Source organism: Dipteris shenzhenensis, chromosome 10 (genome assembly GCF_047967505.1).
Source record: "Dipteris shenzhenensis isolate YYH24624 ecotype China chromosome 10, Dip_SZ_1.0, whole genome shotgun sequence".
NCBI classification, from domain to species: domain Eukaryota; kingdom Viridiplantae; phylum Streptophyta; class Polypodiopsida; order Gleicheniales; family Dipteridaceae; genus Dipteris; species Dipteris shenzhenensis.
The window spans coordinates 16,514,968-16,587,056 of record NC_141605.1 but is presented as its reverse complement, the minus strand read 5'-3'; the positions used below and the strand labels follow the sequence as shown (position 1 = coordinate 16,587,056).

Genomic DNA, 72,089 nt, shown 5'->3' with positions numbered 1-72,089 from the left:
AAAAAGAATATTGACAAAAGAAGACTATGCAAGGATAGCGGTAATAGAGCATTGTAGACCGTAGCAACTAAGGCTAGCTTCAGCTTCTATGATGTAACTAGCTCAACTATTTGCACCCTTGCTTGCAAACCTTCTATTGAGAGAGATCTAACACTGACATGACACTCAAAAAAAGGCTAAGCCAAGACCTGTATCGACTAATGAACGATGCAAATCATGTTGCAACCCAAGCGCCTCATACAATGGCTCGACCCAAGCAGCTCTTCCACAGCACAAGATGCCATCAACGCCTAAGCTCTACCAATGAGCCTCTACAGCCAATGATCGGCATCTCTTCTCAACGGCGGCTACCCAACAGCTATGCCATAGCAACAAGCACTTCAACGAGTTAACCATCGAGCTCCATCAATGTTGGGCCTCCACAACCTGAGTGACCCTCAATGCCTTTAACAATACTAGTTTGCCTACGGCCTTCTATGCACCAAGGCTCGAGGGCAAATGAAGCACAGATAGCGAAAGTGCACCTTCTTCATCGACCAGCACCTCTACACCTATGGCTCCTATTATAGACCATGCACATACAACTAAACAACCCATGACCAAGCAAAGATGTAGCTCCATTGCTTGCAAGCCATGTCCTCCAATGGCACTCACAAATGTGCCAATGATTCACCAACCCAAACACAACACCTCAATAAATGTCTTCGCAGTGCCCATGCTCCATCGACCAACAACAAGTAAGGTTTCAACCCGATCAGCAACCTCCGTCTCAGCACAAACTTGGTGAATCCAGCAAGCATCAATGATGTTACACATAGTACCTTGGGTATCCAAATATAAGTGTTTCCAAGGTAAGATCCATGTGCCTTGAGTAGTGTTTTGGGAACCCAATGGTAATGTACCATCCTTGTTGGATGGGGTCGTCTTGTTTTTTGATGTTGAGGTTTTTTCTTTACATGATGGGGTGGCTTTCAACGTCGAGGTTTCTTTGGAATCCAAATACATGATTCACCTTCAAAGTATCCTTGGGGCTCTAGTGGATACTTTTAGACCCACATTTGTGTGGTTGATCTTTGTCTTGTCTTATTTGTTGGTGAAGTTCGTGTAGAGGTCGAAAGGTGGAAGTAGATGTTGATGTTGTTGCTTGAATGTTACTCCATTTGCTAATAATTGGTACATCTTGATAATTTGGTTCTTCATAGGATAATATGATACAAGTGCTACCCTTGGTCTTCAAGGTGGTGGTCATTTCATGCCAATGAATCTGGCAACTAGAGGCTTGGATCCAACTTCTAACAAGCACTATCATCACTGTTAAGGTACTTGCCAGAGTTATTAAAAAACTTGTAAGGCATAAGTTAATTGTCTATGGAAATATTTATACATTAAAGAACCAACAAAATTAATTGAGATACCTTTTATGGATTAAATATTAAAATCACAAACTTCAAGGAGTACCTGGCCAAGATATAGGTTGTGGCTTACTCGACTATCTACCATGGCTTATATTTGACATGTTGCACTCATCTCGCTGATTTCAGCTCTATCCAAAGTTGAGATGGAATGATACTCGTCTCCTGATTATCAATAGAGTTATCAATTTCATGTTCAATTCCATTTAGGTACTACCACTATTATGGTGTAAAAGGTTGAGGTTGTAATGGAGTTAGGTTGATCATTTTCAAGGTGCATAATTTGGCTTTCTCTAGCAGTTGGTGGATCTATTGTAGCAACATATCCATCCAATTTAGTGAGTCTGCTAGCTCAAGTAATGGAGCGCACCAAGAGCCTTGAAGACTCTTCTCATTGTCCTCTTCTTTATATGCTTTGAACACATTTATTGATGTCAACCTATTCTGGTGTCAGATTCAACTGTAAATAGATTTTCACTCATGGGAGGGGTTTTCCATGTTTTACATCCACTTTGATGATTTGGTCTCCTTTCCTTAAACACATGTTATCAAATCACCACTCATGGACTAATCGCACAATTTGCATGAAGGGTCTACCCACAAGGATGTCATATGAGTCTAGCTTATGGAAATTCATTACTACAAAGGGTACTCGATAGGAAAAGCCAAACATTTGACTCCAACTAACCATACTTTTGCACAATCAACCAACGTCACCACCACAAGGGTGATATTCTCCATGGGAGGCTCTCCCCACTTTTCCTAGCCTTACTCGATGATAATACTAACTCCAACTCCTCCATCTAAGATGAAATTGATTTTATGATCATGCTGGGAGATGAGCCATCAACGTCATCACTCTCAGAGTAATGACCAAGCTTGTTGAAGGTATTCTTGGAAGTTTTTCACCTTGATTATTTATGCCATCAATAGGTTCCATTTCCAAGACAACTTTGTGGTCAACCTCATCCACATCTATGGGAGTCTAATATTTTATGCTTACCTTGTGCTCTTCCCTTCCCTTCTCTTCCCTTCATGTTGATTTTGTCAATTGTCAATCATTCTAGTGATGTAGTTGTGGCCAATTCACTATACTGGGACTTCAACCCCCACCACCATGAAACACTCCCATGAATCAATTATTGGTGGAGGAACTACGTAGTCATTGGGAAGCACCATTGTGCACAGGGTGTGGAGTTGACCACCTTTATAATGATTGCTCAATACGGAGACCAGCTACTACACCTAAGAATGCAAGTCTTAATCTTCTTAGCATTGAGAGAAGCCAAGTTTCCTCTGTATCCTTAAATGTAGGAAGAGGAAAATGAGTAGAGTCCTGAAGACTCTTGGTTTTCTCCTTTACCTCAGCAACGTTAGAAGACTCAACAAATTAGATACATACATTGGCCACAATAGATATACCAAGTATGGAAGGAACTCAATTTATGCACCCTGACAATGCTAAGCCTACCGCCATCACACCCTTTAATGCCATAAGAGCAGTGCTACCAAACTGAGTTGAACTTGCAATTGATAATTCCATTGATACTAAGGAGATAGATATTACTCCATCTCCACTTTGGGTGTTGCTAACATCAATAGGTGCAACATGTCAAATACAAGCCTTGGCAGATGATCGAGGAAGCAACAACATCATCTCTTGGGAAATGTTAAAACATCTCGTCGAGGTACTCCTTCAAGTTTGTGATTTGGAAATTCAATCCATAGGAGGTACCTCAATTAATGTTGTTAGTTCTTTAATGGATGAATGTTTCCATGGACAATCACATTGTGCCTTGCAAGTTTTTTGTAACTCCTACAGGTACCTTAACGAAAGTTGTGATTCTTGGAAAAATCTAGATCCAAGACACTCACAAAGTGTCGTTTGGGGATGAATCAACCCATCACGATGTGCCAAGAACTACTAATTAGCTCAACATCCAAGCATCAACACCAGCATCCACTTTCACTTCTCAACCTCGGCAAGCATTTCACCAACAAGGATGACAAAGAAGAAGAGCAACCAATAAAATGTGGGTTCGAAAGGATCTACTACAATCCCAAGGGTACTTTGAAGGCGAATCATATCCTTTGGTTCCAACAAAACCTCGACATCGAAAGCCACCCCATCATGTAAACAACAAACCCTAACATCAGAGAACAAAATGATGCCATCCAAAAAGGAGCATACAATACCATTGGGTTCCCACAAGACTACTAGAGGCCTAAGACTATTACCTTAGAAACTCTTATATTTGGTACCCAAGGTACTTAGTGCAACAAGAGTACTCCATCATCTTCAAGGAGCAACAACAATGTGCTAAATAAAGAGAAAAAGAACTAATGGAGGCCAAAAATTGTCATCACCAACCAATGAGAGGCAAACATCAACTTCAGACCCATTGATTAAGAAAAATCAAGGCAAAGATTGCGAAGCAGAACCACAAGAACCTACCTTGAGAAAGGTAGAACCACAAGAACTTGCTCGCAAAGACAACTACAAAGCACCAATACAAGAGGATCACACACAAAGATCATTCTCTACCTCCTATCGAGTAGTTACACGAAGATCATCTTCAACCTCCTATTGGGAAGTTACACAAGAACCTATCTCAAAAAAAGAGACAGTAACACAAGAACCTACTTGACCACTAGCCTACTGAAATGCCTTTGAATTCACTGCATCATCTTCAAGGCAAATGGTAGTTACACAAGGACTTGTCTCCTAAAAAGAGATAGTAACACAAGAAAAATAATGGAATCTACTTTTTGGAAGCTATAGAAGAACCTTCCTTAGTAAAGAAATTTGGCATCAAGGTTCGTGAGAGCTACACAAGTCACACCGACTAGGCCTGGCATAGTGGAAGTCATACAAGAACCTTCCAATGAGAATGTTGAATTATTTTCACCGATAACTTTCTCAGAAGCAACTTGGACTCAACAAAAATAGAAGATCTCTAAGACACTATGGTCCTACTCACATTTGCTCCAGTGGACATACATCACTTTATTATGGTGAGACAATGGAAGTTGAACATGCTAGAGGATGCAATTGGCAAAGGCACTAGAAAGATGGGATCAGGAAGGACTACTCCAGGCTCTAGGATCTTATGGTGCCAATGTGTATCCCTAAGCATCATCAACCTGGCAGCCCCCTTCTTGTGCTTGTACCATGGTCAACTTCACCCCTCTAGGCTCACAAAAATTAGAGGAGTGACCTAACAAGTTGGAGTCTACAACATCAACAACCAAGGATACACTGGCAGTTTCGCTACACAAGAACCTTCTCCTAAAAAGGGAGTAGTAACACAAGAAACTACTGGTTCTAAAAAGGGAGTGGTATCACAAGAACCTGCTCCTAAAAAGGGATTAGTAGCATAAGAAACTACTACAAGGTCCACAAGGGGATGGCAATGATCATTCAAGGCCTTCATTAGCTTTCCCACAAGGAAATACAAAACCACTCCTTGAGTACGGCATTCAATCCAACTTCATAGCAGTAGACCCACAAGAACCTACTCATAAGGTATGGAGGAGATCCACAAGAACCTACTGTGACAAAGGATATTGGAGCCCTTCACAACACATTGCTACCATGGAAGAAGATCCTCACTAGCAAAAGTATGGGGCCCATCAAAGACACCTCAGCCCCGATCTCCCAAGGCACTTCCTCCACATAAGGGACAATCAATGGTCCTACACCAATAGCTCTATCGGATGAGTCTGATTGTAGGGTGAATCTCATGACATAAAACGGGGTTTATATGAGTTTCTTGTGATCCTAAAAGATTTGTTTTTATTTTCATTTACTTGTCCCACCCTTCATTCGCTAACTCCAACCCTCCCTCCTCTTTTTATTTCTTCTTATTCTTCTTCTTTTTTATGCTTTACACTAGTACCCACTTAACCACCACTTAACCATTTGAGCCTCCCAATGTAATATTAGTTGCAATTTAGAGGACTTTCCTAGAACTCAAAATACGATACACCTCTTTAGCCAAAGACCTCATTTTAGGAGTTTGTATGGTGTATTATCAAAGACTCCTGTGGATTTGATGACTCGGACAAAATAAAGCTCCAAATTGTGCCACAACCTTATAGGGCTCAAATGCTTCCAAACAAAGCCCTCAATGAAACATGATCCATCAAATGGATTTTGAAAGACCTTCAAAGCAAAGAAGCAAGGAAAAATGCCACGCAAAAATTCAAACTTACATAAACATGGCAAGTCAAAGACCTAGTCTGATGAGAATCCAACTCAAAGCAAATATGGGACTTGAGGAGGAGCATGAGAATTCACTTTACTTCCTCTTTTAACACTAACACCACTAGGATCTTACATCAACCCCAACTAACACCTTCTTCCTACTAGCTTATACCTTAGATTCTCCTTTTTCTTTTTCTTCCTTTGAAAGGTCCCAAGTACTCAGCCTTGATCCCTCCATCATTGGAATCACTCATGCCATGCCATGCCAATTACAATGGAATCCAATGTTACTAGATGCAATATCCATCTTCCAGCAACAATTCCATAATAGAAGATCCAGTGAAGACCTACGAAGCACTGGCATTGGCAAAAGTTCCCATGGGTGCACATTCCAATTGATCTTCATCGACAGCGTTCCAACAACCATGACCTTTGCACGATCTATAGGACTGGAGGAAGGGGGCATGTTAACCAATTGGTTAACAATATGCCACCACTGGTTAGTGATGCCATTTGATAGATGGTGGCAAGTCCATAGAGCTAGGATTGTGCCTTGGAGCCAAATAGGCCCAAGTTGATTATAAAGAATGAGGAAAAAGAGTGGTATAAAGAGATTAGGGTTGGCCTTCCCTTCAAAAGGTGGCATGTATAAAAGGCCAAATGGTTGACTTTAGTCTTCATTGTTGGTTGCACACATTGGAATACAAGCTCTCCTCCTCTTTGGAGTTGTCTCTTGTGACCTGATAGTGCCTTTTGTGAATGCCACATTCTTTTCTCATCTTCCCTTCTTCTTCTCCTCCTCCTCCTCCTCTTCCTTCTCCACTACCCTCTCCTTTCCCTATTCTTCTCTGTATGGATTCATGATTGCAACAAGCTAGGAATCACTAGAGTGACACTAGCAGATGGCATTTGCATGCATTGCTCTCAACCCAGAGTAAGCAGTCCTGCAAGATCCCCACAACACATGAGTCATTGCCAGAGACTACACATCGGTGCCAAAAATGTGTAGTCTTCGGCGGATGAGTTTGATGGGGATCTTGCAGGAACGTTGCTCCTCCAAGCCACTTCAGGTTGAGAGCAATGCATGCAAATGCCATCCACTAGTGTCACTCTAGTGACTCCCGACTTGTTGCAATTGTGAATCCACATAGAGAAGAAGAGGGAGAGGAGAGGGGAGTGGAGAAGGAAGAGGAGGAGGAGGAGGAGAAGAAGAAGGAAAGAGGAGAAGAGAACATGACATTCATGAAAGGCACTATCAAATCACAAGAGACAACTCCAAAGAGGAGGACGAGAGCTTTTATTCCAATGTGTGCAACCAATAATGAAGACCAAATTCAACCATTTGGCCTTTTATACCCTTGAGCTAAGATTTTAGGAGAAGCACCAAGGTCCATGACTCCTCGTGCTGGATTTTAAGGCAATGCAGCAATCCTAGTCACTACAGCTTGCATGTTGTGGAGATTGGCAACTTTAGGGCTAAGCTGCTCAATGTGCTCCTCTAGTAGCTCTTGTTGTTCTATTACCTCCCTCATCATTGTTTATAGAGTGGATCCCAGATCTTCCATCCAACCCATCTAATGGGCCCCTAATCCTTATTACATTGGCTACTACCATAGGAAATATGAATATTTTCAACACCCCTCTACAATGACAATGTCATAATGTACAAGGTAAATATCAATCACCAAATAGATATAAGTTCAAAGTTTTGCCCATCTGTAGTGACAATGTCACAATGTAAAAGATAAATATCAATCACAAATAGATATAAGTTCAAGTTTTGTTAAAAGCCTCAAACTTTGGATGAGGTAATGCTTTGGTGAGTAGATCGGCCAAATTCTGTGTAGGGCAAAAGAGTAAGCTGATATCCCATGCATGTAGTTGGTTCCTAGAATAGGATAGTGAATTTCAACACGTTTCATACAAGCATGAAACATAGGATTCCATGCCATAGTAGTGGCACTCTAACTATTAGCGAGAGTGGAGATAGGCTCCTCCAACATGAAGATTGGCTAGAAAATGCCTTAGCAAAAGTTGTGAAGGCTACCCTGTACTTAGTGAGGCAACTGTAGATTATTGCTTGCTTAACCGAGAAATGCATTAGTTTCCAAGAAAGAAATAGTCACAACTCGTTGATTGCCAAGTATAAAAGTCACTAGCCCAATCCAAATCACTATAAGCATGTAAATGGAAGTCATCCCATTGGGAAAGAGCAAACCAAGAGATTGGGTGCCTTGCAAATACCTAGACACATGTTTTACAGTCCACCAATGAGAAGTTTTAGGGTTGTGCATAACCCTACTCATTTGGGACACTATATTTTGAATATCTAGCCACTTACATGGCTAAATAGGGCATCTTACAACCTGCCATAGATAGTGGCATCAAATAGTTCACTAGCATCATTAATGGATAGCTTAAGCCCTAGCTACATGGGACTAGGAAAGTTGAATTGTTCCAAGATTTTTCTAATATATTGGGACAACAATAACCCAATGCCTCTGTCATCCTACATAAATTGGATGCCCAAATAATAATGAACCAGCCGCAAATTGGAAATTTCAAAAGTCCACTGCAAATTAGCCTTGAAATTTGCAATTTTCTAGGATTTGTACTTAGATGGCACTTTTTCCCTTGAGTCATGTTACTTCCACTAACCTAAAATGGAGGTTGAGTTCTAGTCACCACACATATGTTGACCCTAGTTAGGGTCCATTCTAGGGTTTTATCTCTATGACTCCCCTAGCCTTGTAGTTCAAATTTTGGAATTTGGAATATATTTTTATAGCCTTTGGTTAATGTTTATCTTCTCATTTTTTCCATGCTGTAGTCTTCTCACATTTCATATGTGTACATGCAATTAGAGCTTGGTGTCCCGGGGTCTTTAAAAGAAAGGTATTTATGGAGTGTGATTCCTCCTCAGGGTGTCCCCTTGCTGTCTCGTGGGTTTCTTGATTTTCTTGATCTCTTGATTTCTTGAAGGAGTTTATTGATGTTGTGCAGGTACATGAGTGGTTATAGCAGGTTCTTGGAGTCCTGTAGGTTGCGTGAAGGAGGTATGGGGGTTGGGAGTTCTGTGTGTGGAGGCGCACAGGAAGGCAGGGGAGGCTGGAGTAGCCCAAATCTATGGGGTGGCCCTTGTGGTGCAATAGCGTGCCCAAACAGCCTGGTAGGAGGCTGGACAACCCACGCACTACAAGGAGGGGATGAAGGTAGGGGGGACTAAACTGCCCCACGATGCAGGTTGCAACCCGTGCTTAGGGGGTTCACGCAACAAGCAGGGGGGCAGGGGGATTGATGGGAGGGGGCGAGCTTAGAGGGGGCTCTGAGAGAGAGAGAGAGAGAGAGAGAGAGAGAGAGAGAGAGAGAGAGAGAGAGAGAGAGAGAGAGAGAGAGAGAAATGTATATCAAGATCTCGCCTCACACATGAGCGAGCCTTGAGCCATCAAATGACACACGAGGTGCAACGAATCTCACGACAACTAACATGCCGTAAGAGGCAGGCTTTTCTCACACAAAGGATGGATGAAATAAGGCTTGCGTGAGGCACCAACTCTCCCATCCTTGCGATATGCATAATGGTGCATCTTACCAAGCAAACAAAATTCACAAACATGCTTGGAAGGCATATGCATTTTGGGAAGATCAAAAACCATACCATCCTTATATAACTTCACCAAAGCCCTAAGTTGAGGTGTCCAAACCTCTCATGCCACAAATGGGTATCTGCCATGGTAGAGAAGTCAAGAGAAAAGGTATACAGTCCTCTAGTCAATGTCCCGGTCAAGACCTCAGAGCCTCAAACAATGTGCCACAAATTCTTGGCAACCAATCCATGCCCCATCATGTATGACTACATGGGATAATTCGTGCCATCAAGCTTGTCATCAGCCCCAAGCATCCCAAACAAATAATCCTTATTGCCAGCCATTGTGCCAAAAATGAAAGGCAAAAGCACCAATCTTACAATGCAACTGAAAGGAAAGTAACCTTTCAAAATCAACTGGCAAAATTTTGCTCAAGCTTCAAAGCTTATCGCTGCACAAGACTCTGTTGTCCCAAGGTGTACTTGTTGCAAAAAATCCCGAAAAAGCAACACAGGGCCTGTCCAAATGCAAATGGAGCAGAAATTGGAAATAACCAATGCAACAACGGCTTACCCAATGATGTAGCCTAATAACACAACAGGGAAAAGGCTCTAAATGAGAGCAAAGGGATTCACCCTTGAAAGAGAGGTGAAAATGAGAGAAAATGGCAATGAGAGATGCCAAGGGAGGGCTGGAAATGAGAATTACAGCAAGAGAAAGTGCTCCCACGAGGAGGAGAGCACTTGGAAATGGAGGAGAGTGATCCAATGGAGGGGTACTTGCGGCCTGAGGCAAAGGGAGATCAAAAAAGAAGAAATGGGCTCAAGGAGAGGTCTCTAGATCCCTTCAACAATCTTCAAAATTGAAAATATAAGGTTTGTATTTTAGTCCTATTTTTGGTTTGAACCCTTTAAATTTTGAAGTTTATGTTTTTTGTGAATAGTGTACATAAGTAAGGGGCACACATGCCTAGAGCACTGCCCCCAAGTGGCTGAGTTGTTTTGATTTCAAAGGGCCTCAAATTAGCAACTTTCTAGTAGCTAGAGCTCTACCCCTAGCGGGGCAGTGCTAACAAAATATTTTGTGTGAGAATGTTAATTTGAGACCGTTGAGGACAGTAAAATAAGTAAAGTAGCAAATCTCAAAAAACACCATTATGCAATGGAAACAAAATATGAAAAAGTAAAAACAAATTGCGTGGATACATGTCCAATCCTAGAAGGCCTCATCAACTTTCGACCGATCTAACTGACTTGGCGGGCTGTCCCTCTGAATTTTTACATTTATCACACTCCTAGATCTAACTCTGCAGAAGCTTTCAATGATCACACTCTTAGATTGCGTAAAAATCCCCGTGAATACCACTAGAAACTTCATTGACTTGGCTGTACTCATTATTTTTGCAAATGTTTTCTTCTTGTTTGTTGCAATGTGGATAGCAATTAGGGGTAGGATTCAATACATGTAGTCCTAGTATTATCAACAAAGTTATAATTGACTATTTTTTAATACTAAAAATGGATGTTGGTTAGTATCTCACCCTTTTAACAAATCTTGAATATAGCTTACAAAATGGTGACAAAGACGTTGTGGATCATTTAATGCAATACTTACTAGGATTGTCAAGTCAAGCAAACTAATGTGACTCTAAAGGCTATATACCAAGATTGTCAAGTCAAGTGAACTAATATGAATCTAAAGGCAATACTTAACAACATGATCAATGCAAATAGGATGGATTGGGATCTCAATATGGATGCCATAGTATGAGAATATAAATGGTAACAATGTAACTACCTTGCATACCACTTTCAAATTAGCCTTTGGTTTGGAAGCGGACATGACACTTGAGCTCATTCTAATTAGTGGGTGGTTTCAAAACACTAGCTAGATGCGGCCAACATGATCAAGCATTGATTCAAGCAATCATTGTAGTTGAGTGAGCTAAAAGCTCAAGTAGCTTGGATATACTAAGTGATATACTAAGTGATCCTATCACAATGTAAGGTGCATCATAATCATCACCTATCAAGAAATCTAGGTAGAAAGCACCTCAAGGAAGGAATGTTGGCTCTTCTATCCACCAAGGCTAGGTCAAAAGAAACTCAACCCAAATCTTGAATGGAATGGGCCATCAACTCCAATGGTACTTCGCAATTCAAAGACTTTTAAGGCAAACAAATACCTATGTTGGTCAATTATAGAGTGGTCAAACTATCTTGCCCAAGGTGTTGTCACATCATCTCTCATTTTAAGTCTCTTTGTTGATAAGCTCACAATATTTCTTAAATCTAGATTCATGCATGTAAAGATTCTAGATGGAATAAGCACACATGATATATAGTTGTACTCCCCAATCACTTTGTGATGCATCATGGGACACCTGATTATTCTTATGCATGTGAACACCTTGATTCACATATAGATTGACTCTACAAGATGTTCCACTCAGGCTGTGCCTCATAGAGCCCTTTTGTTCTTAATTGATGTACAAACTGTTGGGGCTTTAGTCTAATCCAGCAAGTAATTAACGAGGAAATGTTGGAGCATGCACAAATGTGGCCCTATCTTGCACTTCTTCTCTCCTACAATACAATGGCTTGGTGAAGGGGGCCAACCAATCTAGGATGTAAAGTTTTTGCAAAAACAAGGTGGGTGCATTGTGAGAAGCCCACTATTTAAAAAGATACTAGAAAGAAGGTGGGATACCTTCAATGAATGCTTAGTTGATTGTGTACCATATGAGGTGGTGAAATTACAAGCATGAATTTGAATTAGAAACCTTGATTGCTAGCAACATAACTTTAGTTTTATTATTGGAACCTGAAACATGTGTTTGATTAGATGGGGTTTGGTTGCTACTTCTCTACCTTGGTGCTACTTCTCTACCTTGGTCTTGGATGGTGCTTTTATTAGCATTAAAGGAGCTCATCATCTCCTTTGGATGGTTGATTATTTTTTCAAGCGTTAATAGAAAGCTCCATTTTTCTAGAAAAAAAGAGGAAAAATGTGTATGCAAATATGTGTATATGTGTGCACATATGTATGTACATGTATATGTATACATGTATGTGTGTCTACATATGTACATGTATCTGCACATATGTACTTTTATATGTGTGCACACACATTTTCTCTTCCCACTTTGCATACATGTATGTGTGTCTACATATGTACGTACATGTATCTATGTCTACATATGTACATGTATATGTATACATGTTATTAACACACGGGCCAACAACTAGCTTAGAGGATTGCACAACCAATAAATGCCTTGCTCCATGAAAATGTAGAAGACATCTGTAGACCAAGATTTGTAGAAATATGCATGCGTCTTGATGGTCATGTGAGATCCCGTCGCCCCTTGCTCCCATATGGCAATGCAAGGTTTAGATGATATCCTACAATGAGCACATGCACATACATACATAGATACATATACATATGTATATGTGTATGTGCACACACTAAACATGTGTCTACGTGCACACACACATACGTTCATACATACATGTATACATACATACCCACATACATACATACATATAAACAAACATACATACACATATTTTTCTTTTGTGAACACACACACAGACACATACATGCAACTCTACATAATTCCTCCATTAGTTTGCTATCAATACTTCCCATCTACCTATTCTAAAGGCCATTAATCTCAACAAATTAATATACACATATAATTTGACCTAAGATGAACCCCGATTGAGAAGGTATTTATTTTTAAGGGATAAATTTGATTGCTTTATATGGTGAATAAGTTTTATTTATAAGTTACTTTTTATAGCTTTTAATTAAATTTAGTGTTAGAACCAGCCATATGAAGTGCTACTTGCTTTTGCCACCTTCTTGCATGCTTGCTGTTGAGATCTTGGTTGCTCCCTCATTTTTTAAGCTACTGAATCCTAAAGCAGCCAAATAAAATTGAATGTTTTCTACTTGATAATCTCCATGTCCCACTCTCATTCACTTGACACCTCTAGGGAAAATTGCAATCAAATTTTGGGCCTATTATTATTGTTTTGGCATGAGATTTCACCATAGTTGGAAGCTAACAAGCCGAAATAACTATTATGATTTGACTTGGGAGCCTATTTGGTTGCTAATTTTGACAAATTCCATGCTTTTAGGTTTCTTATTGCATTCTTTGATTTCTACATTATCTAGAATCGATTTTGTTTATCTTTTTATGCCTTGGAAGAAGAAATTTGGGAATTCATCAAGTGGCCAAGCATTTAGCGCTTCTTTAATCAAGAATTCCATAAAAAATGTCATTGGCAAAGTTGTGACTTGCTAGAAACAGGACAAAGATCAATTGCAATTTGAACCAGAGTCCTCTTTTTGTATTTTAATCACTCTTAGGGATGTTTATTTCCATGAGTCTAGTTTCCAATACTTGTGAAAACTGATTTTCCACATTCACGTCTCATGGCTTATAGAGGTTCTTGAGAGCTTTCTAGGCTTTGTCAGTATTTTGACCTCTATTTCTATTGTCTTGATCTTGGGGTGGTCACTTATAAAAACCCATAAAAGACGTGTGATCAAGCACACATTTAAAATACCCCTATATTTCTATTTTTACATTATTTGTGTAATTCTTTACCCCTCTTTTGTACATATAGATGCCTAATTTTGAGTTTAAAAGTCTCCTTCTTACATCTACATAATAGAGTTATATTTGATAAATATATTTTTAGCTCCCTCTTGTGCATGAATGGCTTGGAAGTCACCCAAATTTGAAATTTCCCTTCCATGAACAAACCTACTACCTTACATGTTTATAGGGTGACTACCCCAAGGTTCTAATTGTCATTATTTTTTATCCTGTGCATGAGATACTTTGGCACTTTTGAGCCAGGTTCTATAGTATTCTCCTCCATGCCTACGATGATTAGGCTCACTATGTAATTAGATCCTCTGATTGTGATGCCCACATTGGAGATCATTCATTGTAGATCCACAAGCCTTTAGTCTGCCACTCATGCTCAAAAAGGAGATGGCTTTAGATTTTTACACTTCAATCTTTTTAGTGGTGTGAAGATTGGTGTAGATTTTAACGCTTCAATCTTTTCAGTGGTGTGAAGATTGTAGATAATGTATGAGAAGTGGAAGTGTATCAATAATGACACACTCTTGCCAACTCCCATTATGGATGTAATGAATGTTAGTGAAGCACCTATGAGCCAACAACTTAAGGGGCTAAACCAATTGAGCTTGAGCAATCTAATGTTGAGACATTGCCACTTTCTTCATAGGAAAATGACAACCATAGTTGTGAATCTTGTAAGAAGAAAAATGTTGTCTTTTAGGATGAGGGCATGACACAGACTATTGGGAGGATGTGACCTAATATGTTTTCCTAGATGAGGGCATGACACAGATAGAGAGAGAGAGAGAGAGAGAGAGAGAGAGAGGTATTCCCTTTGACCCCCAACGATCCGCTCACGCACAAAATGCACTAATCTTGTAGTTTGTGGGTCTTGAGCCTATTGATGGTTGTCTTCTAGTAGAAGGATGTAGTAGCTAAGATGCCGAAGATGGATAGCAATTTCCAAGCAAGTAGGACATATTTCTTCGAGGAATGTCGTGTAGGCTAGTGGACCACTTCCAAGTTGTCCATCTTCATGCAAAGAAGGACATAGACATTGCTTGTAGAGGTGGCTTATCTCTACAACAATGGTGCAAAAGATTATTCCCTTTGACCCCAACAATCCTCTCACACACAAAATGTACTAATCTTGTAGTTTGTAGGTCCAGAGCCTATTGATGGGTGTCTTCTGTGACGAAACGCTATAGGTGAGACACCAAAGATGAATAGAGAGAATGGAGAGGTTGTCTCCTCGCAATTATTCCAAGCAAGTAGGACATATTTGTTTGAGGAATATCATGGACTAATTATAAGAAGTTGGGTGATGCACTTGTTTGTGGGGGTAGAGTGCACATGCTTAAACTTGTGGTTGTGTGCATGCCTCAACCCTAGGCTTTGCTTGCCTTCATTTGTTATAGTCAAAGAGCACCTTGACTTAACTTGGGACTTTCTCTTTCCTCCAATCTAGCAGTCAATTGTGGTTGGATGCATGTCGTGATTGAATATGCACCTTGCTCGACTTGGGACTTTTTTTCCCCTCCAATCTAACCAGTCACTTGTTGTTGGATGCGTGTCTAGACTCAGGGCTTGACATCCTTGGTGTTTTTGGATGGCTACGCTCATAGCTTGGCTTATACTTATGGCTCTTGGTCAAACGTACGTCTTGCCTCAAAACCCGCTCTTGGCTCATTCGGTCCAACATGCCACTCTAAGTCCAATGCATGTCTTGATTCGGGGTTTCATACCTGTTGGTCTTCATGATGGCCTTGCTCATAACTTGTCTCATACCATGGCTCCTCATCGATGTAATCAAAATGACTCCTCGAGCCTCCTCGACCTGTCTTGGTCAAAAGATTGGGATTCACATCGGGTCTTGATGTAGTAGTCAAATGATGCATCTCTTTTAGCTGGGCTAGGTCTTCTTATGCCTCGTGCTCTCGGTTGTCAGATGCCACCCTCTACTCTTATTCTTTGATCCATTCTCAATTGCGAGCTCATCTTTGATCTTTGGTCTACTTGATTCTATCAAATCCTTATACCCTAATGAAGAATACAATCAACGTGAGGTAGCGATAACCCAATCAACCTAAATAACTTCAAAATTTAATGCAAAGGGACTTAAACTCAAGACATCCTTTACCCATGCATAATGGTCTTTCCACTAGGCTACAAAGATGTGAAAAACATGTTGCAAAAGAGGGAGGGGGCCCTTCCCTCATAATTAGAGGGATCCTCCTGATTGACTCTCCTCTTTACACCCCTCCTTCCCTTTACCACCCATCCCCTCCTCCCTTTTCATACATATTTTGAATGCTTTTCAATTGGGTGGACCTATGAGTAGTATGGAGCATTGCAAGCCCTTGTAGCTAATTGTACCCCTATTGTACATTACTTATCATTAGGTCACAAATTGTGTTCATATGTGCTCACATAGGATTAGAGTTCCCTCGATCCCAATCAACACGTATTTTTAGCATTGAGAGGGCTTGCAAATAATTCAATTCCAAACTAACAATTGACAAATATTGCAAGGAAAACAGGGCTATTCACCTAGCATCCATCAATGAGAATGGCTATTGTGGGCTTGCACATTCCTAATGACAAAATCTTAGGGAATCTTTTATTATGAGTAATTTGAGGGAAGCTTTCTTGCAATTGAGGTTAGAGTTTTTAGAGCAATTGTGGAGGTAGGGCTGAGGCAAGGCTTTTCAAATATACGTGCTCTTCAAAACCTCATTTACTCTTAATTTTGTCTGAGGTGACTTAGAAACTCATTGTTTTTTTTTCATTCTTTCACGTGTATTATAAAAAAATCAATTTATAAGATTGAATACATTCTAATTAGGGATTCTAGGCTAGCATTATTATGAACGAGTGTGAGTATATGTCGCCAAAGGTTGTCTCAAAGCACGTGCCCAATTAGTGTGCAACCAACAATTGTCATGGGTAGTCTTCAATGGGGGGTTACGCATGGCTGGAGCAAGAATCTTTATAAAAAGGTGGCATTAATGAGGAGCGATACTCTACTTGAATTTGATGGGTTGTGCAAATGGTACCCAGGCTTAGGCAGCCAAGGTTGCCTACCTAAGAAATCTCTTATGATGCATAGGAGGTGGCAATTGACTCAGCTTTTGGAGTCACCAAAATTTTTGCTATGTGAAAAGGAAGGTGGGCCCATCCACCCTAATGGAGCATCCTCATTGGCTCCGCCATGGGATGGGCAATGCTTGGTTTGCAAAGGGCCTAAAGCAAGGTTTTACCTCATGCACAAAAGCGATAGAAAAAAGGTATTTCTATATGGTTGTAGATGTGGGATGAAAAGTGGGCCCCATTGTGGTTGAGATTCGCACTCCAAGATCTTTGAACCATGGCAAGGTCACACTAGTGTTAGAAGTGATGTGCCTACTAATCGTGTTACCTCCTCGACTTGGAGGTTAATTGATGGGTGTCGGGGCTAAAACCATTATACGTAAGGTATCTTGTGTATAGATAATAGGTGGTTGCTCGATTCTTGGGCTTTGTTTGAGTCTTTATGTTCCGAGTGGAAATTGAGGTGGACCTCGTGTATAGATAATAGGTGGTTGCTCGATTCTTGGGCTTTGTTTGAGTCTTTATGTTCCGAGTGGAAATTGAGGTGGTCCATCCCGAGGGGATGCCACGTGGATATGTGGAAAGTGTGACATAATTGGCTTCTTGTGCACGGTCGGTTAGCGAGATGTGGTTGGGGATTAATCTTATGTGCCTCCTATGTGGTGCCACCCTTGAAGGAGGTCAGACACCTGATGTGGTCATGTCCGCTTACAGAGGGAGTTTGGCATTGAGACTGGCTGACATAATGGTGAAGGTTTTGATTGGATCTAATTAGAGATTAGTTCTAAAAAGGGGATTGGGTGGGATAACCATAGACTCTGCCCGCTCCCCCTGCCTCGTTTTTACCCCTTGCTCGCCTCTTTCTTGACCACCCTACCCTTTTTATCCCACTCTCACCACACTCATCACTCACGTGCCCCTTAGTGGTCCATACATATAGGCATGTTACCCGAGAGCTGCACAGGTCCATGTGTCCTGGGGTGATGGAAAACACACACACCCACCCATCCACCCATCCATAACTTATGCACCCCGTCAACCACGAGGCCTAACTCTATGAGCTAATTTCAACACACACACACACACCAAAAGAGCTAATTTCCAAAAAAACACACACACACACACACACACACAAGCTAAATTGAGGCTAAGTTAATGTGCTCAAACCCTAAGCTAGGCAACAAAAACCCTTTAAGGAAACGATACTTAGCAAAAAGCTTTCGGAAGTGAGTTGAAAACTGTGTGAGCAAATATAAAGGAAGGCGAGAGGGGGGGAAGCTTTTGGCTATGGCGGTGGTGGTTTCAAATCCATAAGTTCCTTTGCCCATTTTCTAATCCATCCATTGCATTTTCACCCTTCCCTTCTTCCTTCCTTCCCCTTTGCCTTCTTCCCAAAACCCTAACTTTTCTCCTCCCTTCCTTTCCCCTTCCATGGCTCCTCCCGACGATGCCCTCGCTGTCGAGAAACTCTACGAATATGGAGAACGCCTCAATCAGTCCAAAGACATAGCACAGGTAGCTTTCCTCCTTGCAACAGCGGTTTGTGTTGTGTAGCTTCCTCAACGTAAGCTTGGTACAGAGTTTTTAGGCTATGTCAAGCTTGTTTTGTTTTGTTCTTTGCAAAATCTGAACTGGCCCTTTTAGCCGTCGGCTATCGAGTCTCAGCTTCTTCAGCTTTTCTTTTGGAGATTTTGAGCTATATAGCGGTTTTTTGTGACTCTGGACGTGCAATGTTTCGCTTTTCTCTCGCAGAATGAGAGCGATTACATCGGCATCATTGCGGCAGCCAAGGGCAGCACCAAAACAAAGCAGCTCGCCGCACAGCTCATCCCGCGATTCTTCAAGGATTTCCCGGTTCTTGCTCCCGATGCTATGAATGCACAGCTGGATTTATGCGAAGAAGAAGAGTTGGGGGTGAGTTTCTATTTTCTTTACTGGGATTTTTCATTGCTCCTCAAAAGGCAGCCGACAGTTTGGAGCCATGGACTCGAGCGTCAGTGAACTTCGGATTGTGATACAACATGCATACAGCATACAGGGCAGTGCCTTTTTTGTTCAGTGAGCCAAGGGAACTGCAGAGCAAGAAAGCTGCACATTCGAAAACGAGCGGTAGTAACACAAAATACTGCAGAGCAAGAAAGCTGCACATTGCAAAACGAGCGGTATTAACACAAAATACAAAAACCGTTTTGTGTACTTACTTGTGATGGATGTAGTTTACTTGGACATCTAAATTTATGGATGAAGGACATCTCCGCCTCTTTGCGGACGTTATTGGTGAAGAGGGTGCAGTTTGTGGCTCACAGTGCAACTGCTCCCAGGGTTTCCAAGAGCGTGCATTTGGCAATTCCGAGGAAAGCGAACCTGAATTATCAGACGCCAAGCCCAGCTGTTCGTGAATGGACCCAATTTTGATGTGTCTTGAGTGGAACATAGTACCAGATCACTTTTATTTGTTGGAGGGAAACATGGGGGTCCCTTGCGGCTTCTCAATTTGATGGTGCAACATTGCTCTGGCAATTAAAGAATGCTGTCGTTGGCTGTCACAGGGTTTGATGCCAAAGTTTATTGGGGAAACTGGAGGTTCAGACGTTCTGTTTCTTGGGATAATCTCTAAGTGAACCCCTTGTAGGATGCTCACGTTCACGATAAACTCTTTGGGTCTGTTCTTTATCAAAATATCCACTGAGCTGCAGTAGTCACAGCAACGAAACCTGAGCTTCTTGACTGACGTTGACATTTTAAGGAAATCTGGAGCTGATTAGATTGTTCAAGCGAGGTAGGAAAGTCTGCAAAATCTGGGGCATTCTGGAAGGTTAGACTGAGACACCACAAATATGGAGAGACTATTGTATTGGATGGGCTTCTAGTACAGTTGGAATGTAAGCTTTGCAATGTTCTGCTCTCTGTTCGGTAAAGTGGTGCCATATTTGTTTCAGTGCCAATCCAATGCCATGGCTTGGTCTACACTCTTTATCTCCACATCCATGGTGAAGAATGCCTGAACCAGGGTGCACTTCCTATACAAAGTCATGACTGGTGTTTATGTTTCAATGGCTGCGTGACATCTTGGAGACCGGCTAGTTTCTGTTAGTTCTGAAGGTTGTAGCCTTCACTAAGGACAACATTGGCCCAGGAAGTGCCAGGTCCGTGTATGCATCAGACAGGAAAGCGTTCTTGTCACTAAAGGTCAATCCGTTTTTGAAAACAAGGTGCAGTAGGATGATTTATTTTTTCAATCACCAAGCTTCCTGTGCCCATTGCATGATTCATTTTCGTGCAGTGGTATTAAGGAGGGTTGCAGGTGTACATTTGTCAGTAGGTGGATTGTCAGACCATCTGATGGAGAACATTGGCCAGAAGTTTGTGATATATGCCTTTGATTTCTGGATTTGAGGTTTAGTATGATTATTTTTCAAACTTCTCCAAGAAGGAACTGGAGGAGCTACAGTAGACTGCATACAGAGCTCGAGGAAACCTTTACAGCTGCTTGCATTCGGAATGTAGTTGGATTTGAAAAGATGTATGGAGGAACATCTAGGCTAGGTTGGAACCAGCTCAACTTGACAGCTGAAGGATTTCTTGTGGTGTTCTCCCTATCATAAAAAACCCTAGGTTTCCCTGTTCGTGATTATCAGCAGTAATGGGTCATCATTGTTGATTTATCAGAAATTAGGTTTCTTGTTGTCAGCTCAGGGTCAAGTTGTCAATTCATTTAACCTCAAAAGCTGCTAGTTAGTGTCAGTGGCCATGCATCCATGCTTTAGAGGGCTATGTGAAAGGCTGGCCACTTTGCTTATTTTCTTACTGCAGACCCTAAACACATTTTCAGTTGTGGTGAGTGGAATTTCTTTGGAAACTGCTGTAGTAACCAATTGACGATCTGGCTAGGATAACAGCTAGGGTAACAGCAGGTTGATGCGTTTTAACTTTAGTACAAATATTCCCAGCGAAATACCTGAGTGATAGATTCCTGCATTTTGAGTCAGAAGATCTCTCCTGTCCCCTTTTCTTTTTGTGGAAGACCTGATGGTACTGGGTTTGGTAAGGTTAGTTACTGGAGGTGGACATTGTTCAAAATAGCTAAGTGTAAGATGATGTTGACCAATGATGAAAGCTGTGCTACTGCAGATAAGAGTACAGGCGATTCGAGGACTTCCTCTTCTATCCAAGGATACTCCTCAATTCTTACCAAAGGTAGCTGATGTCCTGGGGCAACTACTACTTGCAGGTGTGCTTTCAATGCCTACCTAGTGGGCATTGTTTTTCTCTTTCTGAATCAGCTGGCAACAATTGTTGCCAAGTCAGCTTTTTTGTATATGGAGTTAAATCCAGTATGTGTTCTTTGTGTATCTGAGTTGTCCATATGTATGAGCTGTAGTTGTACAAATTTTAAGGTAGGCTGTGGTAGTTCACGAAAGGAGTCTTTCTGGATTTCAAAGCCCTCCAATACAAGCAGGAGTGTTGTGAAATGTTAAAATTTTATTCAATTCCAGCAGTTGTCAGTGAAATTCATGGTCAAAAGGTGTGGTTATGCAAAGTATGCATGTAATACAATATCGTGTTTTGTATTTGCATATGCATGTGTATGCGTAATATCTTGATTCAATGCATTGTTTTTGTTATGTGATGTGCTTGTGTAGATATCTGTACATATCCATGTGTACATTAAAAAAAAGGTGTTGTAAGTACACACTGAAATTCGTGGTCAAAAGGTGTGGTTATGTAAAGTATGCGTGATAAAGTTGTGTTGTGCATTTGCATATACATGTGTATGAGTAATATCTTGATTCGATACAGTTGTTTTTGTTATGTGATGTGCTTGTTTAGATACCGATGCATATCCATGTGTACATTAAAATAGGTATTGTAAGGACACGCACCTTTATAACCTTAAGGTTATACCATGGGTTGGCATTAATGATGGGGTTAGGTATATGGGCTTTAGGCTCATTTATAGGGATCCCTCGGTATACCAGGACCTTGAGTAGGCCTATGCCTAATCTGGCCAACACCTTGAGTGGGCTTGATGCACGTGCGCTCAAATTTTCCTCTTGTGAAGAAGGCATGAATTCAACTTGCCCTTGGATAGAGAATTGTGGTTTGGCCTCTGGAAAGAAGCCTGTTTGTGAAACAAGTTGTGAACAAGTTCACGTGTGGTATATTGGACATGGTCAGGACAACAAAAATGCTGTCTGTGGATGATCATGAGGCAGGCTGACTGAGCTTTCTTCAGTTCGTGAGCACAGAGTGGCTGTGTGTGGCTGAGTTGTTAGCCTGATTAGGCCATTGTTTGCACTGAAAGGCTGTTTAGGCTGATTCGTCAGCTTTGGGCTGGCCATACAAGTCAGTTTGGGCTTGTTGATCAACCTGGGCAGGCTGTACGAGTCCGTCGCTGGTTTATAGCCTGAGCAGATCGTATTGGAACCATTTACATGATTCCTCAGCCTATACCAGTTGGCGATTCAGCAGATTGCTGCTGTGTGCTAGTTGAGGCAGCATCAGCCAGAACTTTGGGCAGCACTCCAGCCTTTAGGGGCAGCAGCATCTGCTTGCGCCTGGTTTTGGGTGGCTTGTGTATGTGTCTGCGCATGCATGCTTTGTTGGCCGCGCATGCAATTTCAGTGAAATGTGGTATGTGGAGTGCATGGATGAGTGCAGCTCGGTTGCATGTGTGTTAAAGCTTACTTTAGTACGCTTTAGATGCATAGGTGTTATGAGTTTGTGTGATGAGCTAGAAAGCCATGCATGTAAATGACTTTCTAGTTCATGTACCACCTTTCTAAAGATGTGCGTGGTGCATGTACTAGCTGTTGTGTTAAAGGTACTAAAAATGGACTTAACTTTTAGTAAAGGTATACTTTATGAGGAGCAACTGTTTCATTTGGACTCATTCCAGTCTAGCAAGGAGGAACACGCAGACATCTCAGTGAATATTTTAGCATGCATGAAGATTCAAAGGAACTTGTTCAGCTACCTTGGGGATGGCCGCATGTGTCAAAACAAGTAGAAGGCTCTAATGTATGTGGTTGATATACATTGTACTTCTTGTTGCAAGTGCTTTCTGTGTTGGACTTTAATGATGGTAAAAGCAGGCACCTCTGAATCCTTCGTCAGTTTCAAGGAGAGCACTTTATACAAGTTGTACTCCTTTGTCATGGTGACGTCAGTGGTCTACACCCACTGTTGGGCGCTGATGACGTCAGTGGGGATGTCATAGTAGCTAGTCCCCGCTATGCATGATGGAGTTTATGGTTTTCAACCTTGTGAGTGACTATCATGAGATTGAAACTGCACTATGTTGTGTTTTTAGAGGATGAGTTTGGGAATGTTCCTGGATTCATCTAGGTATATGTACTCCTTTGTCATGGGGGCACACAAAACAGCTTTCAAAACCTCTTGTATTTGGTTTTGTATAAGAGATAATGACACAAAATACCCGGCAGTAGACACCCATAATTGACTTTTATTAAATTGAAGTAATTGAGATCCTTAAACATAAGTAGAGAATTTTGAAATTTTTTTGTGCGGCCATCGTCAAGTGAGCTATTGGTGTAACAACAACATGAATCTTCCCTTTTGATCAAATGCCACAAAGCTTTGCGCATAAGCAACTACAACGTGTTGCTTATGTCACGCTATGATCACTTGGAATTCCTTGGAGCATAAATCTTAAGAGAGGATGCCAGTAATGTAGTGCAGTTTGAAAAGAAAGGGGCGCGTTGTTGGCTCCACACTGTGCCTTAGAGCTTTGCAAGTTGGAATTAGAGCTTGTAGAACCTAGTGGGAGCAGAAATACTTGTATCCCTCAGAAACGGTGAACCACAAACGCCTTGAGGTGGAAATAGGGTGCATGGGTAAGAGTAACAGTCATCTCATTGAGAGGGCTTTTCTGATTGACTGTTATATTGAGATCCATACTCAATTTTGGAATGTCTATTAAAGTGTAGAGACCAATTTTGTTGAATTCCATTGAGCAGGTCTGCCCGCCCATGTGAGGGAGTATCAGGGCCACTGTTGTGGGTTTGCTTGCCCCCAAGAGGCAAAGGGGGGTCACCATGGATGTCTATGTGTTCTTGGCCCTGGGCATGGCTGTCTGCCCCTGTTTTGAGGTCACGGAGGGGCTGCCATCTGTCCGGAGCAGTGCGGGGTCTGCAGGCCTGCTCTGGGCCTGCTAGAGGCACAGAGGGGGTGCGTACAGCCTACCTTGGGGGCTGCCACCAGGCTGCACGTGTGCAGCCTTTTTAAATAAAATTTAGAAGTGCTTTACTCATGACTAAAGGAATTTTTCTAAAATGACCCAAAAAAGCCATATTTCTCGAAACTCAAATAACATTCCAAGAAATAGCATGATTTTTGGAAGCAAATAGATGCAACATAATCATGAATCCTAAATGGAAAGGTAATTATGCTCTCAGCAGCAACAGATAGATTTATGTTATGTGATTACTAGAATACTTAGTAGAGCGACCAATCATTGTAGGGGTGTACCCGGTCTACACAGGCAGGGGTCAGCGCTTCTAGTCAACTACCCTCTCCCCCCCTCAGTCGGTTGGTTGGGGCAGGGGGTGACCCAAGAGTCGGGACGTCCACTGGTCAAACAACGTCCTTTATCAATAATCTTGTTTGGCCTATAAACATTAATGAGTGAGAGTCCTTTACCACAACACTAGGCAGAGCGAACCCACTCTAATGAGGGCTTGTACTAGGCAACACACGTTCCTGCTATATCAGGTTGGGCCTTGTCCAAGAGGGCGAGGTGCGGGAGGGTGACACGAGGGCAAGGGGTTGAGGCGACGTGTCGAGAGGTCGAGCGTGGTGCGGCAAGTCGGGGCCGTGGGTGAGACGCGGGAGGTGACAGGTCGGAGCAAGATGTCGAGTTGTACTTGCCTTTTTCTTTTATTATGAAATTTAGTGCATTTCTTTGAAGTTTTATTTATGAATAAAATTTAGTGCATTTCTTTAATCATCATGCTAGCTACAAGAACTAGGCTCCTCTCTAACTTGATAGATGTTTGAGGCTTCACTACACTCATGGTTGTGGAAAGAAGTTTGCATGCTATTATTTTTTAAAATGGTAAGCTTGTGCAAGTGGAGTTTATACTTGTAAGGAAATTATGCCTCCTACCAGCCCACATTTGTGTCCATAAGCTATTGCTAGAATTCCAAGAATGCAATGGTCCAGATCTACAACAGAGACTATCATGTAAAGTCTTCCCTTCCTTGATGAGCTACTCATCATAAAGCATGACCAATTCGTTGGTTGCACCCAAACCACTGCACTCAATTGCCTACTACGACATTGAGACCATTGGATCCTTCACCTTATTCAAAGCACACCTCCCTGAATCTAAGTTGCTCACCTCACTTTGAGCAAGAGCCTCCCACTTCAGCTACAAAGAAGTCAGCCCATGGAGTAGGTTTCTTGGCTCTTTCAAGGACTTCAACTCCCTTGGCTTTGATACAATGTTGGTAAACGCACCTCCAAGCATGTCCCCTAGACTAGACACCATGTAAAGTAGGGCTCTTCTTGTTAAGAGTTTCAAGATGAGAGCCTTATCGATGAGAAGAATCCCAGGAGTCTCGATATAAGAGTTCCTCTTAACTATGAAAAAAACCCTCTTGATAAGAAGTCATATCCTAAGACAAAGATTGCTCATCAACACCTTTGAGATAGTACTTTTTCCCTCATCCCCACCGTATCCGATAACTCTATCGGCTTTTTCAATTGAAACATAGGGGTGAAGATGTATGAGTAAAAGCAAGCTTGGGTCTTTGTGATGTTTAAGGAGTATCTTGCATATGGGTAGCTTGATTGATAAATAACTTATGTGTTGGATTGATAAATAACTTATGTGTTGCTCAATACAATTCGACAAAATGATCAATAGACATTAGTACACATTTCAAAATCCAGTATGGATCTCAGAATAAGAGTCATTGAGAAAAGCCCTCTCATTATCTTGGGACTCTTACATATGTACACCCATATTTCCACCTCGCAAAACTTCAAGATGAGGCATAAGCTTGTGGTTCACCTTTCCAAAGGGTACAAGCATTTCTACTCCCAATATGTTCCATAAGGCTTTATTCCAGCTTGCAAAGATGGTAAGTCTATGGGCTCCTTAGTTGAAACTGTGAGAAGTGCAGTGATGCAGAGCAACAATGGATAGGAAACAACAAACACTCACGAGAGAAAGTAGGAGAACAAGAGAGATTTGCACATGATCTCATGAATAACCTCCTCTACTGTTGGAGAAAAGCCCTCCTTTGGTGATTGCTCCAAGTGTGAGCTGAGATGAAAAAAAGGGAGGGAGGGGGACCTATTTATTTGGACTGCTAGATGATGCCCCTATTATATCCTAGATCAAGCAGTCAATTGAATAGTTGGGCCTATGGAAGTGTGTCGAAAGATTTGTAGAAATCCCCAAAGCGGTAGCTTTGCTTTTGTGTCTTGCCTCCTCAATGACCGCTGCATTGTGGAAATGTGGGCCAAAGGAGCATGAGCTGCTTGGAAACTAGCTTGTCCCACAGCTTTTAATCCCTCACATTGCACAAATCGATTGTCCTAAGTGTCTTGGAAATGAGAGGTTTGATCATAATGGGTAGTAGTTGCATGGGATCCCTTGGCTTAGGGATCGGTACAATGTTGTTAAGGATCTTGGTGTGAGTGAAACCTATGCAAACCGCGTCGTTAAGTAGCTTTCCTAAGATTAGGGGCTAAGGTATTAAGTCCATGTCCATTGAACTCATTGCAGAACGTTTGGTTCGGCCATTGTGTAACTTGAGAGTTGCGTGTTTGATATCACTAGGTTGAAGAGTGAACAAGAGGTAGAGCGAGGTAGTTGTGGAAAGTATGGTGTCGGCTGGTTGGGGATGTCATAGACGGTGTCTGCATAAGTGTGCCTAGATGGTCGGGTCTGTGAGAGGGAATGGGAACATCCATTCGACAAAAGTCCTTGGAGTTATTGGTATTGTTTTGATGGATGAAGCCTCTTCTTTTGATGGACTAGACAATGATTGTCACTTCTCTTCATGAAACACATATTCACCTACTTGGTAATTCATTTATTGCATATCCTTATTTTTTTGAAATTTCGAGTACTTTGAATTAGGATGTTGTCAGAAGAATGCATATGTTTTCCTATGTGGTATGGCTAGGGTCTAGCATTTGAGAGTGGACCTTAGAGAAGGGGTTACGAGCATTGATGTCCCATCGAGATGTATCTCTGTATGAGAAATGTAAAGACCACACCCCACCCAAGTACCCAAACATGGGACCAATCAATGTTTGGGACAAATCAAATCCGTAGAATGCATACGGACCCAACAACCATTAAAGAGATTGTTGCTGTAGCCTTGGGTATGGGCCTATGAACATGAAGGAGTCAGAGAGATACAAGACAAGGCGACAAACTAAAAAGTCCTAATAGGTTATGTGAGAAGGCCAAGCAAAGCCAACTAATTCTAGCTTTGAATAGAGCTAACTACTAGAAATGTAGGGGTAGGGCAGCGAGGCACGGTGGGAAAGAAGGCTCGGGCAAGGGGGGAGGTAGGAGGTGGGGAGGGATAGAGCACGGTGGGGAGATAGGTCGGGGTGCGGGGGCGATGACGAAAGGCGAGGAGCTGGGAGAGCCATGCAAGGAGCGGGGAGGCGGGGTGGGGATGGAGGCTTTGGCAAGAAGCTTAGGGGGGATTCCTTAAAGGCTAAAACAAAAGAGTCCCAAATGTATTGCCTCGCTGTCCACACACTATTGTCCTCTTGGAGCTAGCAACACGGGACATGAGCAAGTAGAAACACTTTTCTCTTCAATCTTTTGTCCAATAGCTGTTGGATGTACCTTCTTATCTTTGCGCGCTATGAAGGAGATGTCTGGTCTCTTTGGCTGAGCACTCTCCGAGTCAAACTCATGCTTAACCTCCCTATATGGTGGTAGCTTTGTTGGCAATTCCTTTGGCATAATAGCTTCATGTTTAAACGGATGGTGGAGAATATAATAGGGAAGGGAATCAAGTTTTGTAGGTTTGATGATGTTAGGTACAAGTTAAGAGCATGTGCTAAGTTTTGTAGTTGATGTGGCATCAAGAGCTATACAATTTTTCACAGTCATATTGCTGAGAAATGTAAAGAGCAATGAAACTTTTAAAAAGAGACTTTTAAAGGTATTAAGCCGACAAAGAGAATGCAAGATTTTTAGTTTACTTGTGCTAGTGTTAAGGCACAAAAGCTGGGCTTATGGTTGTATCTCATGCAGCTGAGGAGAAGGCATATAGATTGTATTACTTGCAAAACATGAAGCTTATAATCAGCTGAGATGTCAATTTCGATGAGGCCATGGCAGCAACATCAGCTGAGAAACAAAGCAGCAGCAACCTTTATTCATCTTGATGATGAAATAATAGCTATATGGACTTAATAGCTTGATGATGAAAGCAACAATTTTGTAGATGATTAAACTTGGATCTTGAAAGAATGATTTGATAAAGAAGCTTGAGCAATGTTTCATTAATGGGAGAGGTTACATTGAGAGCTGTAATTAGTAGAAAATGGGAGGAAGCCATTAAAGTTGAGTCCAGTAGCCGGTAGCAAAAATTGGGAGGAAGCCATTAAGAATTAATACAATACCATCATGAAAAATCAGAATGAGAACTGTATGAGATTCCATTAAAGAAAAAATTCTGTATGCACGAAATGGTTGTACAAATATGCTGTCGATAAGCAGCCAGGTTGTTTGCGAAAGGGTGAAGCAATTTGCTTTGCAGGCATTTGCTCCTATGGCAATAGTGTGAGTTATTTTGTTGCACAGCATGTAAAAAATGTGCATGATCATCTAGAAGAGGACAGTTGTATGGTGTCCAGAAAGGACAAGAACAGTGTGTATGCGTGCTCATTCTGACCTTCGAATATAGATCAGTTTTGTAAAAAAGGATCTGAGGAAAGATTTCTCGATCTAAGTCTATTTTTTTAAGCATAAAACTGCATATATAGTGCTGGAAATTCTTCTTCTTGGTCAAAATATCAAAGATTCCTATTGATGCAAGGGGGAAAAGTGAATGGGATTGAGAGTAGTTGATTCTGTGTTTAAGTAGTTCTCAAAGTGTTTTAGGGAGTGGAGGATTGGTTGAGACCAACTTGGATTGTTTTGACTCTGTCAGAGGAAACCCTGGAGAAAGATGCAGTCCAAAAAGCGTTATTAACAGTTCTTCGGCAGGACAGAAAAGGTAAATGAAAGGCAGTTTCCAGGAAAGAATAAATTGTTAGTTATTGAAAGCTTGGTCTGATTACATCTTGTGTTTCCAATTTCAAGTTTTTAAAGAGGTTATCTTATAACTAAAATTTATTTTTACTTTGTTACAGTGTCTTTGACAGCTTTATTCAAACATATTGAGAGTTCCGATGAAAACATTCGAGAGAAAGTCCTCATTTTTGTGAGAGATAAGGTGCATTCTCCTGTTTATGTGTATGCTAGTAGTTCAGCACAATCCAAAGTTTTGATTTTGCATCAGTTTTCTCAAGTCTCATGCTGACATTACAAAAATCTAAATTTGTACAATTGGTTCTAGTCTTATAAAGCTATATGACATGCTGACATATTAGGACACACTCACCCAATTCTATCCTAAAGTCTTTGTAGCTCTGTGAAATTTTTGTTACAGGTTTTTCCCTTAAAACAGGAATTACTGCAGCCTGAAGAGGAGATGGAAAGACATGTGACTGATTTAATAAAAAAGGTCTGTATCCAAATAACAGATCAGTTTGGAGCATGAGAATATTGTGTACTGCATTATGGGCTCTGCTATCATATTTGCCTTGTTGCATGCCAGTTTTTACATGCTTTAGTGTTTTGGGGGCTCTGATTGTTGGATCAACACATGCCTTCTCTGACTTTTGTTTACTCTTTCAGAGTCTCCAAGACGTTACAGGAGCAGAGTTCAAGATGTTCATGGATTTTCTTAAAAGTCTTACTCTCTTTGGGGAAGGCGCCAAGCCTGATAAAGTTCAAGAACTTCTAGAAATTGTGGAGGGCCAGGCTGATCTAGATGCACAATTCAATGTTAGTAGTTCTGCTTTTAGCTAACAAAGTACTGGAATGCACGCGAGCCTTTGTTAAAAATTACAGCTGACAATGATTGGTTTGCAGGTGTCTGACTCTGATCATATTGACAGACTTATGTCTTGCCTATACATGGCTCTACCGTTTTACATGGTATGCTTTGGTTGATGCCAAGCTCTGATGGTGTCTCATTTATGGAAAATATTGTCTGGATGTTTTACAAAGTTTCATACTGGCAATGTGCAGCGAGGTGCGTCAAACAGCAAGTTTTTGAACTATATCAACAAACATCTGCTTCCTGTGTTTGACAAGGTGAGGTCCTGAAGCTGGGTCCCTTTTGTAAATTCTTTTTATCGTGGCAAAAAAGTGACTAATAAGAATAGAGTTACATCTTTCTTTCATCCCTGATCTGACCAAAGCTACACTTCACATGGTACTTGAGTGCAGTGACGTGCTATCTGCTCATGTTTGAAGATCTCTTTTGCCCCCAAGAAAAGAACCTTTTGTACTGCTTGACAAAAAGTCCACCATAAAAATCAGCTATCCATGTGGCATTGCTCCTGGAAGAAAGGACAAGAAAATGCTGACTGTTGTGTAACCTGTTTCTACATAATCCAACTCACTGCCTAGGGAATCTTAAAAACAGGAGCCAACAACCAGCGTCCCTCGCTGGTATAGATGATATCTTGCCAAACCTCAATGAGGGATCACCAAATTGGTGAGGGTACATGTTGTTGGTCAGATGAAGGAACGAGGAATTGTGTCCTGCACCTTGATTGGGAAGTGCCTGTGTCTAGTGATCCTGTAAGCTGGCGAGACCATCTCTATCGAAGGGCGTGACCCCCCTCTATCAACCAGGTTTCCATCCCCCAAGTGAAGTCCTGCTGCATCAGGAGGGCCCCCTGCAAGATCCTCTGTGCTGCAGGGCAGCTTCACAAGAGTGCGAAGTCATGTGGAGGCCCCTATCTGCATAGTGGTGGCACCTTCTATCCATCATGTTTGAAGACTTTGGGCTATTGATTTATGTTGCAAGTGGAAAAAATTATTGTCAATGGTTGTTGGTATTTGATGCTAGTTCATTTGATGCTTTTGCACTCCTTGGGAGCTGCCATGTGCCCTCCCTAAAGCAGATGTACTAGAGGGTTTCTTGCTGTCCCATAGACCTTTTGGTCTCCAGTGGACGTTAATAGACTCTCTCTCTCTCTCTCTCTTTGGGATTTTTAAAACCCAGTTTGGTCAGATTTGGGGTTATAATCTGTTACTGCATTTTCTAAGTCAAATGATGCAAGACTATACGTAAGCCACTTAATCAGTGCCTAGAGTCACCACAACGATATTTAGCAGGGCTTGTATAACCACTATAGACTTCCCTGTAGATGCCAGTGATTTTGATCTTTAGCCTTGAGTAATTATTACTTTGAGTAATACCTAGGTGAATATGTCACGCAGGTTAGGTACAAGCCAACCTTAGTCTGCTCAGGCCATAACACTTAAGCATTTGAATGTGTGATATTTTCATCATGAATGTCGAGTTTTCTTGTGAAGAACTGAATGCTTGGTATTACCTTGAGTAATACCCATTAAACCTAGGTGAATATGTCACGCAGGTTAGGTACAAGCCAATCTTAGTCTGCTCAGGCCATAACACTTAAGCATTTGGATGTGTGATATTTTTATCATGAATGTTGAGTTTGCTTGTGAAGAACTGAATGCGGTGGTCTATTATAATAAAACACCATGTAATGTCTTTCCAAATCATTTACAACTTTTATATGTTAAAATTCTGTGCGTTTCATTGGCCATCAGGTAAACTGCTGTTATCAGGGAGCATCATGATGCATCCTCCTTATTTATTGTACTTTTTTTAGATTACAATTCCTAATGCATAATATCATTGTCTAAAAGCGTTGTGATTTTTCCTGTCTTTTTACTTAGGTATTGCGTGTGTATGTATTATAACTTTGTAACTCTTAATAAAATATGTTAAAATTATTGAGCTTTCTGTACCTTGGTTCACTCCACAAAAATGTGCGTTCTACTTCCATTTTGTGAAGCTTATCCTTGCAACGGGCTATGACAGTGGGAGTGTGTTTCATCTGATCTTCTGATAGACAAGAAGTTGGCAATCTATTTCATGTGTTTCATCTGTCTCCTGATAGACAAGAAGTGGGCATTCTATTTGAATGGCATTGGGAGATTTTCTTCATCGCTGTGTTTTCCAAGATGCCGGCATGTGTGCATGCGCTGTATTTCCTGGGTTTGGTCACTGTAGGATGCATCATATGGGGTTCTCACTTGTTTTCACTTCTCTTTCAGCTCCCTGAGGAAAAAAAGCTGGATTTACTGAAGAATTTGGCAGAAAGCTCTCCATTTATAATAGCTCAGGATGCAAGGCACCTGCTTCCTTCCATTTTACAGATTTTAAAGGTACATAAACACAGGGCACATGGTTTTTCCTTTTGTATTGTTACTCACTTGGGAAGATGCTGTATCAAATCTTTACTTGTAAAAGGCAAAAGAAGCTAATAGCTTCTGTATGGTGTTCCTTATCTTTTCTGAATAAAATGAGATATCATTCCCTGCTCTCAGAAACAAGTAACAAAAGAGCAGAGTCAATGTGCTTGAGAGTAGTGCTGCTTAGCTTTTGCAGAGAAAAAATCTGAATCTCTGCCCCTCCCTCTTCGTTTTTTGGTTTTCGTCCTTTTCTTACGTGCTAAGTGTTGGAACCCCATCTGCAGAAATATATGCCTAAGCGGAGAACGGGTGAAGAGTTCAACTACACATTTGTTGAGTGCCTGCTTTATGTTTTCCATCAACTTGCTTACAAGGTAGGTCAGCTTTATAATTTCACCCCATTTAATATACTTTTTCCTCAAGTGTGGTGAAGAGGTGTAATATACTCCATAGTATAGTATGGATCCCTTCCCTTTCCATTTCCCCCTTTTTAGCCTCCTCCACCCTCCTCTATGAAAAGAAAAGCAGCATCTATGAAGTTGACATCGTTCATGTTGGTGTGGTTTTGACATTTGGGTCATAAATTCGCTGATGAGTCTGGTGTGGTTGAGCAGTGCTAAATAGGCACAGAATAGTATTCGACGTTGAATTGATGCAGTTTGCTGTGCTTGTCCTTCGGTAGCAGACACCAAATACAACGAACAGTTTGTGTGGCTACAAGATAGTGACTGGTCAACCATCTGATCGGTTGGGAGAGGATTTCACTGAGCTCTATAAAGATTTCACCGAAAGGTATGCGTGTTTTCTTCAGAGATACACTGGGCCTTTCATACATTCTGATTCAAAAAAGGATATAGAATGCCTCTCTTTTTCTCTTGTGCAGCAGCATCCATCTCATGACCTCTTCCTTCCAATTTAAGTAGATATGCTGACAATGTGCTGGTGTCGATTATCATATGGAGTACCCGCAGGTCGTAGATATGTAAATGCAGAATCTTAAGTTTACTTCTGTTATTAAACAGCTCTCTGAGGAGAAAACCAATTCCTGCATGGTTTGCAATTATGCTATTAGTCAATCTCAAACATGCAATGCAGTGGGGCCTCGTGATGTGGATTGGAGATTACATGCTGCCGGGGGGCATGGCTGAGCAAAGAGGAGCTAGTAAACAAATAGACCAATTTTGAAAATAAATAAAGCTAGTGTCAGGGAAAGAGAGAGGGAGTGGAACGATGGAGACAGAGAGAGGGAGACACAAGAAGTGTGGGTGTGTAAAATGTGTTGAGCCACACCACAAACTCTAAAGGTTTTATTAGGATTAGGGATTCACCCTATGACTGTCTTAAGACAGTCATAGGGGTCATAACTTTTAAAGGGTGGCAATGTGCCTTTACCCCAACAACCTCCCACCTAAAGGCCAATGTGCCTAAAGGGGAGAAAAGAATAAAAATTACAGCAATATACAGTTACTGTATACAAGACCATAAAATAAGAATGGTCTCATCCTAAACCCATGATGTGGCGACAATGTGCAAACCGCTCTGTAGGCAAGCTCTTAGTGAGCAAATCTGCAGGATTATCATCAGTATGCACCTTCACAAGCTCAAGCCGCTTGTCTTCCAGTACCTCCCTGATGAAATGGTATTGCACATCTATGTGCTTTGTCTTCTGATGAAAGACCCGATTCTTTGCCAACATGATAGCACTCTGACTATCACAATGCAAAATTGGCATATCTCCTGTAATGCCCAAATCTCCCACCAGCCGAGTAAGCCATATTGCTTCCTTGCAAGCCTCAGTGGCTGCAACATACTCAGCTTCAGTGGTTGACAGTGCAATGCATTTCTGCAACCGAGACACCCATGATATAGCACCTCCTGCAAATGTGAAAATATAACCGGTAGTAGACTTCCGGTTATCTGCATTCCCTGCATAGTCTGAATCTGTAAACCCATGCACCAATGCATCCTGCCTACCATAGCATATGCACAAGTCTTTGGTACCCTTGAGATACCTGAAGACGCCTTTCACTGCTTCCCAGTGCTGCTTGCCTGGATTTGCCATATACCTGCTGATGACTCCCACCGCAAAAGCAATATCCGGACGAGTGGCAACCATGGCATACATCAAAGAACCAACTGCAGATGCATACGGAACCTTGGCCATCTCAGCCTTATCATCATCTGATCTGGGGCTGTCCTTACTGCTGAGTTTTAAATGAGGAGGCAACGGGGTACTAATTGACTTCCCCCCCTCCATTTTAAACCTCTGCAGTACTTTGTCAATGTACTCCTTTTGTGACAGAAACAAAAGTCCCTTGGACCTGTCACGAATAATCCCCATACCAAGAATATGGTTTGCATCACCCAAGTCTTTCATGTCAAAAGACTTATGCAGTTGCTTCTTCAAAGCACTAATCTCCTGCTGAGATTTGCCGGCAATCAGCATGTCATCCACATATAGAATGAGTAGCATCAAACTGCCATCCTTTGCCCGTTTGGTGTACAAGCAGTGATCGGTCTCACACCTATGATACCCTTGGGACTGCATGAAGGCATCAAACTTCTTGTACCATTCCCTTGGTGCCTGCTTGAGTCCATACAAGCTCCTCTTGAGCTTACACACAAGTTGCTCTTTCCCTTTAACAGCATATCCCTGTGGCTGGCTCATGTAGATCTCATCATGGAGATCTCCGTGAAGAAAAGCAGTCTTCACATCCATCTGACATAAATCCATGTCCTCATGAGCAACAAGAGCTAACACTGCTCTCAAAGTAGTCATCTTGACTACAGGGGAAAAGATCTCATCAAAGTCAATGCCCTTCTCCTGCTTAAATCCCTTGGCAACCAATCTGGTCTTATACCTCGGTAAAGCATTTGAATCCACTTTGACTTTGTAAACCCACTTGCATGGCAAAACCTTTCTGCCTGCAGGTAGCTGCACCAAGTCCCATGTATCATTTTGAAGCAGGGAGTCCATTTCTGACTGCATGGCTTTCTCCCACTTCCTTTTCTCTGTTCTTCCCATAGCTTCCCTGAAGCTGGAAGGCTCACCACAATTTGTCAGCATGATAAAATCAGCCACATTATTGGCTTCTGGAACAAACCTGTCAAGAGGCCGTTTGTCATGTGCACGGATTGGTATCTGACGTGTACTAGGTACACAGAACTAGCTCAGGTTAGCCTGGGGAGGCTTAGAGCTAGGCAGGCTTGATTCTCGGGTTGAGTGGCAAGGGTACGAACTATTTATAGGTCTTCGCTATTTTTGGCGCCGGGGCCCGAGTCTATAAAAGAGGCCCAGGGGGTTCAGTTCTCAGTGTGCAGTTGGGAGCAAGTCTCGTTCCCAGGTGCAAGGTCTGATCTTGGATTGTGTCGCGGACGCGCGCCTGCATCTTAGCGTAGCCCAAGGCCCAGTGGCAGATCCAGGGCTTCACAGCGCCACCTGGTGGTATGGGACACCAGGCTGGTTAGGATCTGATTGGGAGTTCGTGCCAGTAGCTCAGCTCGTGGCTCGGAGGGGACATCTTTTGATTCGGGATCACATCCCGTAGATGTCACGGCTGGGTGGTGAGCAGCCTGCTCAGTTCTGATGTCGTAGATGTCACGGCTGGGTGGTGAGCAGCCTGCTCAGTTCTGATGTTGTGTGTGGTTATTTTGCAGATCAGGGGTTTCAGGAGTGCTGGGACGTGTCAGTTGGTATCAGAGCCAGCTCCTGAGGTAGGAACTTCTGATGCGAGAAATTTGACGGATTTCTCTTCCAGGTATGCCCTAAAATTCGAGATTTCCTGCAGCGTTTTTGCTGACTACCTGGGGTAGAAGGGGTGAAGAAATATATGGAAAAGGAAGAAGAAGAGGAGTGAGATAGAATCGAAATCTCTGAAGGCTTCGGAGAGAAGTTTAGAGGGAGGAGAAGGAGAGCAGAAAAGAAGGAGAGAAGTGCACGAAATTGACAGCAAGGGAGGAGGGATGCGGAGCTTAGGAGGGGGCGTAGTAGATGAGGCTGTAGTGGCGGGACAGCCTGTGTAATAGGCTGTCCACAGCCAGCGCAGTAGGCTGTCCACAGCCTGCGCAACAGGCTGCGAACAGCCTGCGCCTAGGGCTGCGTGCAGCCTGCGCTGGAGAAAGGTGCTTTTTTCGAAAAAAGCACCTCTCCAAAGTTGGAGGGGCTCAGGTGCTTTTTTCGAAAAAGCACCCCTCCAAAGCTGGAGGGGCTTAGCTTTTTTTTGGAAGCCCAGCTTCCAAATCAGGCAGCCCTGCACCCTATATAGGTGGGGGCTGGGTGCTAGGCTACCCACAGCCCCAAGATTCGAGATCTTACCTCGAGTTTCGTGCCAGCCAGCCTCGCCCTTCAGCCTGCGCCCTGTTTCGATCAGCTCCCCTGCATCAGTCCTTGCCTGCGTCAGCTCTGCACAGCTCCCGCAGCTTCCGTACCAGCCCGTACAGCTCCAGCGACAGCCGTACAGCCTGTACGGACTGTTCCGCCTGCTTCTGTACCTGCTGCTGTACCGAACAGCAGCTGCGCCAGCACCTGCAGCCACCGTACGGCCTGCGTCAGCAGCCGTACAGGCCACGTCAGCAGACCGTACAGCTTTTACTGCAGTCTACGCATCCGGTTTGCGGGTTCAGGGAGGCTCCAGGACTCGTGGTCTTCCGATTTGCCAGATTTCAGCATCTCCTTCCGTCAGCTTCATTCGGGACGGTTTTCTTCTGCTCCATCCTCCTCTGTGCTTCGTTTCAGTCAGTTATTTCTCTCCATACGTAATCAAATCAGATTTCAGCCATGTCTGATGCTCCAAATCCCGAATTCACTATGGGAGAGCAGGACTTAGATTACACTCCAGTGGGAGAGGATGATCAGGGTCTCTATGATGACCTGATAACTAAGAAAGCCTTCAGTGAGTTTACGACTTCTCTTGATGGTAAATTTGAGCAAGTCAATGCTAATCAATCGGGGTTGACACAGCAACTCCAAGGGATACAAGCAACTCTGACTCTTCTGGCTAGCACGGTTCAGGCACTCACGCATGTGGATGCCATGGCTTCCGTGCTAGGCCCGAATATCACTCCGGATCCCTTTCCAGGTGACCAAAAATCAAGAACAAAGGAGGTAGTTGACACTTGGTTGCAGAAGTGGCAAGTACACTTCCAATTTCACCCCTATCCAGATGAGAAAAAGATTCAGCTTGCAGCAGGGTTTATGTCAGGTAAAGCCTTGCTTTGGTGGAAAGAACTCCAGCGTAAGCCTGATACTTGGACAGAATTTGAGGGTGTCTTCAGGAAGGAGTTCCTGAAGAAGGAAGATGACTACGATATCGTCGGCAAGCTCAAGGTCCTCGATATGTCAAAATTGAATTTAACTTTTGAAGTTTATCCATTGCAGGAGGCCATGACATATGCGCGCATATATGATGATACCATGGCCGGTACCAAGGCAACCACAGTTACCGAGATGAGTGGAAAGAACAAACGCAAGTTCTTTCAGCACGTGACTGGTATTGGGGAGACGAAGTCTACGGACAACGCCTCCAGGAAAAGCTTAACTCCTGCGAAGAATGGTAAGGCCCGTTTCCTTCGCACTCTCAGGCTCAAGAAAGAAGGCCGATGTTTTTATTGCGAGGAGCGGGGCCACACTAAGAATGAGTGTCCTAAGCGGAAGAACCAAAAATTGGTGCTAGGACGAAGCTCCAGGCGGGTCCACGTACCGCAGCCAAGGGAGCCAACCAAGTTACGATGACAGGTATTTCAGTAAATGTCATTACCTGCCCCCTTTCTTGTAATTGTACCTTTAATACTTCGTTGTTTGGTTCCCATGATCTTTTTCGAGTTTATGGAGAAGTTAGGGACCAACAGGTTCACATTCTCTTTGATCCGGGCAGCTCTCACAATTTTGTTAATTACAAATTTGTGCAGAAGATGGGGCTGTCCACAGTACCTAGCGACCACACCTACGAGGTGCAGCTCCCAGCTGGGAAGCAGTTTTGGGATCACAAGGTTGAAGCGCTTCCCATCCGGATTCAAGCCTACACGGGAGCTCTCACATGTTATGTTATGCATCTAGAGCATGTAGACTTGCTGATCGGGATAGAGTGGTTTAAAACCCACAATATCCAGAGCGGATGGACGGAGCATACGCTTTCTTTTGTAGACAAGGACACCCAATTTTGTATTCAGTGTGATAAGATTTCCCCTTCTCAGGGGCCTATTGTATCTGCGATGCAGCTTCGGAATATATTAAACACTTCTCATTATGATGTCTATCAGTGTGTTTTGATTCCACTTTCTTCATTTGTTGTTTCGGTAATTAACAAGAATGAATTAAGTGTGTTTGAACACCGTGAATTGAGAATGTTGTTAGATAATTTTAAGGACGTATTCCCAGCTCAACTGCCGGAAGGTTTACCTCCAGAACGGGCAGTAGATCATCGCATAGACTTAGTCCCAGGGGCTCAACCTATCAGTGTACCACCTTATAGGATGAGCCAGGTAGAGGAGGATGAGTTAGCTATCCAGCTTTAGGATTACCTGAATATGGGCTATATCCGCCCAAGTAAATCACCTTGGGGTGCATCTGTCCTCTTAAAGAAAGAAGAAAGATTCTTCTTGGAGAATGTGTATAGATTATAAACGATTAAATAAAGTTACAATTAAGAACCGCTATCCTTTACCTCGTTCTGATGATTTGATAGACCGTTTGGCCGGAGCGAAGTATTTCACTAAGATTGATTTGCGTACGGGTTATCACCAAATCCGTATCTATGCTAAACACATAGATAGGACCGCATTCCGGACTAGGTATGGTCATTACGAGTTCCTCGTATTACCTTTTGGTTTGACCAATGCTCCTGCTACTTTTCAGTAGATGATGAACGATTTGTTCAGAGATTATCTGGGCAAATTTGTAGTCGTGTTCTTAGATGACATCTTGGTATATAGTAAAACGCTTGAGGATCATATAGGACACCTCCGGGTTGTCTTACTTGTTCTAAGACAGCATAAGCTTTATGCCAAGATGAGTAAATGTGACTTCTTTATGAAGGAGATCATTTACTTAGGACACAAGATTTCTTCTGAAGGTATTAGCATTGATCTGGATCGTATCCAGAAGGTTTTAGAATGGCCTATCCCTCAGACTGTGAAACAACTTCGTTCTTTCCTAGGATTTACGGTATTTCTTCGGAAGTCAGTGCGTGATTATTTACATATCACGGCACCTTTGACGAACATATTGAAAGGTCGTGGACGCAGGTCTACTCAGCCGATCCCTTGGAATGATGCAATGAACAAGGCTTTTCAAACCTTGAAGTTATCTATCAAGGAAGCACCCGTTCTTGCATTACCCGATCCTACCCGGCCTTATTTTTGTTAGATTTGAGTGGTGAAATGACTGTATTTAGACATTGGATGTGAAAGTTGTGATATTCTTAAAAATGTTGTCCAAGATAGTTTTGCTAGTGAAACTACCTTGGAAGACTTCCTACTAATGGATTTAATTGGGGAAACCCACTATGAAGTGGGGTGAGGAGAGCATTTCTTCAAATTCCAAGATAGTTTCATGATGAAACTGCTTTCTTCAAACGAGTTTCTTTGGAGAAACCCCCCATGAAGAGAGGTTATGAGAGGTTTTCTTCAAGTATACTCCCCTGTTAAAATAAGAGTTATGAGGGGATTTTCTATGAGAAACCCACTCTACACATGGGATTTTCCAAAACCCTTTCCATCCCAGTATCCACTATGTCCGACGGGTGGCTGTGCCACCATATTTGGCTGTCCTACAGCGCCATTTGCTGGCATATCCAGTGGTGCATCATTGGCAAAATTGTCTGGCTTATTTTCAGCCTGTATACCCTCTTGAACAGGGTTATTTATGTTGGGGTAAAGGCACATTGCCAACCCTTAGTTAAAGAATTAAAGATAGGACACCTATGACTGTCTTAAGACAGTCATAGGGTAAACCTAATCCTAATAAAACTTAAGTGAGTTTGTGGTGTGACTTACTCATCACTTCACACCCGCACTATTGTGTCTCTCTGACTCTCACTCTCTTGCTCCCTTTCTTCTCTCTTCCCCCCTCTCAACTGGTATCAGAGCCTACTTTGCTCCCCCCTTCCCTACCCAGCCCCCTCTACCTCGACCTAACCCGTACCGTACGGACGTACGGACAGTTCCGTACTGCCGTACTTCGTCCGTACGACCGTACGGACCAGGGCGCAGAGCCGTACGGCGGTCGCGAACTGCAGGGCGGCCAGATCTGCGCGGGCATCGTCAGGGCATCAGAGCGGCGCGTTTTCGAGGGCTTCACGGGTGGCGGCGGCGCACTTCGCAGCTAGGGCACGGGTGGCGGCGGTGCATTTCGCAGCTAGGGCGGAGCTGCACCAAAGGCAGCTGCACAACAGCTGCTACAGCTGTACAGCAGCTGCTGTACACCGCGACGCTGCATCAGGCAGCTGCCTAGCTGCTGTGTGCAGCTAGTCCTACTACAACCGTACGGGCTGTCCGGACAGTCGTACGGACTGCCGTACAACTGTACGGACGACAGTTCTTCACCCAGGAAGCTGGATCTCCTTCGACGTGCGTGTGCGCGCGTAGGGAGCCAGGCAGAGACTCGTTTTTTTTTTTGGGAAGTGTGCCTACAGCAGGTCGAAATTTTTGTTTTTTGGGGGGAAGTGTACCTGCTGCAAGGACAGAAGTACAGCAGGACAGCAGGAGCTTCTATGCTTTTTCTGAGTGAAATTCTCACTTTTTGGGTGATCTTATCATAGGGCTTTTGCCCGGAAGGTGATGCATTGTATGCCTTGAGGCAGTGTGGTGCCAGAGAGCACACTTTTGTCTTGATTTTCGCAGTGTTGAGGAGACATTTTCTTGCAGATCACATTTCTTGTGCAACACTCAGAGAACCTCAGTTGAGCCACGCTTGGCCAGGGCGCATCGAGTTTACTCGGTCCCTAACTGTCCATCGTTGACAGTGCTCAAAAGGTTCCTCATTGAGTGTTTGTACGTTGGGATCTGTGTATGTCATTTCTACACAGGGCAGTATATGCATTACACTGGTGGATGATTTTGTCAGAGAGATTTTCATATTGCATGCTACCTCAGTGTTGAGGTGTTCTCCACTTGGTTCAGGTGTCAGATCAAGGGGCTTTTGCCCAGACTTTGTTTGACAGCACTTGGGTTACCTACAGAGATCTTCAGATGCATTTTCTCCCCTTGGTATAAGGGTGATTGCTTGGGATTTATCCCATTTCCTGTTGCAGGTTTTGTGACAGGCTGAAGGGTCATTTACTGTTTTTTGGGTGTTTGTCAAGTGATTTCTGCAATTTGAGTCAGTGACATACCTCATCTGAGGTGGGAGAAGTGATCAGTACAGTCAGTACAGCAGTGTTTACAGCAGTGTTGGTGGTTTTGTCAGATAAGTATGCACTGTTAAGCTCTTGTTGAGCAGCAGCAGCAGTCTGAAATCACTGTTTTTATGCCTTTTTTGAGCTCAGAACAGTTTGTCAGAAGGTACAGTATTTGCAGGGACATTTACTGTTTTGCTGCAGATTTTACTGACAGTAAAAACAGCACCTTTGAGAGTGCTTCTGGCTCTTGAATAGAGCAGGCTTTTTCTGAGAAATCAGAACTTTTTTATTCAGTCTTTTTACTTCCAGGGAGTCAGGTACTTTCCTCATCTGATATGGCATCAGGAGGAGGTGATTCTTCAATTCTGAACATAAAGAAACTGGAAGGAGCACATAACTATGCATTATGGGCAGAACAGTGCTTGAATGTTCTTCTGTTAAAGAAGATTGCTAAGCCCATAAGGGTAAAGGGTGTCAAGCCATCTGATATGGCAGCTGATGATTGGGAAGAGCTTGATCTGTCTGCGAGGGCAGCTATCATGCTCACTATTTCAGACACTCTTGTGTTCAATGTACAGGCTGAAAAGACCTCTTATGGTCTATGGCAAAGACTAGAAGAACTGTATGCCCAAAAGAGCTCAGCCAGTAAGGTTTATTGGCTGAAGAAGCTGGTCGATCTTCGCATGAAGGAAGGTACAGCTATGACCTCACACTTGAGTGAGTTCAATGCTATCTTTACACAGCTGATTGCACAGGGGTGGAACCTTGATGAGGAGTTCAAGGCTACTTTCTTGTTGTGTACTCTTCCTGAGAGTTGGGACACTTTCAAGACCACCCTGTCAAACTCAAATGCCACTCTTATTTATGCTGATGTAGAGAGCTCTCTCCTTATGGAGGAGATGAGCAGGAAGAATAATGCGGGCAGCAAGTCTTCAAATGCTTTGCAGGTACAAGATAGAGGCAGGACTCAGCAGAAGGGGAGATCTGCTAGTAAGTCCAAATCCCGCAGTCAGTCCCGTGGCAAAAAGGACATTGAATGCTTTTATTGTGGCAAGAAGGGACATGTGAAGTCGAAGTGCTTCAAGTTCATACGGGATCAGAAAGCCAAGAAGGCTGAAATACAAGATGCAGGAAATGCAAGCAAAGGCAAAGGCAAGGCCAAGATAGTTGACTTGGATGCAGTGAATGTTGCAGCAGAGGACAGTGACAGTGACATACATGATGTTTTATGCTCTTCTGCTGTAATAGCACATGCTTTGGTTATTGATGGCCATGACATGCACACCTGGCTCTTGGATTCAGGTGCCTCTTTTCATGTTACACCTCATAGGGAGTGGTTTACTTCCTACACAGGTACTCATGGAGTTGTTCATCTTGGGAACAACTATGCATGTCAGATTGCAGGGATTGGCAGTATACAGATAGTACTTCCTGATGGACAGTCATTTATGCTTGATGGTGTTCGCCATGTGCCGCAAATCAAGAAAAATCTGATTAGCACTGGCTTATTGGATGACAGTGGTTACCACACCACATTTGGAGATTCCAAATGGGTGATTACTGATGGCCATACTGTAGTGGCTGAGGGTTTTAAGAGTGATACCTTGTACCCTCTTTATGTTTCCAGTGTGGGTAATCATGTTGTTGCCATAACCGAGCTGCCAAAGGTTTCATTGTGGCATAGCCGGTTGGGACACATGTCTGTTAAGGGAATGCAAGAACTGTCACGTTTGGGTTATCTGCCGCCTCTCTCTTTTTCAGATTTGCCTACTTGTGATCATTGTATTTTTGGCAAGCATTCTGTGACTCCTCATAAGAGGAGAACTCCCCAGAATAGAGCACCACTTGATCTAGTGCACACTGATTTGTGTGAGATGCCACAGTTATCACTAGGGGGTGCCAAATATTTTATTACTTTCATTGATGATGCCACACGTAAGGTGTGGGTCTATTTCTTGAAGCATAAGGGAGATGCCCTAAATGCTTTCAAGAGATTTGTCGCTCAGGTGGAGAATCGGACAGGTCGTAGGCTGAAATGCCTCAGATCCGATAATGGGGGTGAGTATGTGTCACATGCTTTTGTGCAGTTTTGCCAAGCTAAGGGCATCAAACAGGAACTCACAGCCCCTCATAATGCATCTCAAAATGGTGCAAGTGAGCGGATGAATCGAACTGTTCAGGAGAAGGTTCGATGTATGTTGTCTTATGCTGCATTACCCCATGGCTTTTGGGCAGAAGCCGTGCAAACAGCAATTCACATTATTAACAGGTCACCAAATAAGGCTTTGGAGTTGAAAGTGCCAGAGGAGGTGTGGTCTGGCAAGCCACCATCATATAAGCACTTACGGGTATTTGGCTGCGAGTGCTTTGCTCATGTACGCAAAGATCTACGCACCAAGCTGGATCCAAAGTCTATCAGATGCATCTTTATGGGATATGGTGATGAAGGTGAAATGGGGTACAGGTTATGGGATCCCGTTAAACGGAAGATTATACGCAGCAATGATGTCATCTTTAAAGAAGATAGTGTACACAAGGAACCCGTGCAACCTGTGGAATACAGGAGGGTTATTTATGATGATGTTGGACAGCAAAGAATGCCCATTTATATGCAGCAGCAGCCTGCTGCAGATCACCCTGTTCAAGAGGGTATACAGGCTGGAAATCAGCCAGATGATTTTGCCAATGATGTACCACTGGATATGCCAGCAGATGAAGCTGTAGCACAGCCAGATAGGGTGGTACAGCCACCTGTCATTCATGAAGAACAGGCTGGACAGCAGTCTAATCCGGAACATTTTGTTAGGAGGAGCTCCCGTGCACAACGGCCTCCTGTCAGGTTTGTTCCAGGAGCCAATAATGTGGCTGATTTTATCATGTTGACAGATTGTGGTGAGCCTTCCAGCTTCAAGGAAGCTATGGGAAGAGCAGAGAAAAAGAAGTGGGAGAAAGCCATGCAATCAGAAATGGACTCCCTACTTCAGAATGATACGTGGGACTTGGTGCAGTTACCTGCAAACAGAAAAGTTTTGCCATGCAAGTGGGTTTACAAAGTCAAAGTGGATTCAAATGCTTTACCGAGGTATAAGGCCAGATTGGTTGCCAAGGGATTTAAGCAGGAGAAGGGCATTGACTTTGATGAGATCTTTTCCCCTGTAGTCAAGATGACTACTTTGAGAGCAGTGTTGGCTCTTGTTGCTCATGCTGACATGGATTTATGTCAGATGGATGTGAAGACAGCTTTTCTTCACGGAGATCTCCATGATGAGATCTATATGAGTCAGCCAGAGGGATATGCTATTAAAGGGAAAGAGCAGCTTGTGTGTAAGCTCAAAAGGAGCTTGTATGGACTCAAGCAGGCGCCAAGAGAATGGTACAAGAAGTTTGATGCATTCATGCAGTCCCAAGGGTATCATAGGTGTGAGACCGATCATTGCTTATACACCAAACGGGCAAAGGATGGCAGTTTGATGCTACTCATTCTATATGTAGATGACATGCTTATTGCCAGTAAATCTCAGCATGAGATTACTGCTTTGAAGAAACAACTGCATAAGTCTTTTGACATGAAAGACTTGGGTGATGCAAATCATATTCTTGGGATGCGTATTACTCGTGACAGGTCCAAGGGATTTTTGTTTCTGTCACAGAAAGAGTATATTGACAAAGTACTGCAGAGGTTTAAAATGGAGGGGGGGAAGTCCATTAGTACCCCGTTGCCTCCACATTTAAAACTCAGCAGTAAGGACAGCCCCAGATCAGATGATGATAAGGCTGAAATGGCCAAGGTTCCGTATGCATCTGCAGTTGGATCTTTGATGTATGCCATGGTTGCCACTCGTCCGGATATTGCTTTTGCGGTGGGAGTCATCAGCAGGTATATGGCAAATCCAGGTAAGCGGCATTGGGAAGCAGTGAAAGGTGTCTTGAGGTATCTCAAAGGTACCAAAGACTTGTGCATATGCTATGGTAGGAGGGATGCATTGGTGCATGGTTTTACAGATTCAGACTATGCAGGGAATGCAGATAACCGGAAATCTACTACCGGTTATATTTTCACTTTTGCAGGAGGTGCTATATCATGGGTGTCTCGGTTGCAGAAATGCGTTGCACTGTCAACTACTGAAGCTGAATATGTTGCAGCCACTGAGGCTTGCAAGGAAGCAATATGGCTTACTCGGCTGGTGGGAGATTTGGGCATTACAGGAGATATGCCAGTTTTGCATTGTGATAGTCAGAGTGCTATCATGTTGGCAAAGAATCCGGTCTTTCATCAGAAGACCAAGCACATAGAAGTGAAATATCATTTCATCAGGGAGGTACTGGAAGACAAGCGTCTTGAGCTTGTGAAAGTACATACTGATGATAATCCTGCTGATTTGCTCACTAAGAGCTTGCCTACAGAGCGGTTTGCACATTGCCGCCACATCATGGGATTAGGATGAGACCATTCTTACTTTATGGTCTTGTATACAGTAACTGTATATTGCTGTAATTTTTATTCTTTTCTCCCCTTTAGGCACATTGGCCTTTAGGTGGGAGGTTGTTGGGGTAAAGGCACATTGCCAACCCTTAGTTAAAGAATTAAAGATAGGACACCTATGACTGTCTTAAGATAGTCATAGGGTAAACCTAATCCTAATAAAACTTAAGTGAGTTTGTGGTGTGACTTACTCATCACTTCACACCCGCACTATTGTGTCTCTCTGACTCTCACTCTCTTGCTCCCTTTCTTCTCTCTTCCCCCCTCTCAATTTACAGCAGCCTGCTGCTGCATATTAATGGGCATTCTTTGCTGTCCGACATCATCATAAACAACCCTCCTGTATTCCACAGGTTGCACGGGTTCTTTGTGTACACTATCCTCTTTAAAGATGACGTCATTGCTGCGTATAATCTTCCGTTTGAGAGGATCCCATAACCTGTACCCCATTTCACCTTCGTCACGGTAACCCATGAAGATGCATCTGAAAGACTTTGGTTCCAGTTTGGTGCGCAGTTCTTTGCGTACATGAGCAAAGCACTCGCAGCGAAACACACGTAAGTGCTTATATGAAGGTGGCTTGCCAGACCACACCTCCTCTGGCACTTTCAACTCCAAAGCCTTGTTCGGCGACCTGTTAATTAGGTGAACTGCTGTAGAATGCTTTCCAAAAATGCAATGATCACAAGTAGGCAAATCTGAAAAAGAAAGAGACGGCAGATAACCCAAACATGACAGTTCTTGCATTCCTTTAATGGACATGTGTCCCAACCGGCTATGCCACAATGAAACCTTCGGCAGCTTGGTTATGGCAACAACATGATTACCTACACTGGAAACATAAAGAGGGTACAAGGTATCACTCTTATAACCCTCAGCCACTACAACCTGGCCATCAGTAATTACCCATTTGGAATCCCCAAATGTGGTGTGATAACCACTGTCATCCAACAAGCCAGTGCTAATCAGATTTTTCTTGATTTGCGGCACATGGCGAACACCATTAAGCATAAATATGCGTCCGTCAGGAAATACTATCTGTATACTGCCAATCCCTGCAATCTGACATGCATAGTTGTTCCCAAGGTGAACAACTCCATGAGTACCTGTGTAGGAAGTAAACCACTCCCTATGAGGCGTAACATGAAAAGAAGCACCTGAATCCAAGAGCCAGGTGTGCATATCATGGCCATCAACAACCAATGTATGTGCAATTACAGCAGAAGAACATAATACCTCATGTCTGTCACTGTCACTGTCCTCTGCTGCAACATTCACTGCATCCAAGTCATCTGCCTTGGCCTTGCCTTTGCCTTTGCTTCCACTGCCTGCATCCTTTGTCTCAGCCTTCTTGGCTTTCTGATCCCGTATAAACTTGAAGCACTTAGACTTCACATGTCCCTTCTTGCCATAGTAAAAGCATTCAATATCCTTTTTGCCACGGGAATGACTGCGGGATTTGGACTTGCCAGCAGATCTCCCCTTGAACTCCTCATCAAGGTTCAATCCCTGTGCAATAAGCTGTGTAAAGATGGCATTGAACTCACTCAAGTGTGAGGTCATAGCTGTACCTTCCTTCATGCGAAGGTCGACAAGCTTCTTCAACCCATAAACCTTACTGGCTGAACTCTTTTGGGCATACAACTCTTCTAGCCTTTGCCATAGGCCATAAGAGGTCTTTTCAGCCTGAACATTGAACACAAGAGAATCAGTGAGAGTAAGCATGATAGCAGCCCTTGCGGACAAATCAAGCTCCTCCCACTCATTATCTGCCATCCCAGATGGCTTGACACCCTTCACCCTTATGGGCTTAGAAATCTTCTTTAGCAGAAGTACATTCAAACACTGTTCTGCCCATAATGCATAATTGTGTGCCCCTTCCAATTTCTTTATGTTCAGTATTGAAGATTCACTTTCCCCTGATGCCATATCAGATAAGGAAAGTACCTGACTCTCTGTAAGTCAAAAAATGACTAAATAAAATTCTGATTTCTCAGAAAACCTGCTCTATCAAGAGCCAGGAGCACTCACAATAGTGCTGTTTTTTTACTGTCAAAAAATCTGCAGCAAAACAGAAAATTTTCCCTCCAGTCACTGTACCTTCTGACACACTGTACCATGCTCAAATAGGCATAAAACAGTAACTACAGAATGCTGCAGCTGTTCCACAAGTGCTTTACAAGTGCATCATCATCTGACGAAGCACAAAACACTGGACACTTCTCCCACCTCAGATGAGGTATTGCATTGATTTTATATGCATAAACCACTTGTCATACACTGTTTTGTCCATTGAAAAAGGCTCCAAACACCTCAGCCTGTCACAAAACCTGCAACAAAGTATGGGACAAATCCCAAACAATCACCCTTCTGCCAAGGGGATAAAAGGCATCTGAAGTTCTCAAACAGTAACTCAAGTGCTCACAAGCAAAATCTGGGCAAAAGCCCCTTGATTTGACACCTGTACCAAGTGAAAAACACCCTCAACACTGAGGTAGCATACAAAATACAGCGCTCTCTTGGCACTTTCACCTGACAAAGTAATGCATAAACTGCCTGTGTGCACAGTGGCAACACAGATCCCAACGTACAAACACCGAAAAGAAGATCTTTTGAGCACTGTCAACGATGGACAGTTAGGGACCGAGTAAACTCGATGCGCCCTGGCCAAGCGTGGCTCAACTGAGATTTTCAAAGTGTCGTACACAATTTGTGACCTGCAAAGAAATGTCACTGATACATTGCGGAAAACGAGACCAATGTGGGCACCCTGGCTCCACACTGCCTCAAGGCATACACTGCATACACTTCCAGGCAAAAGCCCTATGAAATTGTCACCCGAAAACTGAGATTTGCACTCAGCAAAAGCATAAAAGCCCTCTGCAAAATCAAGGCATCTGACCTTCCCGAAAAATAACAGTGCAACCACCACACACTGTGGCACTAGTCACCTCAAGCACGAGGGACACGAGTGTACTTGCTGTACCTCAAACACAGTTTTAGAACTGAAAATTCTGGGAATGCATCAAAAGAGCAGAGTGCTCTCTCTTTTCCTTCTTCCAAAAAAAAAAAAAAATGTGCCTGCTGTAACTTCTGTACCTGCGCAGGGTACCTGTTGTACCTTGCACCTGCGAGGGCACGGATCCCCAAAAAAAAATCGTCGAAGGTCTTGTACGCGTCCTCGCCCGTTGATGGAGGTTGGCTGCCTGTGTGCAGCCGGCTGCTGCTGCACTGACATCAGTGATGACCTTTAGCTCCACAATCATCTTCTCAATCTGCTCCTAGATTCTCTCAATCATCCTATGTGGCTTCTACCACCACCTAACAGTGCTTATGGGCACCTAACTGTGCCTCTAGCACACACACATAGAAACCAAGGTGTGCCTGGGGCATACACCTTGAGATATCCCAACATACCCCCCCTCAAGGGAATGCCTCAGGCTATGTCAAGGATACAGCTAGCACAAGGTGTCACATGCCATCTCATGGTGGTCATGGATCTATCAATGGCTAGGATCTCAAGCTAGCAAGGGTTCCCATGGGTGTAAGGTAAACAAAAGGGATACAAAAGACCTTCCAATGGTTATCTCCCTTGCATGTACATGCACACTATGTCTGCAGGAGGTACCATGGAGCAAAAACACATACACATGGCCTACATCATATGGTGACCAGAGGTGTTTCAAAACACATTAGTTTATTTCATTCATTTTGGAGGACTATCCAGGTTGAGTACCTTGACTCAACATAAAAAAGAGAGATCTGGAGCATATATGGAGATGATTCAAAAAGCATAATCTTCATGGGATGCCTCATCTTGTGAAGGCACATCAACTGAAAGTAGATTGGCATTTTTTGACTTTGAAGTTGCTTCCTTTTTGGCTCTACAAAACTTTTTATGATGATTGTTTTTGCCACAGTGTTTGAATGGATTGATCTTGAAGCAGTCTTTTGAGAGGTGATTAGTCTTCCCACAATGATTGCAAGGTGAAAACTTGCCCTTCTGGATTTTTATGGCATAGGCTGTGTCATTGCCTTTCCGGAGTTCCATGTGCCTTTCTTCTTCTTGAAGAGCAGAGATAAGACCTTCAAGATTAGGATTAGGAAGATTTATCTAAGTGGTAACAACATGATCATAATCTTCAGGCATACTCTTGAGCAACACTGCCATAGCATCATCTGTAGTGATAGTAGAGTTGATAGAAGCAAGTTGAGTCATGAGACTCCGCATGTAATTGACATGGGAAGCCAAAGGAGTGCCACTAACCATCTTCAATTCAAAGAAAGCAATCTTAAGTGATAATTTTGAGATGCGAGAGCTAGCACAAAAAATAATGTCAAGCTTCTGCCAAGCTTCTGAAGGAGACTCTAAGTCAGAGATGTGATGAATATAGTCATCTCCTAAAGCAAGAGCAATGATGCCATATGCTTTCTCCTCTCTAGCAGGATCTTTTGCTAGGTGTGTCGGAGCTGAGGATTCTCCAGCATTGGAGGCTGTTGAAGAAGAAGTTGAAGCCGAAGAAGAAGTTGAAGCCGGTTTGGCAAGCCCCTAGAGGTTTTCCCTCATTAATGCAAACTTGGCCTTCATCTGCCATGTGTGGAAGCCCTTACCATTGAACTTGTCCATATTCAATATGGTAGCCATGAGAGGGTCTAACCCAAGAATTGGGCAGTGTCTTCTCTCTTACAGGTGAAAGATGAGCAATAAAAAGTAATCCTTCAAAGAGTAACAACTTGAATACTTTGACTTGGATTTCTCTATGTGACTGAAGTAAATGTCAAAGCATAAGGCAATCAGTTCAGAGCAACATTTATGCAAGATGTCTAAGCAAAAAATGATCAAGTAGATGCTAGAAAATGAGCATAGCAGACTGAAAATAAATCTTGGTCAAACTACCAGTCAAACTTTGACTGTCCAAAGTCAAACTTAGACTTGCATAGTCAAGCTTTCATGGCCAAAGAGGCAGCTCAGAAATATGCTTCAATTCGTCATCCAGAGGTCGAAATTCAGAGGGCTTTTGTACTGGAGAGGAAGGTAAATAGGTAGAGCTTCTCCCTCAGAAAGGAATCGCGCAGAAGGTAGCCACGTCGCCCAGCATTATAGAAGAACCGTGGACTGGCTTTTTGACGAAAACTACCCGAATGCTGCTCCAAATGAGCTCAGACTTGATGAGCAGCAAGGTCGTGATGTCGCCCAGCTCCTCTGGAAGGAATTAGACAATGTAGCTCTCCACAGTGAGAACCAGGAAGAATGTCGTCGCAGCTTCCTGAGACAATGTCGCCTTGAAAATGGCGAGATAAAGGGCAGGGCTTGTTCTGCAGATTCGCCCTGCCCTTGGGAAGACTCTCCTGAAAGATGAGATGGTGAGAATGCAGGTTTGAAGAGAACTCTCACTTCCAAAATTGACTTTGGAAGGGAAGGTGGAAGATGGAGGTGAGGAAGAAGAAGATGATGTGGCACCTAACTAGGGCTTAAGGAGGATCATAGGGCTCTGATACCATGTTGGTAAACTGAAAGGAAAGCGTGGAGTGAACACAAACTGAGAATTCTTGCTTATGGAATGAAGAAAGATGAGGTCCTTAAGTAGGCACCTCTTACATGATCACTGACATCACTGATGACCTCTAAGCTCCACAATCATCTCCTCAATCTCCTCCTAGATTCAGGTGTGCCTGGGGCATACACCTTGAGATATCCCAATAGTACCCCCTTTGATTGCTATTCCTTAGTCTTGCCTTGATTTCTGTCTGTTTGTACTGTGGACTGTAAAATACAGGTTTATCTAGGGCAATTGTTGCCAAAAGCATCTTCCAATCTTTGCAACTTCTCATTTCGAGCCATGCACTCTTTCATACCCTAGTTGTGGTTGTAGATGAGACTAAATTTCCAACATATTTATGATGATCCTATGCTCCTCTCAGGATAAGCATATATGTCTTGCATGCCAGCTCTTTGTTGCGAAGTGCAGGGTGCTCGATTGAGCTCATAGACAACCTTCTTAAGTGTGCATACTTTGCATGTTTCTCCAACAACCTCACCTGGCCTGCAAAGACGACCCCTCGAGAGCTCTTTCCAGATGATTGAATTCACCTAAGCACGTGGAAGGTTTTCAATGTGCTACTAGAGGTATAATGCAGTGATATGGACATCTTAGTATAGCAGTTGCACGCTGTAATGAATCCAGCATAGACATGGACCGATGAATGTAATCTTGTATCCGGATGATCGATCTTTGCTTAACTTTTAAAGCCTACTTGGTTCCCCAGGCACCTAAGGAGAGGGTGAGCTACAAGCTTGGATGTAATCTAGGTTCTAATTCGATGCCAAGACTTGCATAACAATATAGATTAGAAAGACTAGATAGAAGGGAGGTGGGGCTTCATAGTCTCGTCTTTGTATCCTCAGCGCCTCAAGCTGAAATCCATACATGAAAACAAATGGACTCAACTTGGTGGTTGTATGCTTTGCACTATTATATGCAAACTCAGCCATGTAAATACAATCCTCCTAATCAAATTGCTTTTGAGTGCGTGAAGCATATCCTCAAGAATCCGATCGACTCGCTTTGTCCATCCACTGACTCTGGATGTTCAAATGAACTCGTGCTGGACTTAGTGTCCAACTTCTCAACACATCATGCGAGAAACAACTAGTGAACTTAGGACCATGATCTGTGTCATTTGACAATCTCAGCTAGAACCCCATAAAGACTAAACAATTTCTCCACAAACACTTGTACTAGCGGTGAAGCTGAAACTGTCGTCTTGGTTGGAATAAACTCGGCCATGTTTAGTTTGTGGCGAAGCAACAATAAGATCCATGGAAATGCTTTCTCCTTTCTTATCTGGAATGATCCACATTGTCTCAAATGGCTGGCACAAGGGGTGTCATAACACTTGAAGAGTACTTTCTTTCTCATGTCTATGAAATTTGGTATGTAGACTTCACCCTTTCGCAACAAGAGAACTTTTTGAATTGAATACTGATCTTGAATTTCTTTCTCCCATAAATTTACACTAACTCATTCATGTGGGCATATGGTCACCATATATGGCTAGAATAATGATCCTGCTTATAGAGGCCTTGAATGGATAGAAATAGATCTCAGTGAAACTCTTCACAAAACCAATGTGACTTAACGCATCAGCCATTACATCCACTATTCCAAGTGTTAGGCCAGACTAGGCATAGTCCTACTCAAGGTTGCAGTTTCCCAAGGAGTTCCATCCTAAGGGATCTTCGTAAATGAGTCTAGAGCTCATATATAGACATACCCAAGGGTGTCCTTATGGTAAGGGCGTCTGTACTTTGGGTATACTAATTGGTCCCATTTAAAGGGACATAACCCCACCTCCCATCTGCCCGTTGTGATTGGAGTACTGAAGTTCATTGATCTGGCGACAGTGTACAAGATTGGGCTTGAGAGGGGGCTTCAGGGGAGGCCATCTAGCTTTGAGATACAGGTGCCCATGCAAGGAAGCAGACCTTGCACCAGAGGCAGTATCAGTTGGCTTATTGTTCCAGGTTCCTCTGTCGGCGTGAGTACCAGTACCAGCAGTTGGATTATTGTACCAGATGACCCAGTACCAGACCAGAGGAGTGTACTTAGCACCTACGGCCTGGAGCAACAATTCCAGGTCTCCAGTGAGGAGCCAAGTCGTCAAAACCAGGCTGCTTCTATTCCTGCAGATGAGGCCTTTGCCATTGATCACAGCGGCAAAGGCAAAGGGAGGAAAAATTACAGCAGGCCCAACCCTTGATCTGGCACCTCATCATCTTCTTCTCCTGGTGATGTGAAGAAGAATAAGTGCTGTAATTCCTGCAGGAAACCAGGCCATAACAAGTTTTGAGTGCCGGAAGTATATTGCGTCCGAGAACAAGAAGCAATAGCAGGAACTTGCAAATACAAATGCACTAGCTGCCAGCACACCCATGAGGCAGCACATTTTGATCAGGGGTTTGTCAGCACTTAGCCCTGGTATGGCCTTGTAGGCTAGTTAGGACTAGTCCTAGTCAACCAATTGACCTTGGGCCATATACTGGCCACTCTTGTACTTTCTTCATATTATATTTGCAAGTACACTCAGTTCCTTCAGCTTGTTGTTTTCCTCCCTCCCTGGCATTCCAGCTTGGTTCCATGTCTTCCCGCACCCAACACTCCTTAGTCTTCATGTACCATCTCTTAACTATTTTATCCTATGTGGGGATCTTTTCATCTGGTTTGGAGATTCTATGATGGGCTGCAGTTTATGTTTCCAACTATGAATTCAATCTCTCTTCTGCTGAGTTGTTACAAGTTAAATGTCTCGAGCCTTTTGCTTGAAATTTGTAATACTTGACCATACTTTCCCACTTCTGTGTTTTGGTCGTTTTTTGTGTTTGTGTTGAGTAACTAGAAAAGATGATGTCCAGAAGGCGTTTGGAATTGTCCCTTTGGGCATGCTTTTGGTAAGAATATCATAATTTATACAATATTTTTAATGAGGGCATGCACAATAGAGCATCTATGTAAGTTAAGCTAAGCTGTTTAGCCGATGATTCAAACTTTTCCTTGATAGTTCTCGTTTCATTGAGACTGATCGAATGATAATGAAATGCAATTCAGGTTGACAGTAGTTGAAGAATTGGCAAAGGCTACAAATAAGAAGTTGACGCAAGGAGTTGGGGAATTTGGGAAGGCGATGGCTGCAGCCAAGGACGATGCTGCAAAGAATGAAGTAGTATGTTTCTGTTCTGTTTCAAAATAATTTCTATCTGGAAGATGAATAGCTGCAGCTTTGGTCATGACTGCCTGTGCATTTGCATATCTGCCATCCCAAAAGTTTGTGTGATGTCTCCATGCATAAAGAACCAAACATTTGGAGACAATCATGTCATACAAGCATTGAAATATTCATGTGAGGTAATATGCTTTCATGTATCCTTTGAAGTGACCAGCTCTCATGGGCTCATAGCTTATTGTTCGGTTTCATTTCTGTTTTTCATTTGTCTAGTTGTACTCATGGAAACCTCATGATGCGCAGAAAGAAAAACAGCAAAAGACGCTTTCCGGATTGCGGACTTGCAACAACATATTATCATTAACACAGGTATATCTCTTCCTGAAAAGCATTCAAAATGAGAGAGCTTTGATGTCCTCCCTTCTAGCAGTTACAGGGAGCGCCGTGATTGGCCTAAGTATGAGATCTGATTTTAGTGCCTTTTTTCTTTGCAGCCACTACATCAGAAATCTCCTTCCTTCATTGGCTGAAATCTGATTTTAGTGCCCTTTTTCTTTGCAGCCACTACATCAGAAATCTCCTTCCTTCATTGGCGACAAAAGAATAAACCTGTCATGGAAAGAAGTTCCCAAATCAACGGCAACGGCCACTGCTGCAACTACTACGTAAGTCTGATGCTAACCATGGCTGTTTGTATGTTGAGGACTAAATTGTGGAATATCTATTATTGCCGTAGTTGCTCCAAGGAAGGCGGAGTTCTGATTTGCTAGAAACAAAAGAAGATAGAAAAATTTTCTTCCCTGACCTCGTGTTTGGTTTTGTAGAACAAAGCGCCCTGCGACAGCTTTGAATGGAACAGGATCATTGGGTGGAGCGAAAAAAGGTCGCGGTGATGGTGCTCCTCCTGCTCTTGTTAACCGTGCTCTTGCAGGGTTATCTAGAGGTGGTAGAGGATCAGGAAGAGGGGCTAGAGGAGGTTGGCGTGGTCGAGGGAGGGGGCGAGGCTTCTGGTGACATATATGACAATTTTCCTGGCATACTGTTTCAAAATGTCAAGGTGTGGGTCTGCCGGCAGCTAACTCTCCAAACTTCTTCCTGCGGTACCTTGGGAGTTCTGAAACAATGTTGAGAGCACGCTTTGGTTTGGAAGATACATCTTTCAATTGGTATGGATGTCGTGCTGGCTCTCTCCAATCTTGTAAATTTTTTCTCCCTTGTTTTTTGTTCCTCAATTATTTAGTGGGTTCTGCAATCCACCTGAGCTGAAGATCGTAACGCAAATTGTTCATCGAGTTTGGTGCCTTAACAAGTGTATTTTTGATTACTGGATGGATTCAAGACCATCTTATACGCATCTTCTTATAGTGCAGTGCATCTTTTTATTGTTGGCTTATGTTTCTTTTTTGTACACTCCTTGATATTTGTTTTCTATAACCTTTTTGAAGACTGGAATTAGGAGCTGACAGAGCATGTCTGCTAGAACTCTGAAAGTGCACGTTTTGCTAGTTGCTTATTTCTGACTAGTATTATGGTGCTCCAAGCATTATGTCCTTGTGCGTGGATGTCTCCTCTATTAGTTCTATGTGGTGGTTTATTGAGGAATGCATAGTCTGTGTCCAAACTTTTTGGACAGGCTTGCTTGGACTGTTTGTATATTCATAGAGGTCAACCTCACGTAAAAGTGCGACTCCAGATCTTCAGGTTCTTTAAGCAGCAAAACACACTGCTGGACTAATTCTGAGTTTTACATGGTTGAAGCTGTACGACTTGCTTCTGTATTGAAGGGATGAGTTTACTGATCTACCAATTCAGAGTGTTCATCCGGAGTGTTACCAAGGGTAAAGCTGTGCGATTTATTTGTGTTTTAAGAGGAAGATGTTAGTGGATTCATCATATTTATGTCGTTTGCCTTATTAGCAAACTCACTAAAATGAAAATCACAGGAGTCCTAGATTTTCTATATGCCTCTCCATTAAAAAAAACAAACAAAGTTTTCTATTTGCCTATCCAAAACCATAAATGGAAAAGGAGAGATTGAATCTTAGGTGAAGTGTAAGGGTTTTTGTAGGGTACTTGCATATTGTTGGTTTTTGCTGAATAAAACAATGCCTGCCCTTGTACTGCATGAACTGTTAGTACATGCTCGTAACATCGTTAGGGGAGTTGTTCGGCTCTAAGCATCTGTCTTCTAGTCCCAACTTTTGAATGAAAGTGTGGAATTTCGACGTATGGCAAAAGGTCACTAGGTTGATTCCTTTCTCAAGAATTGGTAATATATATGTTAACTAGAGGTCAAAAGAAGAACTTGTTTTATGTGATAAGCTGCTCTCCAATGCTGTTTGTCTCTTCTTACCTATAAACTGTGATTGCTCAGACTTTGTAAACAAGGAAATCTATTTTATGGTATTTGAAAGAAAATCAAGATGTGCGCTTTTTGAGGCAATGTAGGCAGTTTGAGAGCGCACAGCGGTGTTTTTTTAGAGGAGTTTGGGCATGTTCTTGGATTCATCTAGATATATAATGTAGGGAGTCGGAGAGCAATCCTTTAAAATATGTTGAAGTAATTGTGAGGAGGAGACAATGAGAGAGCAACAAGAGGGAAAGGTTTTGTCAAAGTGACAAAACCTTCACTAACCGTAGTTAGTGAACTAATTGTGGTTAGGGGAAGAAACCTCAAATGAGGGAAAAGTGTTCTTAACCTACTTATTACATTACATTGGTCAATGCTAGAATATAATAATAATTCTACATTGGTCACTGCTAAAATATAATAATAATTCTAACACCCCCTTGCCATGCCAATGTCATATATAAGGAAATGATCAATCACCAAAAGGAGAAGTTGAGGGCACTGCGAAATGCCTCAACTTTTCACGTGGAAGTGCTTTCGTGAAGATGTCTGCGACACAGTCATATGTTGATACATAGATCATATTGATCTCTGTTGCATGCAACTTCTTTTTTTTTTTTTCCGAAAAAGCAGTGCTTATTATATTACTTCGAGAACAAAATACAAGAGGTCAGCTTATAGCTGACGGGCTGCGTTCACAAACCGGACGCAGCCCTAAAAGGTAGCATAATAAATCATACTCTCACGGAGGGATATGCTGAGTGTGAATGAACAGCCATCGGGGTGGTGAGTAGTGCCACCGAAGGCCCTGCGTAGTCTGCTCGAAGAAGAGGCTCTGTGTGTCCCAAGCTTGGAGGAAGCGTCTCCGCTTCTCCTGACCCGCCCGGGAGTCTCCCTGAATTTGGTCCCACTGGCCTCTGAGGGTATGAATAATCTCACTCCAAATCTCCGCCATGATCTGGGCAATCGATAAGGAAGTGCCACCGAGGATCTGCGCGCAGCGCGAGGTCCAGATGTGCCATCTTGTAATGCTGCTGATAATCTCCCAGACTGGCTGGCTCTCCCGAACTCCTGTAACAGCCTCTGCTAGGTGCTGTGGGATACCCTCGAGCGGCCCCCACGTCCCCTGTGTGATAAGGAAGGTGGGGTTCTGCTGGCATGCCTCGAACAAGTGATGAAGACCAGGTGCGGTGCTGCACCAACAGAACGCGCCCCAAGTGATCACTCCTAGCTCTGGTGCTGCGCGGGTAAGAAGCCCGAAGGTCCACCTCCACACTTCCTGGGCGCGCGTGCAGCTCCACAGGCAGTGTTTTGGTGACTCCTCGTCCGCATGGCAAATCTGACAGCAACCGTCCTGGCCTATCTGCCTCAACCAGCTCCCCACTGGAAGACCTTTGTGGGCAAGAAGCCACAGGAAGTATGAGATCTTCCGCGGCCGCCAGCTCTCCCACAAGGCCTTCCAGAATGCCTGCAAAAAGAACCTGGAAATACCCTGTGCGTACCAGCTAGGTCGCTGGGTGGGGGGGCGGCTCTGCATCCTCCCAAGAACTCGCCTGCCCAGAGTCGTGCTGTAAGCGAAGAAGGAAGTCGGCCCCTGTCCTGTCACAATCTCTGGCCACCACCACTCTCCTGGGTCCCACTCAAGCTCTGACAAGGCCCGCCCCTCCCATAGCCAAAGACGCCAAAGCTGCAACTGGTCCTGCTCGATACTAGGGTCGGTGCGCCAGACCTTCCCCAGAAGGCCTACGACCCTAACCCTCTGCCACGGGAGTAGGGGGTCGATGAGCGCATCCTCTCGCCTGAGTCGTCCATCCCCTGAAACCGCGAAGAAGGCGATAGAGGAGTCATCCAAACGTCCTGCGACCACCAGTGGGATGCCACGGGGGGTGAACTGTCCCAGCCAACGGGTGTCTCCAGGCATGAGGACCTGAGGCTCAGGTGGAGCCAACCAAGCGGCTGGGATCGCTCCGTCAATCTCCGTGCGTCTCGCCTGGACTCCACGTGCACCTCCAGCTGCGACTGCAAGATCGGTCATCTCCAGATGTCTGTACGTATCCCTCCAAACCCGAAGGGACCGGGCTGGCCCCCTCATCCAGCCGTCCCACCTGATATGTGATCTCTCCCCCAACTGAAGGCCCTCGGCGTCTCTGACCTGCCCATTCCAGACGAGCGGTTGGCGATCGATCTCCTCCTGACAGCTGGGCTGGGATTGTATGAGACTGAGACAAAGCCGCCTCCACACCATGAGGAGGCTACGAACGAGTGGAGAACGGGGCTGAGTGAGCGGGGCAGAAGTGAAGATCCACCTGGGGGACGGTGGCCACTCTCCACCTCGGCGCGGGACACAAGAGCCTATTCCCTGCTGAAGCAACATCTTCCACGTCTGCCCCCCCGGGGTCAAACCGCGGATGACAAGCTTGCCTAACAAGGCCTGACTCTGAAGCTCTGGATCGATAACCCCCAGGCCACCCTCTGCCTGCGGAAGAATGACTGTCTGCCAAGCAACCCTGGCTCTGGTATCTCTAAGACCATCCTCCCCAGACCAAAGGAAGTTCCGAACCAACCTCCTGAGCTGTGCCACGCTGGATCTCGAGAAGCACCAGCATGAAGCCACATACCAAGCCGTGGCTAGAAGGACCTGGTTAACTACCAGGGCACGACCTGCAAGAGACAGCTTAGCAGTACTCCAGAAAGCCAGCTTCCGTCGGATGGAGTCTAGCACCGGGAGAAACTGCTGAGCTGGCGTGATGTCTAGGCCAACCTGGAAGCCAAGGTATCTAGCTGTCTGTCCTCGTGGAATCCATCTGAAACCCAGAAATCGCCCCCACTGAGAACACGCCCCAGGGTCTGTGAGAAAACCAACTGACTTGTTCCAGTTGATTTTCGCACCAGCGGCCGAGCAGAAGACCTCCAAGGCCATCCGCACCCTCTCTAGCATCCTCTCATCATCCTGGACATAAAGGGCTGTATCATCTGCGTACTCCGAGTCCAGAAGCTCCGTGTCCTCCCGAAGTGGAAGGCGAACCCCCCGGATCCCGGTAGACCTCGCCCGAAGGTAGTAAGTCATGGCCTCGGCGAAGAAAAGAAACAGGTAAGGAGCAAGGGGGCAACCCTGACGCACTGATCTCTCCAGGCTAAAGCGCTCACCCATCCTGCCTCCAATGATGACCCTGCTAGACGCTGTCCTGTACAAAGCTGAGATACCCTGAATCCATCCTGCGGGGAAACCTAGCCGCTCCAGAGTCCCCTCCAAAAAGGCCCAGTCCACGCGATCGTAGGCCTTCTCAAAGTCGAGAAGTAGAATGGCAAGGTGTGATCCACTGTGCTGAGCCCACTCCGCCGCCTCTGAAAAGGTGAAGACATTATCCAAGATACTGCGATCCTGGACAAAGCCTGTCTGAGTGTCATGAATGAGGTCTGGGAGTAGAGGCCGAACTCTGGCACTGATCATCTTAGCGAGGATTTTGTAGGCGGTAGTAAGGAGAGTGATCGGACGCCACTGGCGGATCTCCTGTCTATCTCCTCCCTTCGGGATGAGGCAAATCAGACCCGAAGAGAGGCTCTCTGGCATCAAACCGCTGCTGAAAATCCCCTGCAGAGCTGCGAGGAGGGGCTGATGGATCTGGTCCCAGAAGGAAATGAAGAAAGCTCGGGGAAGCCCATCCTCTCCTGGGCATTTCTGTCCGTCGATAGCCATCAAGGCCTCCAGCATCTCATCCGAGGTAAACGGCGCCAACAACATCGCCTGCATGCTAGGCCGGACCAGGGATGGAATGTGCCTCCACACCTCCTCACGGGCACGACTAGCACGAGGGGCAAGCGGCTCCTGCTGGAAGAGGGTCCTGTAGAAGTCAGTGGCCAACCCCAGGACCTCCCCCGAATCCGTAACGATGTGACCATCCGCTGTCCTGAGACTCCGAAGCTGATCACCTGCAGCTCTCTGGCCATGCGTCCTGAAGAACTCTCTGCACATCCGATCACCCTTCCGGGCCCAGAAGGAGAGAGAGGCGTGATAGGAAAACTCTGAGCGGCGCTGGAGTGTCTCCTCCAGGAGGGCTCTGGCTCGAAGGGCCTGGATCCGAAGCTCCTCCGAGCCCGGGGAAGCCTGCTGGAGTCGCTGAATGGATGCGAGGTCCCTCCGAAGAGCTCTCTCTCTACTCCACCACTCCTGACGAACCTGTAGGGCTGCTAGCTGGCAGATCTGGTTGGACTCCTGCAGAGCCTGCGCAACTGAGTCCACCAAATCCGTACACTCCCCCCAATCTCTGTCCCAAAGACTGCAAATACTACTACGCACGTCCTCCCTCGAGAAAATAGAATCGGGAATCCTGCATGACCGGGGGGGGAGGGTCTGGGCTGCCGAATCTAATGAGAGGAGTACCGGCGCATGGTCGGAAAGTGTCATCCCTGGAACTATACCCGCCTGACCGCCTCTACTGATGGCCCAATCACTGACATAGAATCTATCAAGGCTCTCCAGGAGTCTGCCTCCTTCCCTGCGGAAGCCCCAAGAGAAGTCCAGGCTCCCGTGCCAACGCCGGAAGGACGGGTCTCTCCAGCTGTCCCTACCTCCTGTCGCGAAGATGAAGGAGTCCCAAGCTGACTGCTCTGCCTGAGCCATACCTGTAAACTCCGGACCTCTGCCCTGCTGGTCCTCCAATGACTCCAGATTGTTGAAGTCACCTCCAACAATCCAGGAATCCATGACTGGAAGAATCCCTGTAAGTGTCCTCCAGAAAGTGGCTCTGCATCGGAGGTCTGTAGGAGCGTAGATATTGAGTATTCCAATTTTGGATCCCTCCAAATCCAGGCCTACCCAAAGGGCTCGGCCTGGGATCAACGTGCCATGACCGAAAACTCCCTGGGCTAACTGCTCGCACACGGAGGTACAGACACCCCCACTCCTCCCCTGTGCGCCGATCGAGGGCTCCCAGTAAGTGTAGGAACGTCCAGGGAGAACCTTCCCGCAGCTACGGGAATGAGCCGCAGAGAGCTTGTGCTCCTGGAGCAGAAGTACATCCAAACGACCAATCACTGCAGGCTGAAGTTCCTGCCGCAAAATGAGCTTCCTGGGACCACGGGTGCCAGAAGAGTGAAACCCGTTCACATTCCAGGATACGAGGTGTAGGCTCATGGCGAGGGATGGGGGGCTGCGAACAACTGTCTGCTCGCGGTCGAAGTCGATGAAGAAGCAGGCATGTCGGAATGGAGGCGCTGCCGCTTATGAGAAGGTTTGGAGGGGGAGACGGGATCGTCCTGCCCGTCCTTCAACACCTTCAACAAAGGCGAGAGGCCTTTGGTGCCGTGAACAAATGCTTTCTCGAGCCAGCTCGAGATCTCTGAAGTGGTCATCCCATAGAAGGTGCGGAGTTTCTGATGGGACCAAGCTCTGACATCCTGGGGGAGAGGCCATGACGGGGCAGGTCTGAGGATCACAATCAGTCGGAAGCGTTTGGCGGCGCAGCGCCACCGCAAGCGCACATCGCCCTCGGACCACTGAGTCTCGAGAAGCTGCCCACCGGACGGGCCTATCCAGGAACAGACCTGGGCGTGTGTCTGCTCTCTGAGCGCCTCCCAAACCGTGTCGTCTGTCCAGGTCTCGGTGCCATCGCTGAGGAACGTGAAGGCGAAGCTAGGGCCATCCCTAGGGGCCAAGGCGACAATCTTCCCATCCGCCCCTTTGCGGAGCAAGAAGATGCTGATGTCGAGATAAGCCGGGAAGGTCCCAAGGTCGGCCACGTCCAAGTAGTCCCAGGGGCCTGATCTGTAAAAGTCTCGAGGAAGCGCTCTCTCCTGAAGCTGAGACCCATCAGAGTCTGCCACTGAGGGACTAGCGGCCATGGAAGCCTGCTCCGGTGGTGGTGTAGACTCCGGGTGTCCTGCCAGCGGGGGGGGAGGGGGAGGAGGCTGAGGGGCAGGCGACTCGAGCTCCACGGAGGCGACTGGCGGAGCAGGTGGAGGAGGCGGATCGGGGGTTGCCCTCGACTGGGAAGCCGAGGGTGCAGCTAACACTGTAGAGGAGTCGAGGGGGGCGGAGGGAGGGGGGGGGATGGAGACTCCTCTGGAGCTGGGGCTGAGAGGGAGGAGAAGGAGACTGAGGAGGAAAAGACGGAGGCTGAGGCTGCGGGCCGGGCGAAGGGAGGGGAAACTGGGGAGGGGACTGGGGCTGAGTGGAAAGGGGCGGGGGAGTGGGAGAGGGGGGGATCTGAGGCTGTGACGGGCGGCCTGTCGTCGACGAAGAAGCTCTCCCAGGTCCCTGGGGCGGCTTCCTGTCAGGTCTCTGGGGTGCTGCTGCCGGAAGGGTAACCTCTGCCTCCTTGCCTTTATCCGAGATCTTCTTGTTCCTTCCTCTTTTCCTTCTAACCTCGGTCCAGCCACCCACTAACTCTGGACCGGGCTCCGCCTGCCTCGGCTCCTCCTGACGTGACTGTCCAGGGGGGGGGGCGGGGGCGGAGGAGGCGGGGGCGGGGGGGGTCGAGATGAACTGGCGAAGCGTGGGCACGCAGCCGCCAAGTGCCCAAAGCCATGGCACCTCAGGCACTGACCTGGCTGTCCGGTGACTATCATGCTCTGGGTGATGCTGCCGGCATCTGTCACAATCTCGATCACTGCAGGGAGGGTCGCAGGGTCTGCCACAGCCACTCGGACACGGGGAGCTCCTGCCGTGGTCACCGCATCGGCGAAGGTGTCGTGCATAACCCATCCAAAATGGGAGCCCAAGTCCCTGACAATCGGCCGCAGCTCAGCAGCAAGCCCTGGAAAAACTAGTGTCACTGGGTGGCGAGGTATACGGAACCGAACATCAAAATCTGCTGCGCTGAATCCACGGTACCACGGGACTATCATGATAATCTTTCCATCCACCGATGTGGGGGAACCGGCAATCAGGTTGCTCGCAGCTTTCTCATTGGAGAGTTTGAGCCAGAAGATGCCCCTACCCATAAGGGCCACCTCCTCAATATGGCCATCCTCTAGCAGGAGAGTGGACTGGAGCCAGTCCCTGATGGCTGCTCTGGAGGGAGAGTGTCCAATGACTCTACCGTAAACAGAGGTACGGGCAAAGTCAGTGGCAACCTCCTGCACACGGGATGATTGTTGCTCTGTCAGGATAACGCGGTAGGCATCTGGAGAGGGAGGGTCCGACTGGGCCTCCGGATCCGGGCATGGGGCCGCCATACCGCCAAGACTAACTGCAAGCTTCCGATGAAGAACAGGCTGCCACCCCAAAAGGGGAGACGAAGCGGGAGGATGGCGCCTGGGTATGGAAGGGATGGTGGCGGAGGCGGAGGGTGGAGGCGGGGTGGGGAAGTGAAGCAGAGGGGCGGGCGAAGCGAGGTGGGTGAACGGGGGGGGACGGGCGGGGCGGGGTGAAGGGTACGGGGCAGGCGGGTGGCGCGGGAGGGCGGGGGGGATGTGGCGGAGGCGGAGGGGTGAATTGGAGGGCGGAGGAGCGGAGTGTGAAAAAAAAAAAAAAAAAAAAAACGGGGGGTGGAAGGCGAAGAGGCGGGTGAGGGCGCGGAGGACGGGGGGGAGCGGGATGGAGGCGGGGAACGAGGGGGTCGGGCGCGGGGGACGGGGGGGAGCGGGATGGAGGCGGGGAACGAGGGGGTCGGGTGAGTGAGTGAGGCGGGTGAGCGAGGGGCGGGTCGGGTGAGCGAGGGGGGCGGGTGAGCGAGGGCGGGGAGGGGGCGAGGGCGGAGAGGCAGGGGGCGGGGGATGGGAGGCGACTAGCGAGGCGGAGGGATGGGTAGCGGGTGAGCGGGTGAGGCGAGCGAGGCGGCGGGTGAGGGGGATGGCGAGCGGAAGGTGAGGATGGAGAGACAGGGGGCGGGGGGTGGTCGCGGCGGGGGGGGGGGGGGGGTAGCTAGCGATGGGGATGGAAGCTCGCAGGAGCGACGCGAGTCATGCCACTCCTGCTCTTGGCATTCCCTTGCAGATTCGGTATCCGATTACCAGTGCGTCCAGACCGAAGGAAGTGGTCCATGCAACTTCTCTTTGACATAGTGATAGTGAACCTCAATGTGCTTCGTGAGAGCATGAAACACAGGATTCTTTGCCACTGTTATAGCACTTTGACTATCAATGAGAATCGGAGGACCATCCTCGAATGAAAGATGAGGATCATCATATAAACAACGTAGCGAAACACATTCAATTCTCTCTGTGAAAGCTGCCTTGTACTCAGCTTTACACGAGGAGGTAGCCACTGTAGATTGTTTCTTGCTCAACCAAGAAATGCAAGCATGTCTTAGAAAGAAACAATTTTCATTGGTGGACTGCCTAGTATCATAGTCTCCCCAATCTGAGTCATTGTAAGCATGCATCAGCAAGTCACCTCTCTTGTGAAACATCAAGCCAAAAGACTTTGTACCTTGATAGTAACGGAAGATGCGTTTTACAGCTTGTCAATGCATAATCTTTGGGTTGTGCATATACCTGCTCACTTGAGAAACTGAAAATTGAATGTCAGGTCGTGTATTGCAAAGATAAATGAGGCATTCAACAGCTTGGCTATAGAGTGTGACATCAATTGATTCACCTACATCATGCATTATAAGCTTCAGCCTTGGCTCCATGGGAGTGGACATAGGCTTGCAATCATGCATGTTGAATTTGTCCAAGAGCTTTTGAACATACTTGGATTGAGACATACCAATGTCACGTTTCTCTTGAATAAACTGGATTTCCAAAAAGAAATGTAACTAGTCCAAGTTTGACATATCAAATGTAGCTTTCAATTGAACTTTGAAATTTGCAATTACTTCCTCATTTGATCCGGTGAGTAGCATGTCATCTACATAAAGAATGATGACTAAAATATCCCCCCCTTCTTGATGTAGAGGGTGCTCTCGGTTGGACTATTGTGCAGTCCCTTGCTGGTTAGAAAGGCATGAATTTTTGCATACCATGCACGTGGGGCTTGTTTTAGCCCATACAAAGCTTTATTCAGCTTGCATACTTTGTGTGCAATTCTTAAAATTTCAAAGCTCAGAGGTTGTTTGACATAAACCTCTTCCAACAAGTCTCCATTAAGGAAAGCTATTTTAATGTCCAATTGATGAACATTCCATTCAAAATTTGTAGCCATTGCTATAATTGACCTGATGGTGGTTATTTTGGATGTAGGAGCAAAAGTCTCCTCATAATCTATGCTCTTTTTTTGAGCATATCCTTTTGCACCAGCCTTGCCTTGTATCGATCAATGGACCCATCTGGCTTTTCTTTTGACTTTGAAAACCCAATGTGTACCTATGGCATTCTTATCTGGTGGCAAATCCACAACATTCCAAGTCTGATTTTTATGAATGGACTGCAATTCATCGTGCATGGCATTCATCCAATGCACATTATCCTTTGCTTCTTTAAATGTCTGAGGCTCCTCCTCATCAAGAAGAGTACTTGCATAAGCTTATTCAATTGAAAGAGTCCCTCCCATGTGCTTTACTGTACTACGAGTTCTGCCAAGCAATGGAGCCTCAAGCTTACTCTCCCTAAGAGTCTGAAGCAACCAATGCGGGGCTGTTTTGGTTGCGTGTATCTCTTGAATTTCTTGCCTGACAACTTCATCCACACCCTGAGGTTGTACTAATTGAGATGGGGGTTGAATTTGTATATGTGGATTTGGTGGAGGTTGCTGTAAATTTTGAGTTTTAGCGGGGAAACCAAATGCTGTAGGAAGCATCCCCTCAAACACATCATCTGAAGAGGCTCGAATCTGAAATTCAGCATGTGTATGTGCAGAATTTTCAGAGAATATAACATCTCTACTAACAAAAATCTTGCGTGTAGCAGGATTGTAGAGACCATAGCCTTTGCTTTGTGAACTATATCCCACAAAAATGCATTTGAGTGCCTTATCTGACAACTTGTGTCTGAACTCCACAGGCACGTGGGCATATGCAACACAACCAAAGACTTTGAAATGGTCCATTGAAGGCTTTCTCCCATGCCATGCCTCATAGGGAGTGATTGTCTTCAAAGCCTTTGTAAGAGCCCGATTTAAAATATAGTTGGCACACATGAGGCCTTCCAGCCAAAACCTGTGAGGCAACTTCTTACTTGTGAGCATGCATCTGTCCATTTCCATGGCGATGCGATTCTTCTGCTCAGCTTTGCCATTCTGTTGAGGTGTAAGACTCATTGTAAGCTGATGCATGATGCCTTTTTCTTTCAAAAATGTCTCAAATTCATGAGATACTCCCTCCCTCGATCTGTTCGAAGTGTTTGCACTTTGAGTCATGTCTCATTCTCAACCACAGCCACAAAGTGTTTGAAATGCATAAATGCTTCTGATTTTGCCTTGAGACCATAGACCTAAGTGTAGTTGGTAAAGTCATCTATGAATGTAACAAAATAGAGATAACCCCCAAAAGTAGGTGCCCTCATGGGACCGCATACATCACTGTGAATAAGCTGTAGTTTCCGTGTAGCTTTCACTGCACCATCCTTTTTGAAGGGAAGTCTATGAATTTTGCCAAGAATGCAGCCTTCACATGCATGAGGAGGAGGCCACTCCAAGGGAGGCAATGCATTAACCATATCATGCCTCTGAAGTGTCATTAAGCTGCCATAGTTCATGTGCCCATACCTGGCATGCCATAACTCCGCATTCTGCATCGCAGTAGTGGGAGTGCTAATTGATAATGCAGGATGGGATCTTTGTTCATATAGATCAAGCTGAAAAAGACCCGGATACAAAGTGCCAGACAACACCAAAGCATAGTCATTTTCTTTGTCTCTGACTGCACACTTGTCATCATAAAAAACAACCTAAAATCCTCCTTGATTGAGTGACATTGAAAGCAAATTCTTCTTTATCCTTGGCACATAAAGTACATGTGAAATTCTGAAATCTGTGCCATCAGTGGATGTGAGAATAATGTTTCCCACTCCACACACTGAATAAGAAGAATTATTCGCACAAGTTACCTTCTTCTTGGTGGGTGAAGAATGTAGAGTTACAAACAAACTCTTCTTAGAAGTGATATGCTTTGAAGCACCACTGTCAAAATACCAAGTATGAAGTGTCTCATTAACACTAAAGGAGCATTCATCCTTTGAAGGATCGTAACTGCAAGTCAAGAAAGCATATGGGTCATCATCATTAGTGGTTGTAATATCATAACCACCCATTGAAAAATCTAAAGTGCAAGATAGAAAGGCATAGTGCTCTTCAACCAAATTGGCTGCAACATCTTCTCCATCATGAGAATGTGGAACTGATGCATCTAACATAGCCATACCGGGATTCCTTTTCTTCTTTTTGGCTATGCGCTTCTTGCACTCTCCAATATAATGGCCTGGCTTCTTGCAATAATGACAAATGCCCTTCTTTTTCTGCTTATTTGTATCACCCTTTTCCTTGTAAGAAGGCTGTCCAGAATCAACTTTATGCTGATGTGTGGGCCGATTGGCATGTGGCTTTTGCTGCCCTTTATACCCTTGGGCTTGAATTTGGAGAGCATAGCATGCTTGCCATCCCGGGTTGCCATATTTCTGCGAGTTTGTCCCTCCTACAATAGAAGTCCTACCAACTCGTGAAAGGAGAGAGGATTGCTGCCCCACCTCAATGACAAATTTAGCGAGGTGTGGAAACCGAGATAGGACTCAGGAAGAGAGTTCAAAGTGGTGGTGATCATCTCTGAATCCAGAATGACTTCATCAATATTCAACAATTGTTCCCTGAGGTCTTGAAGCTTTGTGAGGTGAGAATTCATGGAATCTCCCTCCTCCATATGTGTATGGGAAAGTTCTCGCTTCAGAAAGGAAACCCTGGCATCATTTCTTGCTGCCAAACATACTCTCTAGTATTTCCCAAGCTGCCATAGATGTCTTGCATGACTGAATATCAGGTATAATGAACCTCTTGACAGAAAGAGAAATTATTGAAAGAGCTTGTGCATCTCTAGAGTCCCATCTTTTCTGTTCTGCTGTGGGAGCTCCTGGAGCGGCTGCTCCAACCACTTGTGCTGCATTTATACCTCTACCCCTACCTCCAGCTGTAGGAGTGACAGGTGTAGTAGCTGTATCTGGTCTTGCTTCATGCCCATTGACATAATCCCAAAGATGTCTACCAACTAAGATATTGCGAACCATGAAACTCCACAAGGAGTAGTTGGTGCCATCCAACTTATCCTCGTGTGAGAACTCCGAATAGCTCATTGGAGTTGTTCTGAGCCATTTATACTAGAAAATATCAAAAAATACAGCAGACTGACCAAGTAAAATCCCTTCCTGGGATATAAAATGCACAATTAAAATCTGCAAAGAAAAAAAAAAAATTGCCCATAGTGACAAATACTGTCACAGCCTGTCAAAGGCTCAAAATGCACTTCAATTATGTTGCAAATGCTCTCCAAAACTGCCAAAAAGCACTGCAAAATTTGCCAATGTCTGCAATGTCACTCAAAATGAGTCTAAAATTGCCTGCAAACTCCCAAATTGCTTTTTCACTGCAAAATTGCAAGCCACTTGCAAAAGCCCCAATTTCTTGAGGGAAATTGCATCCAAAAGAGGGCAAATTAATTGAAAGCCCCGATTATGCAAGAAATTGCAGTGCAAAACCAAAAGCCTCAAATTTTGGGGAGAAATTGAGTTGAAATTGGAGGAAATTCACAAAAAGCCCCAAACTTTACCAAAAAGGCCCGAATTTCTCCAAATGTGGTCACGATTGCCCATAGAACTCCTTGAATACATAGCCAAACAATGGCCCAATGCAAAAAAATGTCTGCCAAGCAACCAACTGCAAATTTCTGCCCACGAATACAAAGTGCCCCAAATTTTACAGCCAAACAATGGCTATGGGCACTAATTCCTGGCAAAAACCACATGTTCAAATCTGCAAATGTACCTGCAACTGTACGGAACGTAGGACTGTGTACGGATACTTGTACGGTGGCTGGACAACATAGTACAACCACACGTGTGACGTAACTGTACAGTCGAATCTACAGGTACGGAATGCGAGTAGGAACTTAAGGTTGTACGGTGCTGACAGAGCATACAAGATGTACGGACTGATGTACGGACTGCACTGTACAAAAGCTGCTGCAACGTTGTATAGCGAAACTATTGATCCATATGTTGAATGGATGAATGTTGCATCGAGTACTTGTACGGAATGGCAGCGTAGGCTGGTACGGGGCAATATGGATGAAGTGACGCCTACAGTAAGGAAGTCTGTATGTTGTATGGATGGAGAACTGTACAACGCATGTACAATTGGTTGTACGGACAACGAGTTGCTTGACGACGAGTAGGAAGAGCTTGTGGGCAAGGAGTAGGGAGCTAGGCAGGGCTGGAAGAAGTAGTGGCTCTGATACCAAATGTGAGAAGGAGAGAGTGAGAGAGCTGAACGTCAGATTGCAATAGATTAAGTGAAGTAGTACAATAAGAGGGAAAGGTTTCGTCTAAGTGACAAAACCTTATCCTTCACTGATTGTAGTTAGTGAACTAACTGTGGTTAGGGGAAAAAACCTCAAATGAGGGAAAAGTGCCCCTAACCTACTTATTACATTACATTGGTCACTGCTAGAATATAATAATAATTCTAACAGTAATTTCACGAATTGCCAAGATAATAAGATTCTAACAAGCGCAAAAAACAAGGGGAAATATAGTTCCACACAAGTTACAAGAATCGTAAGGTGAAAGATGTGATGGAGGGAAGATTTTGAAGTCCAAGTGGTGCATTTGTTGAAGATGATTTAGGTCTCTAAAAATCTTTGTGCAAAATTTTAAGCTCTTGATACCTTAAACTTGGATGCGCACTAATTGTGATGGATGACAAGCACAAGAGGTGGAATTGAGCATATCCTATAGGTCTCAATTTGCAAAGAGAGAGTCATAAACACCATTGTGGGTATAAGCAATTGGACATTGTTTGTACGTAAATGCTACATTAATGGCTAAAATAGAGAACACACATGTACATATCTATATTCTTCCTTGACACATGAGCGTATGCACACATGTACGTTGATAGGTAGACTTATTGATAGATTGATTGACAAATTTATACACACGATTGACAAATTTATACACATAAGTGTGTTGGTAGATAGAGTAATATACATACATATTTTCAGATTACTTGAATAGACCGCATTGGTAGGTTCAACAGGAATCAGTCCAAGTTACATGGTGATGAAGTTTGGATTGTACAGAATGGTGCAAATGTTTTAGTTTCAAAGTATGGACTTGCATCTCTCTCTCTCTCTCTCTCTCTCTCTCTCTCTCTCCACACACACATGTGCGCGCATTCACACATAGACAGGCATGCATGTGGGTGTTCACACACACATACACACAGACACATAACCAACTAACCAACCAACTATGATAGATACGTTTAAAGGTACGGGCGCATGTGCGCACATATTTATTGTGTAATAGTTTATATTACCAATGTGGAAAACCTGAAAAGAGTTGAACACCCACCATGAAGTACAAAAGAGAAAATACAAATTTGAGCTCCTAGTAAGTAGGCCAAAGTAAAAAAAAGGTGGAACTAGATTGAGGCAAAAGGATTAATTCATCCAAGGTCATGTTTAGTTTTTTAAAAATTATGCAAGGGAAGAGTTTCACCAGTATTAACATGAAGGCATTTGACCCCCTTATGATTCCTGTGAATAAAACCTTGGATTCTGAATGTCGAGTTCGTAAGTGGGTGAAACAACTCAAAATCAAAGGAAGTATCAGAAGTAGCCTCTTGCATTGATAAGTTGTGTGGGAACTCTTCATGACAAACATCCACTTTAGTTACATTGGGCACAGGAGTGACATCA

The 72,089-nt window shown here is 44.4% G+C and overlaps 1 protein-coding gene across 1 annotated transcript; it reads left to right on the top strand.

The window, feature by feature from the left end:
* Positions 1–18,107: 18,107 nt before the first annotated feature.
* On the top strand, positions 18,108–56,530 carry LOC147897472 (apoptosis inhibitor 5-like protein API5). Its single transcript, XM_087380186.1, has 16 exons — positions 18,108–18,420; positions 18,658–18,819; positions 21,037–21,136; positions 29,062–29,127; positions 29,264–29,346; positions 29,563–29,637; positions 29,811–29,960; positions 30,048–30,113; positions 30,207–30,272; positions 32,277–32,387; positions 32,699–32,788; positions 33,100–33,206; positions 54,839–54,953; positions 55,257–55,322; positions 55,515–55,618; positions 55,778–56,530. Exons 1-16 carry the CDS (start codon positions 18,337–18,339, stop codon positions 55,965–55,967), a joined length of 1,635 nt encoding a protein of 544 aa, XP_087236312.1. The 5' UTR covers positions 18,108–18,336; the 3' UTR covers positions 55,968–56,530.
* Positions 56,531–72,089: the final 15,559 nt, after the last annotated feature.

Excerpts from the sequence above, each read along its gene's own strand:
- LOC147897472 (XM_087380186.1), top strand. The coding sequence starts at position 18,337 with ATGGCTCCTCCCGACGATGCCCTCGCTGTCGAGAAACTCTACGAATAT. Across the intron at positions 32,789-33,099 it reads TCCATCAACTTGCTTACAAG|ACACCAAATACAACGAACAG; the intron begins GTAGGTCAGCTT and ends CTTCGGTAGCAG. Across the intron at positions 55,619-55,777 it reads GCCACTGCTGCAACTACTAC|AACAAAGCGCCCTGCGACAG; the intron begins GTAAGTCTGATG and ends TTGGTTTTGTAG.